Here is a 63469-nt window from a genome sequence, read left to right as displayed (position 1 = left end):
GGCCCGTCGAGTAGTGGGGCAATTTTTGGGAAATTTTCGGGCGGGGAATTTTTGGGGGATTTTAGGGGTTTTTTGGAAGATTTTTGGGTGATTTTTGGGGGATTTTTGGGAGATTTTTGGGAGATTTTTGGGGGATTTTTTGAGGAAATTTGGGGGATTTTTTGGGGGAATTTTGAGAAGATTTTAAAGGATTTTTGGGGCAATTTTGGGGGAATTTTGGGGGATTTTGGGGGAATTTTGGGGAATTTTTGGGGGATTTTTTGGGGGAATTTTGAGGAGATTTTAAAGGATTTTTGGGGCAATTCTGGGGGAATTTTTTTGGGAATTTTTGGGGAATTTTGGGGAATTTTGGGAGAATTTTTGGGAGAATTTTGGGAGGATTTTGGGGGGATTTTTAGGGGAATTTTTGAGGTATTTTTGGGAATTTTTTTGGGGAATTTTGGGGAAATATTGGGAGATTTTAGAGGATTTTTGGGCAATTCTGGGGGAATTTTTGGGGAATTCTCAGTGAATTTTGGGGGAATTTTGGGGGGATTTTTGGGGAATTTTGAGGAGATTTTAAAGGATTTTAGGGCAATTCTGGGGGAATTTTTGGGGAATTTTGGGGGGAATTTTGAGGAGATTTTAAAGGATTTTTTTGGGCAATTCTGGGGGAATTTTGGGAGATTTTTGGGGGAGTTTTTGAGGAAATTTTGGGGGATTTTGGGGGAATTTTGAGAAGATTTTAAAGGATTTTTGGGGCAATTCTGGGGGATTTTTGGGTGAATTTAGGGGATTTTTTGGGGATTTTTGGGGTTTTTTGGGGGGATTTTTAAGGGAATTTTGAGGAGATTTTTAAAGGATTTTTGAGGCAATTCTGGGGGAATTTTTGGGGAATTTTTGGGGGATTTTTTGGGAGAATTTTTGGGGAATTTTTTGGGACATTTTGGGGATTTTTGGGGGATTTTTGGGGATTTTGGGGATTTTTGAGAAGATTTTAAAGGATTTTTGGGGCAATTCTGGGGGAATTTGTGGGGAATTTTGGGGGATTTTTGGGGGATTTTTGGGAGATTTTTCAGGAATTTTGGGAGATTTTGGGGGGATTTTGGGGCAATTTTTGGGAAATTTTCGGGGGGAATTTTGGGGGATTTTAGGGTTTTTTTGGAAGATTTTTGGGTGATTTTTGGGGGATTTTTGGGAGATTTTTGGGAGATTTTTGGGGGATTTTTGAGGAAATTTTGGGGGATTTTTGGGGAATTTTGAGAAGATTTTAAAGGATTTTGGGGCAATTTTGGGGGAATTTTGGGGGATTTTGGGGGAAATTTTGGGGAATTTTTGGGGGATTTTTTGGGGAATTTTGAGAAGATTTTAAAGGATTTTTAGGGCAATTCTGGGGGAATTTTTGGGGAATTTTGGGGGAATTTTGGGGGGATTTTGGGGGAAATTTGGGGGAATTTTGAGGAGATTTTAAAGGATTTTTAGGGCAATTCTGGGGGAATTTTTTGGGTGATTTTGGGGGAATTTTGGGGGATTTTTGCGTGATTTTTTGGCCATTTTTAGGGTGATTTTGGACCATTTTTTGGGATTTTTTTGTGCCATTTTTTGGGTGATTTTTGGGGCCATTTTTTGGGATTTCGGGGCCATTTTAGGAGGCATTTTTTGGTATTTTTGGAGCCATTTTTGGGGCCATTTTTTGGGTAATTTTGAGGCCATTTTTGTGCCATTTTTGGGTGATTTTGGGGCCAATTTTTGGGGATTTTTTGGGGCCATTTTTGGGGCCATTTTTTCGGTGATTTTGGGGCATTTTTGGGTAATTTTGGGGCCATTTTTTGGTTGATTTTGGGGCCATTTTGGGGCCCGGTTTTGGGATTTTTTTGTGCCATTTTTTGGGTGATTTTGGGACCATTTTTGGGTAATTTTTGGGCCATTTTTGGGCTATTTCTGGGTGATTTTTTAGGACCATTTTTGGCATTTTGGGTCCCCTTTTTGGGGCCATTTTTTGGGATTTTGGAGCCAATTTTGGGCCCTTTTTTGGGTGATTTTTGGAGCCATTTTTGGCCAATTTTGGGTCCATTTTAGGGACCATTTTTTGGAATTTCAGAACCAATTTTTGGGCCATTTTTGGGACCATTTTTTGGCACCTTTTTGGGGTCATTTCGGGGCCATTTTTTGGGATTTTAAATCCGTTTTTTGGGCCATTTTTGGGTGATTTCGGAACCAATTTCGGGGCTTTTTTGGGTGATTTTTGGGGCCAATTTTTTGGTGATTTTGGGGCCCATTTTTGGGTATTTTTGGAGCCATTTTTAGGCCATTTTTGGACCATTTTTAGGTGAGTTTGGAACATTTTTTGGGATTTTGACCCTTTTTGGGGCCATTTTTGGGTGATTTTGGGGCCAGTTTTGGGGATTTTTGGGGCCATTTTTGGGGCCATTTTGGGATTTTTTATGTCATTTTTTGGGTGATTTTGGGGCCACTTTTAGGACATTTTGGGGGCCGTTTTTTGGGATTTTTTGGGGCCATTTTTTGAGGCATTTTTTGGTATTTTTGGAGCCATTTTAGGGCCATTTTTAGGATTTTTGGAGCCATTTTTAGGCCATTTTTTGGGTGATTTTGGGGCCATTTTTTGGGTGATTTTGGGGCCATTTTGTGCCATTTCTGGGTGATTTTTAGGACCATTTTTTGGGATTTTGGGTCCCTTTTTGGGGCCATTTTTTGGGATTTCGGAGCCAACTTTGGGCCCTTTTTTGGGTGATTTTGGAGCCATTTTTGGCCAATTTTGAGTCCATTTTAGGGACCATTTTCGGAATTTCAGAACCAATTTTTGGGAGATTTTTGGGGGAATTTTGAGGGAGATTTTAAAGGATTTTTGGGGCAATTCTGGGGGATTTTTTTGGGGAATTTTTGGGGGATTTTGGGGACTTTTAGGGGAATTTTGAGAAGATTTTTAAATTATTTTTGGGGCAATTCTGGGGGAATTTTTTGGGGAATTTTTGGGGAATTTTGGGGGAAATTTTGAGGAGATTTTAAAGGATTTTTGGGGCAATTCTGGGGGAATTCTTGGGGAATTTTCACTGAATTTTGGGGATTTTTGAGGAATTTTGAGGGAATTTTGGGGGAATTTTTGGGGATTTTTAGGGGAATTTTCAGTGAATTTTGGGGGATTTTTGAGGAATTTTGAGGGAATTTTTTGGGGAATTTTCAGTGAATTTTGGGGGAATTTTGGGGGATTTTTGGGGGATTTTTAGGGGAATTTTGGGGGATTTTTGGGGATTTTTAGGGAATTTTGAGAAGATTTTAAAGGATTTTAGGGGCAATTCTGGGGGAATTTTTGGGGAATTTTTTGGGAATTTTGGGGAATTTGGGGGGATTTTTAGGGGAATTTTGGGGAATTTTGGGGGAACTTTGGGGGAAATTTGGGGAATTTTTTGGGACATTTTAGGTGATTTTTGGGGGAATTTTTGGGGGATTTTTGGGGGAATTTTGAGAAGATTTTAGAGGATTTTTGGGGAAATTCTGGGGGAATTTTGGGGGGATTTTTGGAGAATTTTGGGGGATTTTGGGGGGACTTTTAGGAGAATTTTGAGGAGATTTTTAAATGATTTTTGGGGCAATTTTTGGGGAATTTTAGGAGAATTTTCAGTGAATTTTGGGGGAATTTTAGGGGAATTTTAGGGGAATTTTTTGGGGAATTTTTGGGGAATTTTTGGGGAATTTTGGGGAATTTTTAGGGGAATTTTGAGGAGATTTTAGAGGATTTTGGGGGGGATTTTGGGGGAATTTTTTGGATTTTCAGTGAATTTTGGGGGAATTTTTGCGTGATTTTTGGCCATTTTTTGGTGAGTTTGGAACCATTTTTTGGGTAATTTTGGGGCCATTTTTGAGTGATTTTGGGACCATTTTTGGGTAATTTTTGGGCCATTTTTGGGCCGTTTCTGGGTAATTTTTAGGACCATTTTTGGGGATTTTGGGTCCCTTTTTGGGGCCATTTTTTGGGATTTTGGAGCCAATTTTGGGCCCTTTTTTGGGTGATTTTGGAGCCATTTTTGGCCAATTTTGGCTCCATTTTTAGGACCATTTTTTGGAATTTCAGAACCAATTTTTGGGTGATTTTTGGGCCCGTTTTTGGCACCTTTTTGGGGTCATTTCGGGGCCATTTTTTGGGATTTTAAAACCGTTTTTTGGGCATTTTTGGGGGGATTTTGGAACCAATTCGGGGCTTTTTGGGGTGATTTTGGGGCCAATTTTTTGGGTGATTTTGGGGCCATTTTTGGGTATTTTTGGGGCCATTTTTGAGGGCCATTTTTGGACCATTTTTAGGGGATTTGGAACCATTTTTTGGGATTTTTGACGCCTTTTTTGGGACAGTTTTTGGGATTTTGGGGCCATTTTTGGGGCCGGTTTTGGGATTTTTGGGGCCATTTTTGGTGCCATTTTTGGGTGATTTTGGGGCCAATTTTTGGGATTTTTGGGGCCATTTTTTGGTTGATTTTGGGGCCATTTTTGTGCCATTTTTGGGTGATTTTTAGGACCATTTTTTGGGATTTTGGGTCCCTTTTTGGGGCCATTTTTTGGGATCTTGGAGCCAATTTTGGGCCCTTTTTTGGGTGATTTTGGAGCCATTTTTGGACAATTTTGGGTCCATTTTAGGGACCATATTTTGGAATTTCAGAACCAATTTTGGGCCATTTTTGGGATCATTTTTTGGCACTTTTTTGGGGTCATTTCGGGGCCATTTTTGGGATTTTAAATCCATTTTTTGGGCCATTTTTTGGGTGATTTCGGAACCAATTTCGGGGCTTTTTTGGGGCGATTTTGGGGCCATTTTTGGGTGATTTTGGGGCCATTTTTGGGTAATTTTGGGACCATTTTTTGGGTATTTTGGGGCCATTTTTAGGGGATTTTTGGACCATTTTTAGGGGAGTTTGGAACCATTTTTTGGGATTTTTGACGCCTTTTTTGGGGCCATTTTTGGGTGATTTTGGGGCCAATTTTTGGGTGATTTTGCGGCCATTTTTGGGTATTTTTTGGAGCCATTTTTAGGGCCATTTTTGGACCATTTTTAGGTGAGTTTGGAACCATTTTTTGGGATTTTTGATGCCTTTTTTGGGGGCCATTTTTGGGTGATTTTTGGGGCCATTTTTCGGGATTTTTGGGGCCATTTTTGGGACCATTTTTGGGATTTTTTGTGCCATTTTTTGGGTGATTTTGGGGTCATTTTTAGGGATATTTTGGGGCCATTTTTAGAGATTTTGGGACCAATTTTGGGGTGATTTTGGGGCCATTTTTGGGGGCCATTTTTAGGAATTTTGGAGCCATTTTTTGGGTGATTTTGGGGCTGTTTTTGGGGCCATTTTTAGGACATTTTGTGGCCATTTTGGGGGATTTTGGGACCATTTTTAGACCATTTTTTGGAATTTCAGAACCAATTTTTTAGGCCATTTTTGGGTGATTTTTGGGACCAATTTTTTTGAATTTTGGGGCCATTTTTGGGGCCATTTTTAGGAATTTTGGAGCCATTTTTTGGGTAATTTTGGGTCGGTTTTTGGGGGCCATTTTTGGACCATTTTTGGGTGATTTTTGGGTGATTTTGGAGCCGTTTTTGGGGCCATTTTTAGGAATTTTTGGGGCCATTTTTTGGGTGATTTTGGGACCATTTTTGGGCCATTTCTGGGTGATTTTTAGGACCATTTTTGGGATTTTGGAGCCATTTTTGGGGCCATTTTTTGGGATTTTGGGGCCATTTTTGGGACCATTTTTTGGGTGATTTTGGGGCCATTTTTGGACCATTTTTGGGTACTTTTGGAGCCATTTTTGGACCATTTTTAGGGCGATTTTGGGGCCATTTTTTGGGATTTTGGAACCAACTTTGGGACCATTTTTTGGGTGATTTTGGGGTGGTTTTTGGGGCCATTTTTGGGGCCATTTTTAGGAATTTTGGAGCCATTTTTTGGGTGATTTTTGGGTGATTTTGGAGCCGTTCTTGGGGCCATTTTTAGGAATTTTGGGGCCATTTTTTGGGTGATTTTGGGTCCATTTTTGGGGTCCCCCCTCCCTCCCCCCCCCCAGACTCACCTGTGGGTGCAGCGGCGGGTGGGGCTGAGGGTGGGGGAGGGGCGGGGCGCCCCGGGGCCGCCCCCCCCCCCCGGCCGCAGGGGCTGCTGGGAAGGGGGAGCCTCATGCTGGGGGGGGGGCGCCCGGACGGCCCAGCCTCGCCTCAGCCGCGGCACCTGCACAGGTAAAAACACACCTGAGACACCTGAGATACCACCTGAGATACACCTGAGACACCTGAGACACACCTGAGACACCTGAGATACACCTGAGACACACCTGAGATACACCTGAGACACACCTGAGACACCTGAGACACACCTGAGATACACCTGAGATACACCTGAGACACACCTGAGACACACCTGAGACACACCTGAGACACACCTGAGACACCTGAGACACACCTGAGACACCTGAGATACACCTGAGACACACCTGAGACACACCTGAGACACCTGAGATACACCTGAGATACACCTGAGACACCTGAGATACACCTGAGATACACCTGAGACACCTGAGACACCTGAGACACCTGAGACACACCTGAGATACACCTGAGACACCTGAGATACACCTGAGATACACCTGAGAACCAGAGACACACCTGAGATACACCTGAGACACCTGAGATACACCTGAGATACACCTGAGACACCTGAGATACACCTGAGATACACCTGAGACACCTGAGACACACCTGAGATACACCTGAGACACCTGAGACACACCTGAGACACCTGAGACACCTGAGACACCTGAGATACACCTGAGATACACCTGAGACACCTGAGACACACCTGAGACACCTGAGACACCTGAGACACCTGAGGACACCTGAGACACCTGAGATACACCTGAGATACACCTGAGACACCTGAGATACACCTGAGACACCTGAGACACCTGAGATACACCTGAGATACACCTGAGACACCTGAGATACACCTGAGACACCTGAGATACACCTGAGATACACCTGAGACACCTGAGATACACCTGAGATACACCTGAGATACACCTGAGACACCTGAGATACACCTGAGACACACCTGAGACACCTGAGACACCTGAGATACACCTGAGACACACCTGAGATACACCTGAGATACACCTGAGACACACCTGAGACACCTGAGACACACCTGAGATACACCTGAGATACACCTGAGACACACCTGAGACACACCTGAGATACACCTGAGACACACCTGAGATACACCTGAGATACACCTGAGACACACCTGAGATACACCTGAGATACACCTGAGACACCTGAGATACCTGAGATACACCTGAGACACCTGAGATACACCTGAGACACACCTGAGACACACCTGAGACACCTGAGATACACCTGAGACACCTGAGACACCTGAGACACACCTGAGACACCTGAGACACCTGAGATACACCTGAGACACCTGAGATACACCTGAGATACACCTGAGACACCTGAGATACACCTGAGACACACCTGAGATACACCTGAGATACACCTGAGATACACCTGAGACACCTGAGATACACCTGAGATACACCTGAGATACACCTGAGACACCTGAGACACCTGAGACACACCTGAGATACACCTGAGACACCTGAGATACACCTGAGATACACCTGAGACACCTGAGACACACCTGAGATACACCTGAGATACACCTGAGATACACCTGAGACACCTGAGATACACCTGAGACACCTGAGACACCTGAGACACACCTGAGATACACCTGAGATACACCTGAGATACACCTGAGACACCTGAGATACACCTGAGACACACCTGAGATACACCTGAGACACACCTGAGACACACCTGAGACACACCTGAGACACCTGAGACACCTGAGACACACCTGAGACACCTGAGATACACCTGAGACACCTGAGACACACCTGAGACACCTGAGACACCTGAGATACACCTGAGACACCTGAGATACACCTGAGACACCTGAGACACACCTGAGATACCTGAGACACCTGAGATACACCTGAGATACACCTGAGACACACCTGAGACACACCTGAGACACACCTGAGATACACCTGAGATACACCTGAGACACCTGAGATACACCTGAGACACCTGAGACACACCTGAGACACACCTGAGACACACCTGAGATACACCTGAGACACCTGAGATACACCTGAGACACCTGAGATACACCTGAGACACACCTGAGACACCTGAGATACACCTGAGACACCTGAGATACACCTGAGACACACCTGAGACACACCTGAGATACACCTGAGACACCTGAGATACACCTGAGCTACCTGGGATACACCTGAGACACACCTGAGATACACCTGAGATACACCTGAGACACACCTGAGACACACCTGAGACACACCTGAGATACACCTGAGACACCTGAGACACACCTGAGACACCTGAGATACACCTGAGACACCTGAGACACACCTGAGACACCTGAGACACTTGAGATACACCTGAGACACACCTGAGATACACCTGAGACAGGTGAGACACACCTGAGATACACCTGAGACACCTGAGATACACCTGAGACACCTGAGATACACCTGAGATACACCTGAGACACACCTGAGACACCTGAGATACACCTGAGATACACCTGAGACACCTGAGATACACCTGAGACACCTGAGATACACCTGAGATACACCTGAGACACCTGAGATACACCTGAGATACACCTGAGATACACCTGAGACACCTGAGATACACCTGAGACACCTGAGACACACCTGAGATACACCTGAGATACACCTGAGACACACCTGAGACACACCTGAGACACCTGAGACACCTGAGATACACCTGAGACACCTGAGACACACCTGAGACACCTGAGATACACCTGAGACACCTGAGACACCTGAGACACCTGAGACACCTGAGATACACCTGAGCTACCTGGGATACACCTGAGACACCTGAGATACACCTGAGACACCTGAGATACACCTGAGACACACCTGAGATACACCTGAGACACACCTGAGACACCTGAGATACACCTGAGACACCTGAGATACACCTGAGACACCTGAGATACACCTGAGACACACCTGAGACACACCTGAGATACACCTGAGACACCTGAGATACACCTGAGACACCTGAGACACCTGAGACACCTGGGAGACACCTGAGATACACCTGAGACACCTGAGATACACCTGAGACACACCTGAGACACACCTGAGATACACCTGAGACACCTGAGATACACCTGAGACACCTGAGACACACCTGAGACACCTGAGATACACCTGAGATACACCTGAGACACACCTGAGACACACCTGAGATACACCTGAGACACACCTGAGACACACCTGAGATACACCTGAGACACACCTGAGACACACCTGAGACACACCTGAGATACACCTGAGATACACCTGAGACACCTGAGATACACCTGAGACACCTGAGATACACCTGAGACACACCTGAGACACCTGAGACACACCTGAGATACACCTGAGACACCTGAGACACCTGAGATACACCTGAGATACACCTGAGATACACCTGAGACACCTGAGATACACCTGAGATACACCTGAGACACCTGAGATACACCTGAGATACACCTGAGACACCTGAGATACACCTGAGACACACCTGAGACACCTGAGATACACCTGAGACAGGTGAGACACACCTGAGATACACCTGAGACACCTGAGACACACCTGAGACACCTGAGACACCTGAGATACACCTGAGACAGGTGAGACACACCTGAGATACACCTGAGACACCTGAGATACACCTGAGATACACCTGAGATACACCTGAGATACACCTGAGACACACCTGAGACACCTGAGATACACCTGAGATACACCTGAGACACCTGAGATACACCTGAGACAGGTGAGACACACCTGAGATACACCTGAGACACCTGAGATACACCTGAGATACACCTGAGACACACCTGAGACACCTGAGATACACCTGAGATACACCTGAGATACACCTGAGACACCTGAGACACCTGAGATACACCTGAGATACACCTGAGACAGCTGAGATACACCTGAGCTACCTGGGATACACCTGAGACACACCTGAGATACACCTGAGATACACCTGAGACACCTGAGACACACCTGAGACACCTGAGACACACCTGAGATACACCTGAGACACCTGAGACACACCTGAGATACACCTGAGACACCTGAGATACACCTGAGACACCTGAGACACACCTGAGACACACCTGAGACACCTGAGATACACCTGAGACACACCTGAGATACACCTGAGACACACCTGAGATACACCTGAACCTCCCTGAGCTCACCTGGGACATACCTGGGACAGGTGAGACACACCTGAACCTCCCTAACTTCACCTGAGACACCCAAGACACACCTGGGACACACCTGAGCCCTCCTGACCTCACCTGAGCCCCCTCAGCCTCACCTGAGACACCTGGAACACACCTGAGACACCTGGGACACACCTGAGACACCTGGGACACACCTGAGCCCCCCCAGCCTCACCTGAGACACACCTGGGACACACCTGAGCCTCCCCAGCCTCACCTGCACAGGTATCGCCACACCTGAGGCAGTGAGACTCACCTGGGCCACGCCCACCTCACCTGGGCCACGCCCACCTCACCTGGGCCACGCCCACCTGAACATCTGGCTCTCACCTGAGCCCCTCCTTTACCTGCCCCACCCTCACCTGAGCCACACCCACCTCACCTGGGCCACACCCACCTCACCTGGGCCACGCCCACCTCACCTGGGCCACGCCCACCTCACCTGGGCCACACCCACCTCACCTGGGCCACGCCCACCTCACCTGTCCAATCTCACCTGTCCTTTACCTGCCCCAGCCTCTCCTGGGCCACACCCACCTCACCTGTCCAATCTCACCTGTCCTTTACCTGCCCCACCCTCACCTGAGCCACACCCACCTCACCTGTCCTTTACCTGTCTGGGCTCACCTGTCTGAGCTCACCTGTCTTTTCTCACCGGTCCCACCTTCACCTGTCCTTCACCTGTCCGTGCTCACCTGTGTGTTCTTACCTGTCCTGTCCCGCCTCACCTGTCCCTGTTCGCTCACCTGTCTCTCACCTGTGTGTGCCATCCTCACCTGTCCTTGTCCTACCCTCACCTGTGTGTGCTCACCTGTCCCACCCTCACCTGTCTGTCCTCCCCCCTCACCTGTTCCACCTCACCTGTGCCCCACCCTCACCTGCCCCTGTTCCCCTCTCACCTGTCCATTACCTGTGTGTGCTCACCTGTCCCCCTCCCACCTGCCCCACTCTCACCTGTCCTTTACCTGCCTCACCCTCACCTGTCCCTGTCCCTCCCTCACCTGTCCTCCTCTCACCTGTCCTTTACCTGTCCCACCCTCACCTGTCCTTTACCTGTCCTACCCTCACCTGTCCCCTTTCACCTGTCCCTCCCTCACCTGTGTATCCTCCCCCCTCACCTGTCCCCTCACCTGTGTGCGCGGGGCCCTCCTCCTCCTCCTCACACTCCACTTCCACGGTGCCGGTGAGGCCGGGGGGGCGTCCTGGGGGGACAGGTGAGACACACCTGAGCACACCTGGGACAGGTAACACACCTGGGACAGCTGAGACACACCTGGGGACACACCTGAGGGGTTCAAACACACCTGGGGACACACCTGGGACACACCTGGGGGTTCAAACACACCTGGGGACACACCTGGGGGGTTCAAACACACCTGGGGGAAGGGGACAGGTGAGGGAGGGAGGGACACACACCTGGGGGGGCTCCTGGACACACCTGAGAGCACCTGGAGGCACCTGAGAGCACCTGGGGGGAGAGAACAGGTGAGTCAGGGCTGGGAACACACCTGGGGACACACCTGGGACACACCTGGGACACACCTGGATCAGACAGGAACCCCCAGACCACAAAGTGACCCCAAAACCTGAAATGACCCCAAAACTCAGTGACCCCCAAAGCCTAAAGTGACCCCAAAACCCCAAAATCAGCCAAAAAACCCCAGTGACCCCAAAATCCAAATCGACCCCAAAGTGACCCCAAAGTGACCCCAAAGTGACCCCAAAATCCACAAAGTGACCCCAAAACATGAAAACCCTGAAATGACCCAAAAACTCACAGTGACCCCAAATCTCACAGTGACCCCAAAAGACCAAACCTGGACCCCCAAACTGACCCCTGGCCCCTCACTGGGACCCCCAAACTGACCCCAAACCCCTCATGGGGGTCTCAGGGCCCTGACCCCATAACAGAGACCCCAAAACCCCTCACTGGGACCCCAAACTGACCCCAAACCCTTCATGGGGACCCCAAACCTGACCCCAAACCCCTCACTGGGACCCCCAAACCTCTCATGGGGGTCTCAGGCTCCCTATAGGGACCCCCAAACCCCTCATGGGGGTCTCAGGGCACTGACCCCAAATCAGAGACCCCCAAACATCACACTGGGACCCCCAAAGTGACCCCAAACCCCATAATGGGGGTCCCCAAACCCCTCACACTAAATTGGGACCCCCAAACCCCTCACTGGGACCCCAAACTGACCCTAAACCCCATAATGGGGGTCCCCAAACCCCTCACACTAAATTGGGACCCCCAAACCCCTCAGTGGGACCCCAAAACTGACCCCAAACCCCTCATGGGGACCCCCAAACCCCTCACCCCAAATTGGGACCCCCAAACCCCTCAGTGGGACCCCCAAACCGACCCCAAACCCCTCATGGGGACCCCCAAATCCCTCACACCAAATTGGGACCCCCAAACCCCACAGTGGGACCCCAAAACTGACCCCAAACCCCATAATGGGGGTCCCCAAACCCCTCACACCAAATTCAGACCCCCAAACCCTTCACTGGGACCCCCAAACTGACCCCAAACCCCTCATGGGGACCCCCAAACCCCTCACCCCAAATTGGGACCCCCAATCCCTCACTGGGACCCCAAAATTGACCCCAAACCCCTCATGGGGACCCCCAAACCCCTCATGGGGGTTTCAGCCCCCTGACCCCATAACAGAGACCCCCAAACCTCACACAGTGACCCCCAAACTGACCCCAAATCCCACACTGGGATCCCCAAACTCCTCATGGGGGTCTCAGGCTCCCTGCACGGACCCCCAAACCCCTCACTGGGACCCCCAAAGTGACCCCAAACCCCATAATGGGGGTCCCCAAACCCCTCACACCAAATTGAGACCCCCAAACCCCTCACTGGGACCCCAAAACTGACCCCAAACCCCTCACGGGGGTCTCAGGGCCCTGACCCCATAACAGAGACCCCAAACCCCGTAACAGAGACCCCCCAAACCCCTCACTGGGACCCCCCAAACTCCTCATGGGGGTCTCAGGCTCCCTATAGGGACCCCCAAACCCTTCACTGGGACCCCCAAAGTGACCCCAAACCCCATAACGGGGACCCCCAAACCCCCCACATCAAATTGGGACCCCCAAACCCCTCACTGGGACCCCAAAGTGACCCCAAACCCCTCATGGGGGTGCCAGACCTCATAACAGAGACCCCCAAACCCCTCATGGGGTCTCAGGCTCCCTGTAGGGACCCCCAAACCCCAAACTGGGACCCCCAAACTGACCCCAAACCCCATAACGGGGACCCCCAAACCCCTCACACCAAATTGGGACCCCCAAACCCCTCACTGGGACCCCAAAGTGACCCCAAACCCCTCATGGGGGTGCCAGACCTCATAACAGAGACCCCCAAACCCCTCATGGGGTCCCAGACCCCACAGTGAGACCCCCAAACTCACCCCTGGCCCCACACTGGGACCCCCAAACTGACCCCAAACCCCTCACAGGGGTCTCATCCCCCTGACTCCATAACAGAGACCCCCCCCAAACCTCACACAGGGACCCCCAAACTGACCCCAAACCCCACATGGGGACCCCCAAACCCTTCACAGCCCCTCACCCCAAATCAGAGACCCCAAACCCCAAATCAGAGACCCCAAACCCCAAGTCAGAGACCTCAAACCCCAAATCAGAGACCCCAAACCCCAAATCAGAGACCCCAAACCCCAAGTCAGAGACCTCAAACCCCAAATCAGAGACCCCAAACCCCAAATCAGAGACCCCAAACCCCAAGTCAGAGACCTCAAACCCCAAATCAGAGACCCCAAACCCCAAGTCAGAGACCCCAAACCCCAAATCAGAGACCCCAAACCCCAAATCAGAGACCCCAAATCCCAAATCAGGGATCCCAAACCCCAAATGAGGGACCCCCAAACCCTTCACAGCCCCTCACCCCAAATCAGAGACCCCAAACCCCAAATCAGAGACCCCAAACCCCAAATGAGGGACCCCAAACCCCAAATCAGAGACCCCAAACCCCAAATGAGGGACCCTAAACCCCAAATCAGAGACCCCAAACCCCAAATCAGAGACCCCAAACCCCAAATCAGGGACCCCCAAACCCCTCACAGCCCCTCACCCCAAATCAGAGACCCCAAATCGAGGACGCCAAACCCCCCTGAAACCCCTCGGACCCCCAAAAACCCATCACAGGAACCCCCTAAACCCCTCACAGGGACCCCCAAACCCCCCTCAAAACCCCCCAAAAACCCCTCACAGCCCCCTCAGAGCCCCCCAAAAACCCCTCAGACCCCCCAAACCCCTCACAAACCCCCCAAACCCCTCACAGCCCCCTCAGACCCCCGAAAAACCCCTCACAGCCCCCTCAGAACCCCCAAACTCCTCACAAACCCCCCACAAACCCCCCAAACCCCTCACAGCCCCCTCAGACCCCCTAAAACCCCCTCAGACCCCCCAAAACCCCCTCAGAGCCCCCCAAAAACCCCTCACAGCGCCCCCAAATCCTCCTCAAACACCCCCAAACCCCTCAAATCTCCCCACACCCCTCAGAGCCCCCTCAGACCCCCCAAAAACCCCTCAGAGCCCCCTCAGATCCCCCACAAACCCCTCAGAGCCCCCTCAGACCCCCCAAAATACCCTCAAACCCTCTCAAACCCCACGAAACCCCTCACAGCCCCCTCAAGCCCCTCAGAGCCCCCCTCAGAGCCCCCAAAAAACCCTCAAACCCCACGAAACCGCTCACAAACCCCTCAAACCCCTCACAGCCCCCTCAGAGCCCCCCAAATACCCCTCACAGCCCCCTCAGAGCCCCCAAACCCCTCACAAACCCCCCAAACCCCTCACAGCCCCCTCAGATCCCCCACAAAACCCCTCAGACCCCCCAAAAACCCCTCAGACCCCCCAAAGAGCCCCCTCAGACCCCCCAAAAAACCCCCCAAACCCCCCACAGGGACCCCCCCAAACCCTTCAGACCCCCCAAATCCCTCAGAGCCCCCTCAGACCCCCCAAAATACCCTCAAACCCTCTCAAACCCCACGAAACCCCTCACAGCCCCCTCAAACCCCTCACAGCCCCCGCAGACCCCCCAAAAAACCCTCACAGCCCCCTCAGACCCCCCAAAAAACCCCTCAGAGCCCCCTCAAACCCTCTCACCCCCGTTACCGATGGCTCCGGGCCGGTCCCGGCGCCTCACGGGGGGAAGGGGGAGCCGGGGGATGGGGAGGAGGAGGAGGAGGTGGCGGAAGGACGGGAATGGAGGGGGAAGGAAAAGGGGGGAAAATCCGGGGAGGCGCCTCCGCTCCCGCTCCGCCTCCAACGCCAAATGGCGGCGGGGTTCCCCTTAATTTTCTCAATCCTTAAGACCCCCCCCTCTGTTTTTACACCCCAAAAAACGCCCCCTGAGCCCTCCTTTCCCCCCCCCCGGGCCGAGTTTCCCCTCAGGGCTCACGGGAAATGGAGTCCGGGCGGGCCTGAGGGGGAGACACCGGCAAAATGGCGGCGGCGGCGGCGGCGGCGGCGCGGAAACGAGATCTCGCGAGAGCGACAAGGTTACCCAATGAGGGATCTCGCGAGATCTCGGTGAGGGCCACGCCTCCTTTCTCTCTTCCCGCCTTCGCTGCCCTCAGCTCCTCCCGCCTTTCCCGCCCCCCCGAGATATCGCGAGATCTCGGAGCGTTTCAATGGGAGATCTCGCGAGACCTTCGCTGCCCTCAGCTCCTCCCGCCTTTCCCGCCCCCCTGAGAAATCGCGAGATCTCGGAGCGTTTCAATGGAAAACATCGCGAGATTTAAAAACCACCCCCACCCCCCCCATTTTTCGGCCCCCTTCTTCCCGCCCTCCCGCCTCAACAAATGTCGCGAGATCTCCCATTGAACAGCGTTGCGTTGTCGCGAGATCTCGCTCAGCCCGCCTCCTTCACGCCAAGTCTCGCGAGAGACTCCCGCTTTTCAATGGGCGCTCTCGCGAGACCTCGGGCCCACCCCCTGCCCTCCCCCACGGTACTCCCTCCCGCCACAGGCGAACTCTCGCGAGATTGTAAGGCTTCCCTAAGGGCGCTATCGCGATATTTTAACCCCTCTCTCACTGATCTTCCCGCTGCGCCACGTCTCGCGAGATTACACCCTTTTTCTACGGGCTCTCTCGCGAGATTTCAACGCCGCCACACACTGAGGCTTTTCCCTCCTTCCCGCAAGTCTCCCGAGATCAGTGTTCTTTTGAATGGGAGTTCTCGCGAGATTCCCCCCCCTTTTACCTCCAGCTACCTCTTCCCGCCCTCCTTCGGATCCAAATCTCGCGAGACTACACCGCTTATCAATGGGAGTTCTCGTGAGATCTTATCCCCCAGGTATGAGAGCCCGGCCCCGCCCATTTTAGGGCGTGGCTAAATCAAAAGAGGCGTGGCCAAACTATAACGCAATTTGCCTGTCTCCACTTCCGGTCCGCGCCGGCACTTCCTGCGTGGAGGCCGCCATCTTGTCCCGTGGGCGCCGCCATCTTGGCTTTGCCGCAGAGGATGATGGGATTCACCCCCCTGCCCATCCCAAAAATTTCCCAAAAATTCCTCAAAAACTTTTTGGGATTTTTGACCTTTTTTTTATCCAAACGGAGCCAAAACGGAGCATAGAGAAGAAAAAAAAAAAAAAAAAAAAACCACAAAAAAAATTTTCCCCGTTTTCGCCCCAAAATGCGCGCGGGGGGAGGAGGGGAGGGGGGAGGGACCCACCGGGGACAGGGGAGGGTCCCCAAAGGTCACCTGGGGGTCACCCCAAAGGTCACGGGGGGGGGGGTGGTCCCCAGGTGAGCTCAGGTGTTCCCAGGTGTGTCCCGGGTATCCCCAGGTGTGTCCCAGGTGTGTCCCCAGGGTGACCTGGATGTCCCCAGGTGTGTCTTTAAGAGGCCTCAGGTGTTTCTGGGCGTGTCCCAGGTACCCCCAGGTGTGCCCAGGTACCCCCAGGTGTGTCCCAGGTGTATCTGAGGTACCCCCAGGTGTCCCCAGGTACTCCCGGGTCTATCTCAGGTAACCCCAAGAGTCCCCAGGTGTCCCCGAGTTGTGCCCAGGTACCCCAAGGTCTATCCCAGGTGTGCCACAGGAATCCCCAGGTGTCCCCAGGTGTCTCCCAGGCACCCTTAGGCACCCCCAGGTGTGTCCCAGGTGTCCCCAGGTGTATCTGAGGTACCCCCAGGTGCCTCTAGGAGTCCCCAGGTGTGTCCCAGGTGTATCTGAGGTACCCTGAGATGTCCCCAGGTCTATCCCAGGTGTGTCCCCAGGTGTGTCCCAGGGTTTCCCCAGGTGCCCCCAGGTGTCTCCTAGGTGTGTCCCCAGGTATATCTGAGGTACACTCAGGTGTGCCCAGGTACCCCCAGGTACCCCCAGGTAACCCCAGGAACCCCCAGGTATGTCCCAGGTCTCCCCGGGTTTCCCCAGGTGTCCTCAGGCACCCCCAGGTGTGTCCCAGGTATCCCCAGGTGTGTCCCCAAGTCTCCCTGGGTGTCTCCAGGCACCCCCAGGTGTCCTCAGGTGTGACCCCAGGTGTATCTGAGGCACCCCCAGGTGTCCCAGGTGTGTCCCCAGGAGTCCCCAGGTGCATCTGAGGCACCCCCGGGTGTCCCCAGGTGTGTCCCCAGGTACGCCCCAGGTGGCCCCAGGTGTCCCCAGGTGTATCTGAGGTACCACCAGGTGTCCCCGGGTGTGTCCCAGGTGTGTCCCAGGTGTGTCCCCAGGTAAGTCCCAGGTGTGTCCCAGGTGTCCCCAGGCACCCCCAGGTGTGTCCCAGGTGTCCCAGGTGTGTCCCAGGTGTGTCCCCAGGTAAGTCCCAGGTGTGTCCCAGGCGTCCCCAAGTGTCCCCAGTTACCCCCAGGTACCCCCTGGTGTCCCCAGGTACTCTTGGGTCTATCCCAGGTACCCCCAGGTCTATCCCAGGTGTGTCCCCAGGTGTGTCCCAGGTGTCCCCAGGTGTCCCCAGGTGTGTCCAAGGTATCCTCAGGTGTGTCCCAGGTATCCCTGGCTGTCCCCAGGCACCCCCAGGTGTCCCCAGGTGTCCCCAGGTGTCCCCAGGTGTGTCCCCAGGTGTGTCCCCAGGTGTCCCCAGGTGTGTCCCAGGCACCCCCAGGTGTCCCCAGGCACCCCCAGGTGTGTCCCCAGGTGTCCCCAGGTGTGTCCCAGGCACCCCCAGGTGTCCCCAGGCACCCCCAGGTGTGTCCCAGGTGTCCCCAGGTGTCCCCAGGTGTGTCCCAGGTGTGTCCCCAGGTGTCCCCAGGTGTGTCCCAGGTGTGTCACAGGAAATAATCGGCCACGGGTTTCTTGGCCGGGATCCCGCGCGTTTCCTGCGGCGCCGCCTCGAAGATGATGAACTCCTTCTGCAGGTGCTCGTCCAGCTCCAAGATGGCCGCCACGTTCCCGCACCTGCCGGCCAGGTACAGCTCATTTGCATATCATTTGCATCTCATTTGCATCTAATTAAACCCGTTTAATTGGGTTTTAATAGTGTTTTTTACCTGTCCAGCTCACCTGGAGACCCCAAACTCACCTGGAGACCCCAAAACTGAGTCAATCCTACCTGGCTGTCAAATTTGTGCTACATCTCTAATTTGCATCTCATTTGCATCTCATTTGCATATAATTAAACCCTTTTAATTGAGTTTTAATAATGTTTTTACCTGCCCAACTCACCTGGAGACCCCAAACTCACCTGGAGACCCCAAAACCGACCCAGACCCACCTGAGTGTCCCAACTCCACCCCCTCAGAACCTCACCCCTCATTTGCATCTCATTTGCATCTCATTTGCATCTCATTAAGTGATTTTGGTGTTGTTTTATCCCCTCACCTGTCCCCCATTAGTTCCCATACAGGTGTGCCCAAACCTCACCTGTGCCCCATTAACTCCCTATAGAAACACGGCCTAATTACCGCTTAATTACCATCTCATTTGCATAATTTTTATGCTAATTAGGCACCAGTCTCACCCTCCCAGCCCCGTCCTGGTCCCCCTCACCTGTCCCCCATTAGTTCCCATACAGGTGAGACCAAACCACACCTGTGCCCCATTAACTCCCTATAGAAACACCACCTAATTACCACTTAATTACCATCTCATTTGCATAATTCTTATGATAATTAGGCGCCAATTCCACCCTCCCAGCCCCATCCTGATCCCCTCACCTGTCCCCCATTAGTTCCCATACAGGTGTGACCAAACCACACCTGTGCCCCATTAAGTCCCTATAGAAACACCGCCTAATTACCGCTTAATTACCATCTCATTTGCATAAATTTAATGATAATTAGGCACCACTCCCACCCTCCCAGCCCCATCCTGATCCCCCTCACCTGTGCCCCATTAATTCCCATACAGGTGTGCCCAAACCACACCTGTGCCCCATTAAGTCCCTATAGAAACAGCGCCTAATTACTGCTTAATTACCATCTCATTTGCATAAATTTAATGCTAATTAGGCTCCAGTCCCACCCTCCCAGCCCCATCCTGACCCCCCATTACTCCCCATACAGGTGCGACCACACCTGCCTCCCTTATAACCAAACCCAGTATAACTGCCAATTAATTACTAATTAATGACCGCTTAATTAACAGCTAATTAGCATCTCATTAGCATACCGGTAGCAGTAATTAGGGGCCGACCAGACGGTGAGCACGGTCTCCCCAAAGTGCCACTTGTAGCCCTCCATGACCAGCTGGTGGGCGCGGCAGATCATCGACACCTCGTTGGCCGCGTTGAACTGGGCGACGACGTCGGAGCCGAACAGGTAACCCGCCCCTCGGGGGGACACGCCCCACCCGGTGGTGTCTGACAGGTGAGATATGGACAGGTGAGATATGGACAGGTGAGACAGGTGAGAACAGGTAACCCGCCCCTCGGGGGGACACGCCCCACCCCGTGGTGTCTGACAGGTGAGATATGGACAGGTGAGATTGGACAGGTGAGAACAGGTAACCCGCCCCTCGGGGGGACACGCCCCACCCCGTGGTGTCTGACAGGTGAGACATGGACACGTAAGAACAGGTAAGAAAGGTAAGACAGGTGAGATACAGGTGAGGAACAAATGAGGGACAGGTGAGATAAGCGAGAGGTGAGACAGGTGAGATAGAGGTGAGAGAGACAGGTGAGACAGGTAAGACACAGGTGAGACAGGTGAGACAGGTGAGATGACACAGACAGGTGAGACAGGTGAGATGACACAGTGAGATATGGACAGGTGAGACAGGTGAGAACAGGTAACCCGCCCCTCGGGGGGACACGCCCCACCCGGTGGTGTCTGACAGGTGAGACAGGTGAGACAGGTGAGAACAGGTAACCCGCCCCTCGGGGGGACACGCCCCACCCGGTGGTGTCTGACAGGTGAGACATGGACAGGTGAGACATGGACAGGTGAGATTGGACAGGTGAGAACAGGTGAGGTTCAGGATTCAGGTGATTTTTGGGGTAATTTTGTTGATTTTTAGGACAAAATTTTTGGAATTTTGGTGTCAAATTTTGGGGATTTTTGGGATTTTTTTGGGGTTTTTTTCTACCTGGGCGTGTCCCACCCTCACCTGTCCCTCACCTGTCCCTCACCTGTCCCCAGGTGACCAAAGTGAGGAATTCAGGTGGATTTTAAGTGAATTTTTTGCGATTTTGACCCAATTTTTTGGAATTTTGGTGTAAAATTTTGGGGATTTTTGGGATTTTTTGGGGGGTTTTTTGTACCTGGGCGTGTCCCACCCTCACCTGTCCCTCACCTGTCCCTCACCTGTCCCTCACCTGTCCCCAGGTGACCAAAGTGAGGAATTCAGGTGGATTTTAAGTGAATTTTTTGCGATTTTGACCCAATTTTTTGGAATTTTGGTGTAAAATTTTGGGGATTTTTGGGATTTTTTGGGGGGTTTTTTGTACCTGGGCGTGTCCCACCCTCACCTGTGTCTCACCTGTGTCTCACCTGTTCCCCAAAACCCCAAAATTGAGAATCCAGGGAGGTTTTGAGTGAATTCAGGTGGATTTTGAGTGAATTTTTAGCGATTTTGACCCAATTTTTTGGAATTTTGGTGTAAAATTTCGGGGATTTTTGGGATTTTTTTGGGGTTTTTTGTACCTGGGCGTGTCCCACCCTCACCTGTCCCCACACCTGTCCCTCACCTTCGGGGTCAGACCAGAGCAGGTCGCACATGGGGCCGTCGTGGGGCACCTCCTGCTTGCGGTCGATGGTTCGGATCTGATCCAGGGTCTGGATGGACGGGGAGAGACCTCCGTGGACACAGAAAATCTGGGGACAGAAATGGGGACATTTGGGGACATTTGGGGACATTTGGGGACATTGGGGACATTGGGGACACTCAGGGGGATTGGGGACATTGAGGGGGTTTGGGGACATCGGGGACATTGGGGACATTGTGGGGACATTGGGGACATTTGGAGGATTGGGGACATTGGGGACATTGTGGGGACATTGTGGGGACATTGTGGGGACATTGGGGACATTGGGGACATTTGGGGACATTGGGGACATTGGGGACATTGGGGACATTGGGGACATTTGGGACATTGGGGACATTGGGGACATTTGGGGACATTGTGGGTGATTTAGGGGGCATTGGGGACATTTGGGGACATTTGGGGACATTGGGGACATTGGGGACATTTGGGGACATTTGGGGACATTTGGGGACATTGGGGACATTTGGAGGATTGGGGACATTGGGGACATTGGGGACATTGGGGACATTGGGGACAATTGGGGACATTGGGGACGTTGGGGACATTGGGGACACTCAGGGGGATTGGGGACATTGGGGACACTCAGGGGGATTTGGGGACCCTGAAGACACTCGGGACATTTGGGGACATTGGGGACATTTGGGGACATTTGAGACATTTGGGACATTCAGGGGGATTTGGGGACAATTGGGGACATTTGGGGACATTTGGGGACATTCAGGGGGATTGGGGACATCGAGGACATTGAGGGAGATTTGGGGACATTTGGGACATTGTAGGGATTTGGGGATATTTGAGTGATTTGGGGACATTTGGAGGATTGGGGACATTGGGGACATATGGGGACACTCAGGGAGATTTGGGGACATTTGGGGACATTGGGGACATTTGGGCATTGGGGACAATGAGGGGGATTTGGGTCATTGGGGACATTAGGGACACTCAGGGACATTGGGGACATTGGGGGACATTTGGAGGTATTGGTGTCCCACCTCCCTCTACCTGCCCCAGGTGTGTCCCCAGGTGTGTCCCCAGGTGTGTCCCAGGTGTCCCCAGGTGTCCCCAGGTGTGTCCCCAGGTGTGTCCCAGGTGTGTCCCCAGGTGTGTCCCAGGTGTCCCCAGGTGTCCCCAGGTGTCCCAGGTGTGTCCCCAGGTGTGTCCCAGGTGTGTCCCAGGTGTGTCCCCAGGTGTCCCCAGGTGTCCCCAGGTGTGTCCCAGGTGTGTCCCCAGGTGTGTCCCCAGGTGTGTCCCAGGTGTGTCCCCAGGTGTCCCCAGGTGTGTCCCAGGTGTGTCCCCAGGTGTGTCCCAGGTGTCCCCAGGTGTGTCCCCAGGTGTGTCCCAGGTGTCCCCAGGTGTCCCCAGGTGTGTCCCAGGTGTGTCCCAGGTGTGTCCCCAGGTGTGTCCCAGGTGTGTCCCCAGGTGTGTCCCCAGGTGTCCCCAGGTGTCCCAGGTGTGTCCCAGGTGTGTCCCCAGGTGTCCCCAGGTGTGTCCCCAGGTGTGTCCCAGGTGTGTCCCCAGGTGTGTCCCCAGGTGTGTCCCAGGTGTCCCCAGGTGTGTCCCCAGCCCCCCCAGGTGTCCCAGGTGTCCCAGGTGTCCCCAGGTGTCCCCAGGTGTGTCCCCAGCCCCCCAGGTGTCCCAGGTGTCCCCAGGTGTCCCCAGGTGAGCTCACCTTGCCGTCGATGATGGCGGACAGGCTCAGGTAGTCGAAGATCTCGGTGCAGTAGCGCCACACGGTGACCGAGCCGTACTTGCGCAGGCACTCGTCGTAAAAGCCGTACACCTGAGTGATCTGCCGGGACTCGTGGTTCCCCCTGATCAGCGTGATCCTGTCCGGGTACCTCACCTGGGCACAGGTAACACACCTGAGTCAGGTATGACACACCTGGGACAGGTATGACACACCTGTGTGCCCATAGAAACACCTATAGTGACACCTGTGTCACACCTGAGTGATCTGCCGGGACTCGTGGTTCCCCCTGATCAGCGTGATCCTGTCCGGGTACCTCACCTGGGCACAGGTAACACACCTGAGTCAGGTATGACACACCTGTGTGCCCATAGACACACCTGGGTCACACTTGGGACAGGTATAACACACCTGGGCACAGGTAACCCCCATAGACACACCTGGGTCACACCTGGGACAGGTATAACACACCTGGGCACAGGTAACACACCTGAGTCGGGTATGACACACCTGGGACAGGTATGACACACCTGTGTGCCCATAGACACACCTGGGTCACACCTGAGCACAGGTAACCCCCATAGACACACCTGGGTCACACCTGGGACAGCTATAACACACCTGAGCACAGGTAACACACCTGAGTCAGGTATGACACGCCTGAGCACAGGTAACACACCTGAGTCAGGTATGACACACCTGGGACAGGTATGACACACCTGTGTGCCCATAGACACACCTGTGTCACACCTGGGGACACACCTGTGTCACACCTGGGGACACACCTGGGACACACCTGAGCTCACCGGTCCCCAGGTAGATTTTGGGGCCATTTTACTGAATTTTGGTGGAAAATTTTGGGGATTTTTGGGATTTTTTCGGGATTTTTTTCTACCTGGGCGTGTCCCACCCTCACCTGTGTCTCACCTGTGTCTCACCTGTGTCTCACCTGTCCCTCACCTGTGTCTCACCTGTGTCTCACCTGTGTCTCACCTGTCCCTCACCTGTGTCTCACCTGTGTCTCACCTGTGTCTCACCTGTCCCTCACCTGTGTCTCACCTGTCCCTCACCTGTCCCTCACCTGTGTCTCACCTGTGTCTCACCTGTGTCTCACCTGTCCCTCACCTGTGTCTCACCTGTGTCTCACCTGTCCCTCACCTGTGTCTCACCTGTGTCTCACCTGTGTCTCACCTGTCCCAGGTAACTGAACTGGAAAATTTTGGATGAATTTTGGGACCATTTTATTCAATTTTGGTGTAAAATTTTGGTGATTTTTGGGATTTTTTTCGGAATTTTTTTCCTCCAAACTTTACCTGTGTCTCACCTGTGTCTCACCTGTCCCCAGGTACTGCCTTACCCCATTCAGGGCTCATCTGGGGACACACCTGGGGACACCTGGGACACACCTGGGACACACCTGGGGACACCTGGGACACACCTGGGACACACCTGGGACACACCTGGGCACACCTGAACTCACCTTTAGGGCCAGGAGCAGCAGGAAGGTCTCGACGCTGTAAAAGCCGCGATCGACAAAGTCGCCCATGAACAGGTAATTGGTCTCCGGGACGTCCCCGCCCACCTGGAGAGGTGAGACATGGACAGGTGAGACATGGACAGGTGAGATTGGACAGGTGAGATTGGACAGGTGAGATTGGACAGGTGAGATATGGACAGGTGAGATTGGACAGGTGAGGTATGGACAGGTGAGATTGGACAGGTGAGATATGGACAGGTGAGACATGGACAGGTGAGACATGGACAGGTGAGACATGGACAGGTGAGATTGGACAGGTGAGATTGGACAGGTGAGACATGGACAGGTGAGATTGGACAGGTGAGATACAGGTGAGATACAGGTAAGATACAGGTGAGAACAGGTAAAGGCTCCAGTCACTGACCCTGAACAGCTCCTTGAGGTCGTAGAACTGCCCGTGGATGTCCCCGCACACCTGGGGACAAGATAACCCAAAATTAACCCAAAATTAAGCCAAAATTAATCCAAAATTAACCCAAAATTATCCCCAAAATTATCCCCAAAATTGTCCCAAAATTAACCTCAAATTAACCCAAAATTGTCCCAAAATGATCCCAAAATTAAACCGAAATTAACCCAAAATTATCCCAAAATTATCCCACAAAAAAATCCCCAAAAAATCCCCAGAAATTCCACAAAAAATCCCCAAAAAATCCCCAAAAATTCCACAAAAAATCCCCAAAAATTCTCAAAAAAAAATTCCCCAAAAAATCCCCAAAAATTCCCCAAAAATTCCCCAAAAATTCTCAAAAAAATCCCCAAAAATTCCCCAAAAATCCCCCAAAATTCCCCAAAAAATCCCCAAAAATTCCACAAAAAATCCTCAAAAATTCCCCAAAAAATCCACAAAAATTCCACAAAAATTTCCCCAAAAATCCCACAAAAATTCCACAAAAATCCCTAAAAAATTCCCCAAAAAAATCCCCAAATTTTCCCCAAAAATTCCCCAAAAAATCCCCAAAAATTCCACAAAAAAATCCCGAAAAATTCCCCAAAAATTCTCAAAAAAAATCCCCAAAAATTCCACAAAAATTCCACAAAAAATCCCCAAAAAATCCCAAAAAAATCCCCAAAAATTCCACAAAAAATCCCCAAAAATTCCCCAAAAAATCCCCAAAAAATCCCCAAAACTCCCAAAAAATTCCCAAAATTTTCCCAAAAAATTCCCAAAATTCCCAAAAATTCCCCCAAAACTCCCAAAAATTCCCCAAAAATTCCCAAAATCCCAAATTTTTTTCCCAAAAATCCTCACGGTGACGGGGGAGTCGACCCTCTGCACGTTGCTCTCCTCCACCAAGATCTCCCTGCAATTAATAATTAATAATTAATAATTAATAATTAATAATTAATAATTAGCACTAATTAATTAATTAATCCTGAGTCATTAATAGCTGGGAATTAACCCACCAATTAACCCCAAATTAATTAAACCAAATTAATTAACCACAATAAACACCAATTAAACTCAATTAGCCCAAATTAACGCAAATTCATTAATCCCAATTAGCCCAAATTAACTCAAATTAATTAACCCTAATTAACCCCAACTAAGTCCTCAATTAACCACAAGTCATTAAACCAAATTAACCCAAAATTGATCCCCAATTAACCCCAATTAATGAACCCAAATTAATTAACCCCAATTAAGCCCAATTCATTAACCCAAATAATCCAAATTCATTAAGGCCAATTAACCCAAATTAATCCCAATTAACCCCAATAAACCCTCATTCATTAACCCAAATTAACCCAAATTAACACCAACTCATTAACCCCAATTAACCCCAATTCATTAATCCCAATTAACCTCAATTAACCCCAATTAACCCCAATTAATTAATCCAAATTATCCCAAATTAACCCCCAATTAACTCAAAATAATTGACCCCAATTAACCCCAATTAACCCCAATTAATTAATCCAAATTATCCCAAATTAACCCCCAATTATCCCCAAATCATTAACCCCAATTAATAACCCAATTAACCCCAATTCATTAACACCAATTAACCTCAATTGCTTAATTTGCAATAATAGGCAATAACTGGTGTTAATTAGGCCTAATTAGCTTTAATTAGCCTCATTAATTAGCCTAAACAAGCAATAATTAGCACTTATCACCATCAATTAACATTAATTAGCATTAAAGAGCATTAATTGCCATTAATCAGCATTAATAGGTGTTAATAAATAGCATTAATAGTGTTAATAATTGTCATTAATTGGGGGTCCATCAATAGCAAGAATAATTAGCATTAATTGGTATTATCAGGGTAATTAGCTTTAGTAATTATGGCTAATTGGAGATATTAATTAGATTAATTACTGTTAATCAGCATTAATTACCATCATTAATCAGGTTAATTATCATAATTGATGAGGATAATTAGTGTTATTACCATTATTAATTATGTTTATTAGCATTCCTTACCAGGCCTTGATGGGTCCCATTAACAACCAGCATTAATTGCTGTTATTAATTAGGTCAATCAGTGTTAATTACCACTATTAATGACGCCAATTCGCACTAATTAATTAGCATTAATTAGAGTTAATTACCGGGCCTTGACCTCGCTCCCCTTAATTAATCCCCATTAACCCTCACCATTAATTCCCACTATTAATTAGGGCTAATCCCCGCTATTAATGACATCTATTAGCACTAATAACTGCTATTAATTAATTATTAATTATTAATTATTAATTATTAATTATTAATTATTAATTATTAATTACCGGGCCTTGGCGCAGAGGGCCTTGACCTCGCTCTCCTTAATTAATCCCCATTAACCATCACCATTAATTCCCATCATTAATCACCATTATTAATGACATCTATTAGCACTAATAACCGCTATTGATTAATTATTAATTATTAATTACCGGGCTTTGGCGCAGAGGGCCTTGACCTCGCTCTCTTTGATTAATCCCCATTGACCATCACCATTAATTACCACTATTAATTAGGGCTAATCATCACTATTAATGACATCTATTAGCACTAATAACTCTTATTAATTACTAATAACTATCATTAATTACTGGGCCTTGACCTCGCTCACCTTGATGAGCCCCCATTAACCATCATCATTAATTACTATTATTAATCACATTAATTAGGGCTAATCCCCGCTATTAATGGCATCTATTAGCACTAGTAACTGTTATTAATTATTAATTAATTATTAATTATTAATTATTAATTACCAGGCCTTGGCACAGAGGGCCTTGACCTCGCTCTCCTTGATGAGCCCCATTAACCCTCACCATTAATTAGGGCTAATCCCCTCTATTAATGACATCTATTAGCACTAATAACCCTTATTAATTACTAATAATTATTAATTACCGGGCTTTGGCGCAGAGGGCCTTGACCTCGCTCGCCTTGATGAGCCCCATTAACCCTCACCATTAATTAGGGCTAATCCCCTCTATTAATGACATCTATTAGCACTAATAACCCTTATTAATTACTAATAATTATTAATTACCGGGCTTTGGCACAGAGGGCCTTGACCTCGCTCTCCTTGATGAGCTCGCAGCGCCGGAGCTGCTCAATCTGCCGGTCCAGGTCACTCAGCTCCCCCATGGCCGCCTTAATTAACACCTAATTAATTAATTAGAACCATCATTAATTAATTAATATTTTCTCGGAAGGGTTTGGGGGCTAATTAATGAGGTTTGGGGTAATTAATGGGGAATTAAGGGGGGTTAAGAGGAGGGGAAAGGGTTAAAAGGATCATGGGGGGGTTAATTAAGTGTTAATTGATTAATTAATTAATTGGGGGGTCGAAAAAATCCACCCAGGAAGCCCAAAATTCACCAAAAAAATCCCCAAAAAATTCCCAAAAAAATTCACAAAAAATTCACAAAAATCCCCAAAAAATTCCCAAAAAATTCACCAAAATCCCAAAAAATTCACCAAAATCCCAAAAAAAAAAATTCCAAAAAAATCCCCCTCAAAAATCCCAAAAAATCCACCCAAAATCCCCCCCAAAAAATCCCCAAAATTCTCCAAAATTCCAAAAAAAATCCCCCCAAAATTCTCCAAAACTCCAAAAAAATTCCCAAAAAATTCCCCAAAAAAATCCCAAAAAATCCACCCAAAATCCCCCCCCAAAAAATTCCCAAAAATTCCAAAAAAATCCCCAAAAAATTCCCCAAAATTCTCCAAAATTCCAAAAAAAATCCCCCCAAAATTCTCCAAAATTTAAAATAATCCCCAAGAAATCCCCCCAAAATTCACAAAAAAAATCCCCCAAAAATTCCCCAAAATTCCCCAAAATCCCAAAAAAATTTTCCCTGAAATCCCAAAAAAAAATCCCAAAAAAATCCACCCAAAATTCACCAAAGTAAATTTTAAAAAAATCCCAAAAAATCCACCCAGGAACCCCAAAATTCCCCCCAAAAAATCCCAAAAAATTCACCAAAATTCCCAAAAAAATTCCTAAAAAATCCCCAAAAAATTCCCAAAAAATCCCCCCCAAAAATTCCCAAAAAATCCCACAAAAATCCCCCCAAAAAATCCCCAAAATTCAAAAAAAATTCCAAAAAAAATCCCCAAAATTAAAAAAAATCCCCCCAAAATTCTCCAAATTTTAAAATAATCCCCAAAAAATCCCCCCAAAATTCACAAAAATCCAAAAAAAATCCCCAAAATTCCCCAAAATCCCCAAAAAATTCCCCAAAAAATCCACCCAAAATTCACCAAAATAAAATAAAATAAAAAAAAATCCGAAAAAATCCACCCAGGGATCCCAAAATCCTCCAAAATAATAATAAAAAAACCTCAAAAATCCCCCAAAATCCAAAAAAATTCACCAAAATTCCCCAAAAAATTCCTAAAAAATCCCCAAAAAATTCCCAAAAAATCCCCCAAAAAATTCCCAAAAAATCCCCCCAAAAATTCCCAGAATTCCAAAGAAAATCCCAAAAAAATTCCCCAAAATCCCCCCCAAAAAAAAATCCCAAAAAAATCCCCCCAAAATCCCAAAATTTCCCCCAAAATCCCCAAAAAATCCACCCAGGAATCCCAAAATTCCCCAAAATCCCAAAAAAAATCCCCCAAAATTCTCCAAAATTTAAAATAAACCCAAAAAATCCCCCCAGGACCCCAAAATCCACCCAGGGACCCCAAAATCCCCAAAAATCCAAAATAAATCCCAAAAAATCCAAAATAAATCCCAAAAATCCACTCAGGGACCCCAAAATCCCCAAAAATTCCCCCCAAAATCCACCCAAATCCCCCCAAATTATCCCAAAATTGCCCCAAATCCCCCCAAAATGCCCCAAAATTGCCCCAAATCTCCTCAAAATTTACCCAAAATTTACCCAAATCCCTCAAAATTCCTCAAAATTCCCCCCAAAATGCCCCAAAAAGGCCTCAAATTGTCCCAAAATGCCCCAAATTTCCCCCAAATCTCTTTAAAAATGCCCCAAATTCCCTCAAAATGCCCCAAATTGCCCCAAAATGTCCAAAATTCCCTCAAAAATTCCCCCAAATCTCAAAAATTCCCTTAAATCTCCTCAAAAATGCCCCAAATCTCCTCAAAATTCCCCCAAAATTCCCCCAAAATGCCCCAAATTTCCCACAAATCTCCTCAAAATGCCCCAAATTCCCTCAAAATTCCCCCAAATCTCCCAAAATTCCCCCAAATTCCTTAAAAATTGCCCCCAAATCTCCCCAAAAATGCCTCAAATCCCCCAAATTTTCCCTCAAATCTCTTCAAAAATCCCCCAAATTGCCCCAAAATTCCCCAAATCCCTCAAAATTCCCACAAAATTCCACCAAATCCCCCAAAATTCCCACAAATTCACCCAAATCCCCCAAAATGCCCCAAATTTCCTCAAAAAATGCCCCAAATTCCCCCAAATCCCCTCAAAATTCCCCCAAAATTCCCCCAAATCTCTCAAAATTCCCCCCAAAATGCCCCAAAATTCCCAAAATTCACCCAAATTTCCCCCAAATCCCTTTGAAAATGCCTCAAAATGTCCCAAATCTCCTCAAAAATGCCCCAAATGCCCCAAAATTCCCCCAAATTCTTTAAAAATTCACCCAAAATTCACCCAAATCCCCCTCAAATGCCCCAAATTCCCTTCAAATTTTCCCCCAAATTCACTCAAAATTCCCTCAAATCGCCTCAAAATTCACCCAAAATTCCCCCCAAAATGTCCCAAAACCCTCAAAATTCCACCAAAATCACCCAAATCCCCCCAAAATGCCCCAAAGCGCCCCAAATTTCTCTCCAATCTCCTCAAAATTCCCTCAAAATGCCCAAAATCCCCCAAAAATTCACCCAAATCTCCTCCAAAAGCCCCAAATCCCCTGAAAATTCCTCCAAAATTCCCACAAAAATTCCAAAAATCCTCCAAAATTCCCACAAACCCCTGAAAATTCCCCCAAATTCCTTAAAAATTCCCCCCAAAATGCCCCAAATCCCTTCAAAAAACGCCTCAAAATGTCCCAAATCCCCTCAAAATTCACCCAAAATTCCACTAAATCCCCCAAAATTCCCTCAAATAAACCCCAAATCCCCCCAAATTTTCCCAAATCCCTCAAAATTCCCCCTAAAATGCCCCAAAAATGCCCCAAATCCCCCCAAATTCACCAAAACGCCCAAATTTCCCTCAAATCTCCCCAAATTTCCCTCAAATTTCCCTCAAAATTCCCTCAAATCTCTTCAAAATTGTCCCAAAAATCGCCTGAAAACGGCCCCAAACCCACCCGGGCCCCCCTTAAACCCCCTCAGACCCCCGGGAACCCCCAAAACCCCCCCAAACCTCCCGAAATCTCCCGATTTGTCCTGAAAAGTCCCAAAATGTCCCAAAATCGTCCCAAAATTGTCCCAAAAAGTCCCAAATTCGCCCCAAAAATTCGGCGCCCGAACCCACCGCCGGTCCCGCTTGCGTCACTTCCGGCCACGCCCACACCCGGAAGTGAAGGGAGAAACCGGAAGTGAAGGAGGGGAGTTAAAATGGCGGCGGAAAAAAAAGGGCGCGAAAAAAGTTCCCAAAATGGCGGGCGGGGAAAAAGGGCGGGAAATAAGTCACGGAATTAAAGGTAATTTAAATGAAATAATGAAATTTGTGAGGGAAAAGGGAATTGAAATTTAAATGTTGAGGGGAAAGGGACCTAAAAGGGCTTGAAATTGTGGGGTTTGTGGAGAAAGGGACCCAAAATTGCCCAAATCCTGAAATTTGAGTTAAAAAGGACCCAAAATCCTGAAATTTGTGGGAAAAGGGACCCAAAATCCCAAAATTTGATTGAAAAAGGGACCCAAAATTAACTAAAATCTCAAAACTTATGGGAAAAAGGGACCCAAAATTGCCTAAAATTCTGAAATTAGTAAGAAAAGGGACCCAAAATGACTCAAAATGTCAAAATTTGAGATAAAAGGGACACAAAATGACCCGAAATCCCAAAATTTGAGGGAAAAGGAGCCAAAATTTCCCCAAATCCTGAACTTTGAGGGAAAAGGGACCCAAAATTATCCAAAATCTCAAAATTTGAGATAAAAGGGACCCAAAACTACCCAAAATGTCAAAATTAGGAGGAAAAAGGAGCCAAAATTGCCCCAAATTCCGAAATTTGTGGGGAAAGGGACCCAAAATTGCCAAAATTTGAGATAAAAGGGACCCAAAATCCAAAAATTGAGGGAAAAGGGACCCAAAAATATCTAAAAATGTCAAAATTTGAGATAAAAGGGACATAAAATGACCCAAAATCCCAAAATTTGTGAGAAAAAGGGACCCAAAATCCCAAAATTTGAGATAAAAAGGACCCAAAATCCTGAAATTTGTGGGAAAAGGGACCCAAAATTAACTAAATTTTCTCAAAATTTGTAGGAAAAGGGACCCAAAATCCAAAAATTAAGGGAAAAGGGACCCAAAATGACCCAAAATCCCAAAATTTGATTGAAAAAAGGACCCAAAATTGCCCAAAATCTCGAATTTTGAGATAAAAGGGACCCAATACCCAAAAATTTGAGATAAAAAGGACCCAAAATTACCCCAAAATCTGAAATTTGGAGAGAAAAGGAGCCAAACTTTCCCCAAATCCTGAAATTTGTAAGAAAAGGGACCCAAAATTACCCAAAATCCCAAAATTTGATTAAAAAAAGAACCAAAATTGCCCAAAAATCTCAAAATTTGTGGTGAAAAGGGACCCCAAAACCCCATTGGGGACACCCTCATTTGCATCTCATTTGCATAAACACCCTTAATATGCCCCCCAAACGCCTCCAGAGACTCTCCCACACCCCTCATTTGCATCTCATTTGCATAAACACCCCCCACATAGCCCAGGACCCATTCAGAGACCATCTAGACCCACCTCATTTGCATCTCATTTGCATAAGAACCCTCTAATTTGTTCCCTCTCATTAAAAGACCCCCAGAGACCCTCCCTGTGGCCCTCATTAGCATCTCATTTGCATAAGAAGCTCTTTAGAGCACCTGAACCTGTCAAAACGCACTCGGGGAGTGTCCCATGCCCCTAATTTGCATCTCATTTGCATAAATCCACCTTAATTTCCCCCATAAATGCCCCCCAAATGCTTCTGGAGACTCTCATTAGCATCTCATTTGCATAAACACACCCCCACATAGCCCAGGACCCTTTCAGAGACCGCCTAGACCCACCTCATTTGCATCTCATTTGCATAAACACCTCTTAATAGCCCTCAAACACCCCAAGACCCATCAAGTTACCACTTTATGTCTCTCATTTGCATCTCATTTGCATAAACACCCTTAATATGCCCCCAAAACGCCTCCAGAGACTCTCCCGCACCTCTCATTTGCATCTCATTTGCATAAACACACCCCCACATTGCCCAGGACCCTTTCAGAGCCCGTCTAGACCCACCTCATTTGCATCTCATTTGCATAAACACACCCCCACATTGCCCAGGACCCTTTCAGAGCCCGTTTAGACCCACCTCATTTGCATCTCATTTGCATAAGAACACCCTAATTTGTTCTCTTTCATTAAAACACCCCCCAGAGACCCTCCCTGTGGCCCTCATTTGCATCTCATTTGCATAAGAAGAGCTTTAGAGCACTCAGTGAGTGTACCACGCCCGTAATTTGCATCTCATTTGCATAAATTCACCCTAATTTCCCCCATAAATGCCCCGAAATGTTTCTGGAGACTCTCATTAGCATCTCATTTGCATAAACACCCCCCCCATAGCCCAGGACCCTTCCAGAGCCCGTCTAGACCCACCTCATTTGCATCTCATTTGCATAAACACCCTTAATATGCCCCCAAAACGCCTCCAGAGACTTTCCCACACCCCTCATTTGCATCTCATTTGCATAAACACACCCCACATAGCCCAGGACCCATTCAGAGACCGTCTAGACCCACCTCATTTGCATCTCATTTGCATAAGAACATCCTAATTTGTTCCCTTTCATTAAAAGACCCCCCCAGAGACCCTCCCTGTGGCCCTCATTTGCATCTCATTTGCATAAGAAGAGCTTTAGAGCACTCAGTGAGTGTCCCACGCCCCTAATTTGCATCTCATTTGCATAAATCCACCCTAATTTCCCCCATAAATGCCCCGAAATGTTTCTGGAGACTCTCATTAGCATCTCATTTGCATAAACACACCCCCCACAGCCCAGGACCCTTTCAGAGCCCGTCTAGACCCACCTCATTTGCATCTCATTTGCATAAACACACCCCACATAGACCAGGACCCTTTCAGAGCCCGTCCAAACCCACCTCATTTGCATCTCATTTGCATAAGAACCCCCTAATTCGTTCCCTTTCATTAAAAGACCCCCAGAGACCCTCCCTGTGGCCCTCATTTGCATCTCATTTGCATAAGAAGAGCTTTAGAGCACTCAGTGAGTGTCCCACGCCCCTAATTTGCATCTCATTTGCATAAATCCACCCTAATTTCCCCCATAAATGCCCCGAAATGTTTCTGGAGACTCTCATTAGCATCTCATTTGCATAAACACACACCCCCATAGCCCAGGACCCTTTCAGAGCCTGTCTAGACCCTAATTTGCATCTCATTTGCATAAACACACCCCCCATAGCCCAGGACCCTTTCAGAGCCTGTCTAGACCCACCTCATTTGCATCTCATTTGCATAAACACACCCCCAATAGCCCAGGACCCTTTCAGAGCCCGTCTAGACCCACCTCATTTGCATCTCATTTGCATAAACACCTCTTAATAGCCCTCAAACACCCCAAGACCCATCAAATGACCACTTTATGTCCCTCATTTGCATCTCATTTGCATAAACACACCCCCCATAGCCCAGGACCCTTTCAGAGCCCGTCTAGACCCACCTCATTTGCATCTCATTTGCATAAACACCCTTAATATGCCCCCCAAACGCCTCCAGAGACTCTCCCGCACCTCTCATTTGCATCTCATTTGCATAAACACACCCCCATAGCCCAGGACCCTTTCAGAGACCGCCTAGACCCACCTCATTTGCATCTCATTTGCATAAACACACCCCCATAGCCCAGGACCCTTTCAGAGACCGCCTAGACCCACCTCATTTGCATCTCATTTGCATAAACACACCCCCACAAAGCCCAGGACCCTTTCAGAGACCATCTAGACCCACCTCATTTGCATCTCATTTGAATAAACACCCTTAATATGCCCCCAAAACGCCTCCAGGGACTCTCCCACACCCCTCATTTGCATCTCATTTGCATAAACACACCCCCAATAGCCCAGGACCCTTTCAGAGACAGTCTAGACACACCTCATTTGCATCTCATTTGCATAAGAACATCCTAATTTGTTCCCTTTCATTAAAAGACCCCCCCCAGAGACCCTCCCTGTGGCCCCTCATTAGCATCTCATTTGCATAAAAACGCTTTAATTATGAACAAACTATCCCTAAACTGCCTTAGGGAACCTCCCAGTCCTCTTAATTTGCATCTCATTTGCATAAAAGCGCTTTAATTATTCCTACAGTCCCCCTAACAGCCCCAGACAACCTCCCTGTACCCCTAATTTGCATCGAATTTGCATAAAAGCGCTTTAATTATTCCTACAGTCCCCCTAACAGCCCCAGGCAACCTTCCTGTACCCCTAATTTGCATCTAATTTGCATAAACGCGTCTTAATGGCCCCCAAACCCAATCACGGCCTGTCACAAAACCATTCGTTGACCCTCATTAACATCTCATTTGCATAAATCCCCCCTCCAAATCCAAATCGACCAATCAGGACACAGCACTGTGCGATCCACCAATCGCCCTTGGATGGCGGCCATCTTGGGGGCGTGGCCTTTATTGCATCAGCTGCTTTGTGGGCGTGGCCTTTGAGCGGGGGCCATATTGGGGGCGTGGCTTCATCATTATTTGTGGGCGTGGTCAGCTCATTGTCAGCCATATTTGTGGGCGTGGCTTCATCATTATTTGTGGGCGCGGTCAGCTCATTGTCAGCCATATTGGTGGGCGAGGTCAGCACGTTGTCAGCCATATTGGTGGGCGTGGTCAACAATCATTGTCAGCCATATTGGTGGGCGTGGTCAGCTCATTGTCAGCCATATTGTTGGGCGTGTTCAACAATCATTGTCAGCCATATTGGTGGGCGTGGTCAGATAATTGTCGGCCATATTGGTGGGCGTGGTCACAGCAGTGTCAGTCATATGGGTGGGCGTGGTCAGAGCATTGTCAGCCATATTGGTGGGCGTGGTCATCTCATTGTCAGCCATATTGGTGGGCGCGGTCAGCACGTTGTCAGCCATATTGGTGGGCGTGGTCACAGCATTGTCAGTCATATTGGTGGGCGTGGTCAGAGCATTGTCAGCCATATTGGTGGGCGTGGTCAGCTCATTGTGGCCATATTGGTGGGCATGGTCAGCAATCATTGTCAGCCATATTGGTGGGCGTGGTCTCAGCATTGTCAGCCATATTGGTGGGCGTGGTCACAGCATTGTCAGCCATATTGGTGGGCGTGGTCAGCTCATTGTCGGCCATATTGGTGGGCGTGGTCTCAGCAATCATTGTCAGCCATATTGGTGGGCATGGTCTCAGCAATCATTGTCAGCCATATTGGTGGGCGTGGTCAGCTCATTGTGGCCATATTGGTGGGCGTGGTCTCAGCAATCATTGTCAGCCATATTGGTGGGCGTGGTCAGCTCATTGTGGCCATATTGGTGGGCATGGTCAGCAATCATTGTCAGCCATATTGGTGGGCGTGGTCTCAGCATTGTCAGCCATATTGGTGGGCGTGGTCACAGCATTGTCAGCCATATTGGTGGGCATGGTCTCAGCAATCATTGTCAGCCATATTGGTGGGCGTGGTCAGAGCATTGTCAGCCATATTGGTGGGCGTGGTCACAGCATTGTCAGCCATATTGGTGGGCGTGGTCAGCTCATTGTCAGCCATATTGGTGGGCGTGGTCTCAGCAATCATTGTCAGCCATATTGTGGGCGTGGTCTCAGCATTGTCAGTCATATTGGTGGGCATGGTCATAGCATTGTCAGCCATATTGGTGGGCGTGGTCTCAGCATTGTCAGCCATATTGGTGGGCGTGGTCAGCAATCATTGTCAGCCATATTGGTGGGCGTGGTCTCAGCATTGTCAGCCATATTGGTGGGCGTGGTCACAGCATTGTCAGCCATATTGGTGGGCGTGGTCTCAGCAATCATTGTCAGCCATATTGGTGGGCGTGGCCTGTTCATTGTCATCCATATTGGTGGGCGTGGTCAGCTCATTGTCAGCCATATTGGTGGGCGTGGTCAGCTCATTGTCAGCCATATTGGTGGGCGTGGTCAGAGCATTGTCAGCCATATTGGTGGGTGTGGCCTGTTCATTGTCAGCCATATTGGTGGGCGTGGTCACAGCATTGTCAGCCATATTGGTGGGCGTGGTCAGAGCATTGTCAGCCATATTGGTGGGCGTGGTCACAGCATTGTCAGCCATATTGGTGGGCGCGGTCACAGCATTGTCAGCCATATTGGTGGGCGTGGTCAGGGATCTGGGTGGGCGTGGTCAGGGATCCGGGTGGGCGTGGTCAGGGATCCGGGTGGGCGTGGCCCGGGTGGGCGTGGCCGGCTCACGAGGCCACCTCCAGGTCTCCCATGCGGAGGGTTCCGGTGTCGTCCCCGGGGCGCAGCCCCCGCCAGCGGGAACCCCCTGGATTGGGCCGAAAAAACAACATTTTGGGCAAAAAAATTATAAATTTCGGACCAAAAAAATCATAAATTATGAACAAAATTATCAATTTGGGGGAAAAAAATGAAGATTTGGAGAGAATTGAGGGGTTTTTAGGGTGAAAAATGGAGATTTTTTTTTTGGAGAAAAATCGGGAATTTTGGGGGTAAAATCAGAGATTTTTGGGGGGAAAATTGGGGAATTTGGGAGGAAATTTTTGGGGGAAAATCAGAGGTTTTTTAGGGGTAAAATGAGAAATTTTAAGGGAAAATTCACATTTTGGGGGGGAAATTGGAGAATTTTGGGGGAAAATTTGGGGGTTGAGGGGAAAAAGGTGAATTTGAGTGAAAAAATGGGAAATTTTGGGAGAGAAATTGGAAATTTTGGGCAAATTTTGGGAGAATTTTGGGGCCAATTTGGGGAGAATTTGGGCCAATTTGGGGAGAATTTGGGACAATTTTGGGGACAATTTGAGGAGATTTTGGGGCCAATTTGGGGAGAATTTGGGGCCAATTTGGGTCAATTTTTGGTCAATTTTGGGGCCAATTTGGGGAGAATTTTGGGCCAATTTTGCGTCAATTTGGGGCCAAATTGGGGAGAATTTTGGGGCCAATTTGGGGCCAATTTTGGGACAATTTGGGGAGAATTTTGGGAACAATTTGGAGCCAATTTTGGGACAATTTGGGGCCAATTTGGGGAGAATTTTGGGTCAATTTTGGGTCAATTTGGGGACAATTTTAGGGACAATTTGAGGCAATTTGGGGACAATTTGGGAAGAATTTTGGGGCAATTTGGGGCCAATTTGAGGAGAATTTTGGGGACAATTTGGGGCCAATTTGGGGCAAATTTGGGAAGAATTTTGGGGCAATTTTGGGTCAATTTGGGGCCAATTTGGTGAGAATTTGGGGCCAATTTGGTGAGAATTTGGGGCCAATTTGGGGGGAATTTGGGGCCAATTTGGGGATAATTTTGGGGCCAATTTGGGGCCAATTTGGGGAGAATTTTGAACCAATTTTGGGTCAATTTGAGGCCAATTTTAGGAGAATTTTGGGAGAATTTGGGGCCAATTTGGGGAGAATTTTTGGGCCAACATGGGGAGAATTTGGGGCCAATTTGGGGAGATTTTGGGAGAATTTTGGGGCAAATTTAGGGCAAATTTGGGCCAAATTTGGGGAGAATTTTGGGCCAATTTGGGAAGAATTTTGGGTCAATTTTGGGCCAATTTGGGAGAATTTTGGGTCAATTTTTGGGCCAATTTTGGGTCAATTTGGGGAAATTTTGGGGCCAAATTGGGGAGAATTTGGGAGAATTTGGGCCCAATTCGGGAGAATTTTGGGACCAATTTGGGAAGAATTTTTGGTCAATTTTGGGTCAATTTGGGGAGAATTTTGGGAGAATTTTGGGGTCAATTTGGGGTCAATCCCCTCCCCTCCCCCCCCGCACTGACCCCTCCTCCTCCGGCACATCCAGGCAGCCAATAGGAGCCCGAGGAGCAGCGAGGCCACGCCCACAGAGACGCCGACGGCCAATGGGAGGAGCTGGAACTCGGCCGGGGGCGGGAAATCCCCTCCGGAAAAAAATAAATGTCAGAAAATTATCAAAAAATCCAAAAATCTCCACAAAAACCAACCCCAGGGTCAGAAACACGCCGAAAAAAAATTTTGGGGAGAAAATTGGGAAATTTTTGGGTGAAAATTTGGGAATTTTGTGGGGAAAATGGGAGATTTTGGGGGAAATTGGGAAATTTTGGGAAAATGGGAAGTTTTGGGGAAAAATTGAGAAATTTTGGGGAAAAATTGGGAAATTTTAGGGAAAAACTGGGAAATTTGGGTGTGGTCATTGAAGTGGGTGTGGTCACTGGGGTGGGTGTGGTCAGGGGGGGTGGTCAGTGGGTGTGGTCACTCAGGTGGGTGTGGTCAGGGGGTGTGGTCAGTGGGTGTGGTCACTCAGGTGGGTGTGGTCAGCGGGTGTGGTCACTGGGGTGGGTGTGGTCACTGGGTGGGTGTGGTCACTGGGGTGGGTGGGGTCACTGGGGTGGGTGTGGTCAGCAGGTGTGGTCACTGGGGTGGGTGGGGTCACTGGGGTGGGTGTGGTCACTGGGTGGGTGTGGTCACTGGGGTGGGTGTGGTCAGTGGGTGGGTGTGGTCAGTGGGGTGGGTGTGGTCACTGGGGTGGGTGTGGTCAGCGGGTGTGGTCACTGGGGTGGGTGTGGTCAGTGGGTGGGTGTGGTCACTGGGGTGGGTGTGGTCACTGGGGTGGGTGTGGTCACAGGGGTGGGTGTGGTCAGTGGGTGGGTGTGGTCACTGGGGTGGGTGGGGTCACTGGGGTGGGTGTGGTCAGTGGGTGTGGTCACTCAGGTGGGTGTGGTCAGTGGGTGTGGTCAGTGGGTGTGGTCACTCAGGTGGGTGTGGTCAGTGGGTGTGGTGAGTGGGTGTGGTCACTCACCTGTCACCATCATGGCCACGCCCCGACTGGGCGGCGCCTCCAGCCAAGCCCCGCCCACCTCCTCCTCCAATCGGCAGCTGAAATTCCCCCCGGATTGGCGGGAAACCCTCGGCAGCTCCAGCTCCGCCCCCTCCTCCTCCCCCGTGACGTCACCGATGACGTCATCGATGACGTCACGCAGCGCGGCGCCGTCGCGGAAGAAGCGGAAACGGCGGCGGAAGCGGCGCCGGGGGGCGGAGCAGGTGAGGAGGAGGCGGTGACCGGCCGGGACCACGCCCGAGGGCGGCTCCACCGACAGCACCGGGGCCGGGCACCGGCCTGGGATTGGGGAAACTCAACGGAACCCAAAACACCCAACCAAACTCAACCAAACCCAACCAAACCCAACCAAACCCAACCAAACTCAACCAAACTCAACCAAACCCAACCAAACCCAACCAAACCCAACCAAACTCAACCAAACCCAACCAAACCCAACCAAACCCAACCAAACCCAATAAAACTCAACCAAACTCAACCAAACCCAACCAAACTCAACCAAACCCAACCAAACCCAACCAAACCCAACCAAACTCAACCAAACTCAACCAAACCCAACCAAACCCAACCAAACCCAACCAAACTCAACCAAACTCAACCAAACCCAACCAAACTCAACCAAACCCAACCAAACTCAAGCAAACTCAACCAAACTCAATGAAACTCAACCAAACTCAACCAAACTCAACCAAACCTAACCAAACCCAAACCAAACTCAACCAAACCCAACCAAACTCAACCAAACCCAAACCAAACTCAACCAAACCCAAACCAAACTCAACCAAACCCAACCAAACCCAACCAAACTCAACCAAACTCAACCAAACTAAACCAAACCCAACCAAACTCAACCAAACCCAACCAAACCCAACTAAACTCAACCAAACCCAACCAAACCCAACCAAACCCAACCAAACTCAACCAAACCCAACCAAACTCAACCAAACTCAACCAAACTCAACCAAACCCAACCAAACTGAACCAAACTCAACCAAACTCAACCAAACCCAACCAAACCCAACCAAACCCAACCAAACTGAACCAAACTCAACCAAACCCAACCAAACCCAACCAAACCCAACCAAACTCAACCAAACCCAACCAAACTCAACCAAACTCAACCAAACTCAACCAAACCCAACCAAACTGAACCAAACCCAACCAAACCCAATAAAACTCAACCAAACTCAACCAAACCCAACCAAACTCAACCAAACTCAACCAAACCCAACCAAACCCAACCAAACTCAACCAAACCCAACCAAACTCAACCAAACTCAACCAAACCCAACCAAACCCAACCAAACTCAACCAAACCCAACCAAACTCAACCAAACTCAACCAAACTCAACCAAACCCAACCAAACTCAACCAAACTCAACCAAACTCAACCAAACTCAACCAAACCCAACCAAACTCAACCAAACCCAACCAAACCCAACCAAACCCAATAAAACTCAACCAAACTCAACCAAACCCAACCAAACTCAACCAAACTCAACCAAACCCAACCAAACCCAACCAAACTCAACCAAACCCAACCAAACTCAACCAAACTCAACCAAACCCAACCAAACCCAACCAAACTCAACCAAACCCAACCAAACTCAACCAAACTCAACCAAACTCAACCAAACCCAACCAAACTCAACCAAACTCAACCAAACTCAACCAAACTCAAACCAAACTCGACCAAACTCAACCAAACCCAATAAAACTCAACCAAACCCAACCAAACCCAACCAAACCCAATAAAACTCAACCAAACTCAATCAAACTCAACCAAACTCAAACCAAACCCAACCAAACCCAACCAAACCCAACCAAACCCAACCAAACTCAACCAAACCCAACCAAACCCAACCAAACCCAACCAAACCCCACCTTTGACCTCCACCGGGACGGCGTCGCTGGCGTACGACGCGATCCACCGACCCTCCGTCATCTCCTCGTATCGGCAGCTGAAATTCCCCGTCCGGTTCCGGTCGCTTTTCTCCACTTTCAGCCGGGCCTCGGCGCCGCCGGAACCTTCCAGGAGCCCCTCGGTGATTTCAAGGCCGTCGTGGAAAAAGCCGAATCTCCTCTCGGCGGCGGCGCCGGGAGGGGCCGAGCAGCGGAAGAGCAAAGGTTGACCTTCCACCGTCAGCGGCGACGGCGTCACCGTCAGGTTGGGCGGGGCCGGGCGGTCTGGGGGGGGAGGAAAAGACACAAAATTAATGTTGAAATTAATTTTTTGGGTTTAAAAATGGGGAAAAAACCTCAAAATTTTGGTCGACGGGGACGAATTTTGGAATGAAAAATTTGGAATGAAAAATTTGGAATATAAAATTTGGAATTAAAAAATAAAAATCCAAAATTTTGTTTAATTTGGGACGAATTTTGGGCTAAAAATGACATTTTTTGGGTGGAAAAGTCAATGTTGGGTCTCAATAGGGATGAATTTTGGGATTAAAAATTCCCAATTTGGACCAAAATCCAAAATTTTGGTCAAAAGGGATAAAATTTGGAATAAAAAATTCCCAATTTTGGACCAAAATCCAAAATTTTGGTCGATGGGGACGAATTTTGGGATAAAAAAAATTCGGAATATAAAATTTGGAATAAAATTTGGAATAAAAAATTCCCCATTGGGACGAAAAATCCAAAATTTTGTTTAATTTGGGACGAATTTTGGGATAAAAATTCCCAATTTGGGATAAAAATCCAAAAATTTTGGTCGATGGGGACGAATTTTGGGCTAAAAAAATTCGGAATATAAAATTTGGAATAAAATTTGGGATTAAAAATTCCCCATTTGGGACGAAAAATCCAAAATTTTGTTTAATTTGGGACGAATTTTGGGATAAAAATTCCCAATTTGAACCAAAATCCAAAATTTTGGTCAAAAGGGATAAAATTTGGAATAAAAAATTCCCCATTTGGGACGAAAATCCAAAAATTTTGGTCAATGGGGACGAATTTTGGGATAAAAAAATTCGGAATATAAAATTTGGAATAAAATTTGGAATAAAAAATTCCCCAATTTGGACTAAAATCCAAAATTTTGTTTAATTTGGGACAAATTTTGGGGATAAAAATTCCCAATTTGAACCAAAATCCAAAATTTTGGTCGATGGGGATGAATTTTGGGATAAAAAAATTCGGAATAAAAAATTTGGAATAAAATTTGGGATTAAAAATTCCCCATTTGGACCAAAATCCAAAATTTTGTTTCATTGGGACGAATTTTGGGGTAAATTTGCAAAAAATTAAAAAATTTTGGGGATAATTTTGTGAAAAAATTTGACAAAAATTTAGGAAAAAAATATTGAAAAATAATTTTTTTTAATTATAAAATTTGTGAAAAAATTTAGCAAAAAATATTGAAAAAATATTTTTTTTATTATAAAATTTGTGGAAAAAAACCAAAATTTCTTTTTTTTAAATTATAAAATTTGTGAAAAAAACCCAACAAAATTTTAAAAAAAATTACAAAAAAGTTTTTAAAAATACAAAAAAAATTTGGAAAATTTTAAAGAATTTACAGAGAAAAATTTACAAAATTAAAAAAAAAAATTACAAAAAAAAATTTACAAAAAAAATTCCAGAAAATTTTAAAAAATTTACAGAGAAAAATTTAAAAAAAATTACAAAAAGAATTTACAAAAATTTATTAAAAATAATTTAGGAAATTTAGAAAAAAAGAATTCACATTTCTTTTTTTTTAAATTCCAAAATAAATTTACAAAATCGACAAAAATTTATAAAAAAAAGTTACAAAATTTACAAAATTTTACCAAAAAAAGACCCTCAAAAAAACCCCAAAATACCCCAAAAAGATCCCAAAAAACACCCCAAAAAATCAAAAAAAAATCCCAAAAATCAGCAAAAAATTCCAAAAAAATCCCCCCAAAAAATCTGAAAAAATCCCAAAAAAATCCCCCAAAAATCTGAAAAAATTCCAAAAAATCCCCCAAAATTACCAAAAAATTCCCAAAAAAATCCCAAAAAAATTCTGTAAAAAATCTCAAAAAAATCCCAAAAAATCCCCAAAAAATTCGAAAAAAATCCCCCAAAAAATCCCAAAAAATTCCTAAAAAAATCCCAAAAAATTCCCAATAAATTCAAAAAAAAAGCTCAATAAATTCCAAAAAATCCACAAAAAAATCCCAAAAAAATCGGAAAAAAATCTGAAAAAAATCCTTAAAAAATTCCTAAAAAAATCCCAAAAAAATCTCAAAAAAATCCCAAAAAATACCCAAAAGCCCCAAAAAAATCCCAAAAACTCTGAAAAAATTCCCTAAAAAAATCCCAAAAAAACACCCAAAAATTCCTAAAAAATTCCTAAAAAAATTCTAAAAAATCTGAAAAAAAATCCCCAAAAAATCTGAAAAAAATCCCAAAAAAATCCCAAGAAATTGCAAAAAATCTCAAAAAAATCCCTAAAAAATCTCCAAAAAATCCTAAAAAAATCCCAAAAAAATCCCGAAAAATACCCAAAAAATACCCAAAAAATGTAGAAAAATATCCAAAAAAATCTGAAAAGAATCTGAAAAAAATACCTAAAAAAGTCCTAAAAAAATCTCAAAAAATTGCAAAAAAATCCAAAAAATATCCCAAAAAATTCCTAAAAAAATCCCCAAAAAATCCGAAAAAAATACCAAAAAAAACCCAAAACAATCCCAAAAAATCTGAAAAAAATCCCAAAAAATCAGCAAAAATTCCCCAAAAATATCCGAAAAAAATCCCCTAAAAATCCCAATAAATTCCCCAAAAAATCCCAAAAAAATCCCCAAAAAATTCTGTAAAAAATCCCAAAAAATCTGAAAAAAATTCGAAAAAAATACTCAAAAATTGCCAAAATATTCGAAAAAAATTCCAAAAAAATCTGAAAAAAAAATCAAAAAAATCTGAAAAAAATCTGAAAAAAATTCCAAAAAAATCCCCAAAAAAATAAAAAAAAATTCGAAAAAAATTCCAAAAAAATCTCAAAAAAATCCCCAAAAAATCCCAAAAAATACAAGAAAAATCCGCCAAAAAAATCCCAAAAAATACTCAAAAAATACCCGAAAATACAAAAAAAAAATCCCCAAAAAATTCCTTAAAAAATCCCTAAAAAAAAATCTGAAAAAAATCCCAAAAAATCCCAAAAAAATTGCAAAAAAATCCCAAAAAAAAAAAAAAAAATCCCAAAAAAATCCCAAAAAAATCCCCAAAAAATCCCAAAAAATACCAAAAAACCCCCAAAAAATTCTTAAAAAATCCTAAAAAAATCCAAAAAATCCTAAAAAAATCCCCAAAAAATTCTCCAAAAAGTCCCCCAAAAATCTGAAAAAAATTCCCAACAAAATCCCAGAAATTTCTGAAAAAATCCTAAAAAAAAATCTCAAAAAAATCCCAATAAATCCCAAAAAAATCCCCAAAAATTTTGAAAAAAATTCCAAAAAAATCTGAAAAAAAAAATCTGAAAAAAATCCCCCAAAAATACCAAAAAAATCCCCAAAAAATCCTCAAAAAATTGCAAAAAAATCCCAAAAAAATCCCCAAAAATATCCAAAAAAATCCTAAAAAATTCTTAAAAAAATCTCTAAAAAATCTGAAAAAACCTTAAAAAATTCTCCAAAAAATCCCAAAAAATAGCCAAAAAATCTGAAAAAAATCCAAAAAAAATCCCCAAAAAATACCAATAAATTCCCAAAAAATTCCTAAAAAAATCCCAAAAAATTCCCCAAAAAACCTCCAAAAATTCGAAAAAAATTCCTAAAAAAATCCTAAAAAATTCCTAAAAAATACCCAAAAAATCCCCAAAAAATCCCAAAAAATTGCAAAAAAATCCCCAAAAAAATCCCCAAAAAAATCCCAAAAATTCCCAAAAAAATCCCAAAAAAATCTGAAAAAATCCCTAAAAAATACCCAAAAAAATCCCAAAAAAATCCCAAAAAATTGAAAAAAAATCCCCAAAAAATCTGAAAAAAATGCCAAAAAATCTCTAAAAAATCTGAAAAAAATCCCAAAAAATCCCCCAAAAAATCCCCAAAAAATGCCAAAAAAATCCAAAAAAATCCTAAAAAATTTCAAAAAAATCTGAAAAAAATCCCAAAAAAATCCTCAAAAAATACCCAAAAAATTTCGAAAAAAATCCCAAAATATACCCAGAAAAATCCCAAAAAAACCGCCAAAAAACCGCCAAAAAATCTCAAAAAAATCTGAAAAAAATCCAAAAAAAATCTGGAAAAAAATCTGAAAAAAATCTGAAAAAACTCTAAAAAAAAATCTGAAAAAAATCCCCAAAAAATCCGAAAAAAATACCAAAAAAATACCAAAACAATCCCAAAAAATCTGAAAAAAATCCCAAAAACTCAGCAAAAAATTCCCCAAAAATATCCGAAAAAAATCCCCTAAAAATCCCAATAAATTCCCCAAAAAAATCCCTAAAAAATCCCAAAAAAATCCCAATAAATTCCCCAAAAATACCCCAAAAAGATCCCAAAAAAACCCCCAAAAAATCAAAAAAAAAATCCCAAAAATCAGCAAAAAATTCCGCAAAAATATCCGAAAAAAATCCCCAAAAAATCCCAAAAAAATCTGAAAAAAATCCCCAAAAATCCCAAAAAATCCCAATAAATTCCCAATAAATTCCCCTAAAAATCCAAAAAAAATCCCAAAAAATTCCGAAAAAAATTCCAAAAAATACCAAAAAAAAAATCCCCAAAAAATCCCAAAAAATCCCAATAAATTCCCCAAAAAATCCCAAAAAAATCCCAAAAAAATCCCAAAAAAATCTGAAAAAAATCCCCAAAAAATCTGAATAAATCCCCGGACTCACCTTGCACCTGGATGAGCACGGGCTGACTGTTCTCTGACCTCACCTCCCTGTTTTCCATCCTCACCAGGTACGAGCAGGTGTGGAACCCGCCCTGGGCCGGCTCAGTCACGGCCCAGGTGAGACTGAAATTCCCGCGCGATGTTCTGACGTCACTGACCCAGCCCGAGGTGGCGGCGAATCGGAAGCCGCGGAGAGCGGAGCGCGCGCCGGGAACGGAGCACGTCAGAGACACCGAGTCACCAATGAGGAAACGGGGCTTGTGAGGGGACACCCAGAGCCGGGGGGCGGGAGGAGGAGCTGAGGGGAGAAATAAAAATGGCGGACATGAGGGAACGGGGCTTGTGAGGGGACACCCAGAGCCGGGGGCGGGAGGGGGAACTGAGGGGAGAAATAAAAATGGCGGACATGAGGGAACGGGCCCTCAGGGGGGACACCCAGAGCCGGGGGCGGGAGGAGGAGCTGAGGGGAGAAATAAAAATGGCGGAATTAAATGGACCAATGGGGGAATAGTGGGGAGTTTTATGGGGAATTTATTGGGATTTTTTAGGGATTTTTTTGGGATTTTTTTCAGATTTTTTGGGAATTTTTAAAGGAATTTTTAAGGTATTTTTTGGGATTTTTTTAGGGATTTTTTCTGAGATTTTTTGGGATTTTTTGGGGATTTTTTGGGGATTTTTAGGGATTTTTTAGAGATTTTTAAAGTAATTTTTAGGAGATATTTTGATATTTTTTAGGGATTTTTTGGGGATTTTTTGGGGATTTTTAAAGGAATTTTTAGGGATTTTTTTGGGATTTTTTAGGGGATTTTTTGGGGATTTTTTGGGGATTTTTTTAGATTTTTTGGGGATTTTTTGGGGATTTTTTTGGAATTTTTGGGGGATTTTTTTAGGGATTTTTTGGGGATTTTTTTGGATTTTTTTCAGAATTTTTGGGGATTTTTTAGGGATTTTAAAAGTAATTTTTAGGAGATATTTTGATATTTTTTAGGGATTTTTTGGGGATTTTTTGGGGATTTTTTTGGGATTTTTTGGGATTTTTTTAGGGATTTTTGGGGGGATTTTTTGGGGATTTTTTTAGGGGATTTTTTCCAGATTTTTGGGGGATTTTTTAGAGATTTTTTGGGATTTTTTTGGGGATTTTTTGGGGATTTTTTTTAGATTTTTTTTCAGATTTTTTTGGGATTTTTTGGGGATTTTTTTGGGGATTTTTTAGGGATTTTTAAGAATTTTTTCAGATTTTTTTAGAGATTTTTTGGGGATGTTTTAAAGGATTTTTTTGGGATTTTTTGGGGATTGTTTTTGGGGATTTTTTTTTATTTTTTAAGCAATTTTTGGGATTTTTAAGGGGAATTTTTGAGGAATTTTTTGGGGTTTTTTTTCGGATTTTTAGAGATTTTTTGGGGATTTTTTTTGGGATTTTTTTGAGATTTTTTGTGGATTTTTTGTGGATTTTTTGGTGGATTTTTTAAAGAAGTTTTAGGGATTTTTTGGGGATTTTTTTAGGGATTTTTTGGGGAATTTTTGAGGAATTTTTTTTGGATTTTTTATGGGATATTTTGGGTATTTTTGCAGATTTTTGAGGTATTTTTTTAGGGATTTTTTAGAGATTTTTGGGGGGATTTTTGGGGCATTTTTTTGGGATTTTTGGGGGATTTTGGGGGATTTTTAGGGATTTTTTTGGGATTTTTTAGGGATTTTTAGGAATTTTTTCAGATTTTTTAGGGATTTTTTTGGGATTTTTTAGAGATTTTTTAGGGATTTTTTAGGGACTTTTTCGCAATTTTTTGGGGATTTTTAGGGACTTTTTTGGGGTTTTTTAGGGATTTTTTTAGGGATTTTTTAGGGATTTTGGGGGGGGGATTTTTTTGGGGATTTTTTTCGGAATTTATTGAGAATTTTTGGGATTTTTAGGGGATTTTTTAGGGGATTTTTTGGGGATTTTTTTTGAGGATTTTTTGGGATTTTTTTGCCGACTTTTTCACATTTTTTTGGTATTTTTTTGGGATTTTTTCTGAGATTTTTTAGGGGATTTTTTGGGGATTTTTTTGGGATTTTTTAGAGATTTTTTAGGGATTTTTTGGGGATTTTTAAGGGATTTTTTGGGATTTTTTTTAGGGATTTTTTGGGATTTTTTCTGAGATTTTTTGGGATTTTTTGGGGGATTTTTTTAGGGATTATTTTGGGATTTTGTGGGGAATTTTGGGGATTTTTTTTGAGAATTTTTTGGGGATTTTTAGGGATTTTTTAGAGATTTTTAAAGTAATTTTTAGGAGATATTTTGATATTTTTTAGGGATTTTTGGGGGATTTTTTGGGGAATTTTTGGGGATTTTTAAGGGATTTTTGGGGAGATTTTTTGGGGATTTTTTTAGGGGATTTTTTCCAGATTTTTGGGGGATTTTTTAGAGATTTTTTTGGGATTTTTTTTCAGATTTTTGGGGGATTTTTTTGGATTTTTTTTCAGATTTTTTTGGGATTTTTTTCAGATTTTTTTGGGATTTTTAAAGGAATTTTTAGGGATTTTTTTGGGATTTTTTCTGAGATTTTTTGGGGATTTTTTAGGGATTTTTAGGGATTTTTTAGGGATTTTTAAAGTAATTTTTAGGAGATATTTTGATATTTTTTAGGGATTTTTTGGGGACTTTTTTGGGGATTTTTTTCAGATTTTTTTAGAGTTTTTTTGGGGATTTTTTGCAGATTTTTTAGGGATTTTTTGAGGAATTTTTGGGGGATTTTTAGGGATTTTTTTGGGGTTTTTTCAGATTTTTTTGGGATTTTTTTCAGATCTTTTGGGGATTTTTAAAGGAATTTTTAGGGATTTTTTTTGGGATTTTTTAGGGGATTTTTTGGGGATTTTTTGGGGATTTTTTTAGATTTTTTGGGGATTTTTTGGGGATTTTTTTAGGGATTTTTTTGGGATTTTGTGGGGAATTTTGGGGATTTTTTTTGAGAATTTTTTTGGGATTTTTTGAGGATTTTTTTGGGGGATTTTTGGGAATTTTTTTGGGATTTTTTGGGGATTTTTTTAGATTTTTTTCAGATTTTTTTGGGACTTTTTGGGCATTTTTTGGAGATTTTTTTTTGGGTATTTTTGCAGGTTTTATGGGGTATTTTTTTAGGGATTTTTTTTGGGATTTTTTTGGGATTTTTTTAGGGATTTTTTTACGATTTTTTTCAGATTTTTGGGGGATTTTTTTGGATTTTTTTCAGATTTTTTTGGGATTTTTTTGGGATTTTTAAAGGAATTTTTAGGGATTTTTTTGGATTTTTAAAGTAATTTTTAGGAGATATTTTGATACTTTTAAGGGATTTTTTGGGGATTTTTTGGAATTTTTGGGGATTTTTTGAGGATTTTTTTGGGGATTTTTGTGATTTTTTGGGGATTTTTTAGGGGATTTTTTTGGGGATTTTTTTGGGATTTTTTTAGGAATTTTTGGGGATTTTTTAGGGATTTTTTTGGGATTTTTTTGAGATTTTTTAGGGATTTTTTTCAGATTTTTTTCAGATTTTTTTTGGGATTTTTTAGGGATTTTTTAGGGACTTTTTCGCAATTTTTTTGGGATTTTTTAGGGACTTTTTTGGGTTTTTTTAGGGATTTTTTTAGGGATTTTTTGCAGATTTTTAAAGGGATTTTTGGGGATTTTTTTGGGATTTTTTTCAGATTTTTTTAGAGATTTTTTGGGGATTTTTTGCAGATTTTTTAGGGATTTTTTGAGGAATTTTTGGGGGGACTTTTAGGGATTTTTTGGGATTTTTTTCCCAGATTTTTTTGGGATTTTTTGGGGATTTTTTGGGGATTTTGTGGGGAATTTTAGGAGATATTTTGATATTTCTTAGGGATTTTTGGGGGATTTTTTTGAGAATTTTTGAGGAATTTGTTGGGATTTTTTTTAGATTTTTTCACATTTTTTTGATATTTTTTTCAAATTTTTTTGAGATTATTTTGGAATTTTTTTCGAATTTTTGGGGGTTTTTTTGGGAATTTTTTTTATTTTTTGGGGATTTTTTTGGGATTTTTTTGAGATTTTTTTTTTAAATTTTTTTGGGATTTTTTAGGGATTTTTTTCGGATTTTTACAGATTTTTTTCGGATTTTTTGAAGGATTTTTGGGCAATTTTTGGGGGATTTTTAGGGGATTTTTTTGGGGGGGATTTTTTTGGATTTTTTAGGTATTTTTTTGAGATTTTTTAGGGATTTTTAAATCAATTTTTTTTGGATTTTTTTTGGATTTTTTTACGGATTTTTTAGGGATTTTTTAGGGATTTTTTTGGGATTTTTTGGGGATTTTTTGGGGAAATTTTTTTGGGATTTTTGGGGATTTTTTAAGGATTTTTTGGGAAATTTTTCAGATTTTTTGGGATTTTTTAGGGATTTTTCTCAGATTTTTTTCAGATTTTTTTGGGATTTTTTTCAGATTTTTTTTGGGATTTTTTTAGGGATTTTTTTGGATATTTTGGGGATTTTTTAGGAATTTTTTTTGGATTTTTTGGGAATTTTTGGGGATTTTTTGAGGAATTTTTAAAGGATTTTCAGAGATTTTTTTAGGGATTTTTTAGGGATTTTTTGGGGATTTTTTTGGGATTTTTAAGGGATTTTTTTTGAGGATTTTTTAAGGAATTTTTAGGAAATTTTTGGGGAATTTTTTAGGGATTTTTTTCAGATTTTTTTGGGGGTTTTTTGGGATTTTTTGGGGGTTTTTTAGGGGATTTTTTTAGGGATTTTTTGTGGGATTTTTTTGGGATTTTTTGGGCATTTTTTGGAGATTTTTTGGGGTTTTTTGGGGGTTTTTGGGGATTTTTCGTTACCTGAAGGCGCCGCCAAAGGGAAAAGGAGCTGGAGAGAAACTGGAAATAAAAATGGGGAAAAAAATGAGAAATTTGGTTAAAAAATGGGAAAAAATGGGGGGAAAATGGGGGAAAAATGGGGAAAAAATGGGGAAAAAAATCAGAAATAAAACAGAAAAAAATCAGAGAAAAATCAGGAAAAAATCAGAAAAAAACCCAGAAAAAATCAGAAAAAAAAACTGAAAAAAAATGGGAAAAAAATCAGAAAAAAAATCAGAAAAAAAAACAGAAAAAATCGGAAAAAAAATCGGAAAAAAAATCAGAAAAAAATCAGAAAAAAATCGGAAAAAAATGAGAAAAAAATCAGAAAAAAATCAGAAATAAATCAGAAAAAAATCAGAAAAAAATTAGAAAAAATCAGAGAAAAATCAGAAAAAAATCAGAAAAAAATCAGAAAAAATCAGAAAAAAATCAGAAAAAAATCAGAAAAAAATCAGAAAAAAATTAGAAAAAAAAACAGAAAAAAAAATCAGAAATAAATCGGAAATAAACCCGGAAAAAATCAGAAAAAAAATTTAAAAAAATTAGAGAAAAATCGGAAAAAAATCCGAAAAAAATCTGAAAAAATCGGAAAAAATTCGGAAAAAAATCAGAAAAAATCAAAAAAAACCCAGAAAAAAAACAGAAAAAAAAATCAGAAAAAAATCAGAAAAAAAATCAGAAAAAAATCGGAAAAAAATCGGAAAAAAATGAGAAAAAAATCATAAAAAAACCCGGAAAAAAATCAGAAAAAAATCAGAAAAAAAACCCAGAAAAAAATCAGAAAAAAATCGGAAAAAAATCAGAAAAAAATCGGAAGAAAAAAAGAGAAAAAAATCCAAAAAAAAATCGGAAAAAAATCGGAAAAAAATCGGAAAAAACCAGAAAAAAAACCAGAAAAAAAACCAGAAAAAAAAATCAGAAATAAAACAGAAAAAAATCAGAAATAAATTAGAAATAAATAAAAAAAATAGAAAAAAATCAGAAAAAAAATCAGAAAAAAATCGGAAGAAAAAAAGAGAAAAAAATCCGAAAAAAAATCCGAAAAAAATCGGAAAAAATTCGGAAAAAGCCAGAAAAAAAACCAGAAAAAAATCAGAAAAAAATCAGAAATAAAATAGAAAAAAATCAGAAAAAAAGTCCGAAAAAAATGGGAAAAAAATCAGAAAAAAAATCAGAGAAAAATAAAAAAAAATCCGAAAAAAAATCCGAAAAAAAATCGGAAAAAAATCAGAAAAAAATGAGAAAAAAATCAGAAATAAAACAGAAAAAAAAAAAATCGGAAATAAATCCGAAAAAAATCAGAAAAAAATCAGAAAAAAATCAGAAAAAAATCAGAAAAAAATCGGGAAAAATCGGAAAAAAAATCAGAGAAAAATCAGAAAAAAATCGGAAAAAAATCCGAAAAAAATCTGAAAAAATCGGAAAAAATTCGGAAAAAAATTAGAAAAAATAAAAAAAAACCCAGAAAAAAATCAGAAAAAAATCGGAAAAAAATCGGAAAAAAATGAGAAAAAAATCAGAAAAAAAACCCGGAAAAAAATCAGAAAAAAAACTCGGAAGAAAAAAAGCGAAAAAAATCCGAAAAAAAATCCGAAAAAAATCGGAAAAAAATCAGAAAAAAATGAGAAAAAAATCAGAAATAAAACAGAAAAAAAATCGGAAATAAATCCGAAAAAAATCCGAAAAAAATCAGAAAAAACCCAGAAAAAAATCCGAAAAAAATCGGAATAAAATCAGAAAAAAATCAGAAAAAAATCAGAAAAAAAAAACAGAAAAAAAATCAGAAAAAAACCAGAAAAAAAATCAGAAAAAAATCAGAAAAAAATCAGAAAAAAATCAGAAAAAAACCAGAAAAAAAATCAGAAAAAAGTCAGAAAAAAATCAGAAAAAATCCGAAAAAAATCAGAAAAAAATTCGAAAAAATCAGAAAAAAATCAGAAAAAAAATCAGAAAAAAACCAGAAAAAAATCAGAAAAAAAATCGGAAAAAAATCAGAAATAAATCAGAAAAAAAAACCCAGAAAAAAATCAGAAAAAAATCGGAAAAAAAAATCAGAAAAAAATCAGAAAAAAATCAGAAAAAAATCGGAAAAAAATGAGAAAAAAAATCAGAAAAAAAACCGGAAAAAAATCAGAAAAAAAAAAAAAAACGGAAAAAAATCAGAAAAAAAAATCAGAAAAAAAATCAGAAAAAAATCGGAAAAAAATCGGAAAAAAATGAGAAAAAAATGAGAAAAAAATCATAAAAAAACCCGGAAAAAAATCAGAAATAAATCAGAAAAAAAACCAGAAAAAAATCAGAAAAAAATCAGAAATAAATTAGAAATAAATTTAAAAAAAACAGAAAAAAATCAGAAAAAAATCCGAAAAAAATGGAAAAAAAATCAGAAAAAAAATCAGAGAAAAATAAAAAAAAAATCCGAAAAAAAATCCGAAAAAAAATCGGAAAAAAATCAGAAAAAAATGAGAAAAAAATCAGAAATAAAACAGAAAAAAAAAATCGGAAATAAATCCGAAAAAATTCCGAAAAAAATCAGAAAAAAATCGGAAAAAAATCCGAAAAAAATCCGAAAAAAGTCGGAATAAAATCAGAATAAAATCAGAAAAAAATCAGAAAAAATCCGAAAAAAAATCCGAAAAAAATCGGAAAAAAATCGGAAAAAAATCGGAAAAAACCAGAAAAAAATCAGAAAAAAAATCAGAAAAAAATCAGAAAAAATCAGAAATAAATCAGAAAAAAAAAAAAAAAAAAAAAAAAGGAAAAAAAAAATCAGAAAAAAATCAGAAAAAAACCAGAAAAAAATCCGAAAAAAATCGGGAAAAATCGGAAAAAAAATCAGAGAAAAATCAGAGAAAAATCAGAAAAAAAAATCAGAAAAAAATCGGAAAAAAATGAGAAAAAATCAGAGAAAAATCCCCAAAAAATCACAAATAAATTTTAAAAAAATCGGAAAAAAATGGGAAAAAAATCCGAAATAAATCAAAAAATTAAAAAAAGAAGAAGAAGAAGAGGAAGAGAAAGAAAAAAACAAACCCAAATTTAAAAAAAAAAAATTGGGGAAAAAATAAAAAAAAAAAAAAGAAAAAGAGACAAAAAAACACCAAAAAAAGGAAAAATTTGAGTAAAAAATTGAATAAAAATTTGATTTTTTGACTCACCCAGAACAGGAACGAGACCCGGGAACTCCATGGCCCAAAATGACCAAAAAAAAAGGAGAAACGGCCCCAAAAAACCCCAAAAAACCCAAAAATTGGGAAATTTCCGGCCCAGGAAACGTCACTGAACCCGAGGAGCGTCTTGCGAAATTTATTTGGGGTTTTGGTTTTGATTTTAATTTGGGTGGGGTTGGGTTTGTGGGTTAAAAACCTCAAAATCCCCAAAAAAATCCCACAAAAATCCCCCAAAAAATCCCTAAAAAATCTCTAAAAAATCCCCAAAATTGTCATTAAAAAACCCCCAAAAAAACCCTAAAAAAATCCCCAAAAAATCTCAAAAAATTCCCCAAAAAATCTGAAAAAATTGCCCAAAAATATCCCAAAAAATTCCCAAAAAATCACCAAAAAATCCGCAAAAAAAATCAAAAAATCCCCAAAAATTCCCAAAAAATCCCAAAAAAATTACCCAAAAATCCGAAAAAATTCAAAAAAAAATTCCAAAAAAATCCCCAAAAAATCCCCAAAAAATCCCCCAAAAAATCCGAAAAAAATCAGAAAAAAAATCCCCCAAAAAATCCCTAAAAAAATCTCAAAAAAATCCCCCAAAAAATCCCTAAAAAAATCCCTCAAAAAAATCCCTCAAAAATTGCCCAAAAAATCCCCAAAAAATCTCAAAAAATCACCTAAAAATCCCTAAAAAAATCCCAAAGAAATCTCAAAAAAGTCCCTAAAATAATCCCAAAAAATCCCCCAAAAATCCCCAAAAAATTGCCCAAAATCCCTAAAAAATCCCAAGAAATCCCCAAAAATCCCCCCAAAAATCCCCAAAAAATCTCAAAAAAAATTCCCCAAAAAATCCCCCCAAAAATCCCCAAAAAATCTTAAAAAAAAATTCCTCAAAAAAATCCCTAAAAAATCCCAGAAAATCTCAAAAAAATCCCTAAAAAATCCCAAAAAAATCCCAAAAAACCCCCCCAAAATTGTCATTAAAAAAACCCCAAAAAAAACCCTAAAAAAATCCCCAAAAATCCCAAAAAATTCCCCAAAAAATCCCCCAAAAAATCTCAAAAAATATCAAAAAAAATCCCCAAAAAATCCCCTAAAAATCTCAAAAAAAAAAAATCCCCAAAAATCGCAAAAAAATCCCCAAAAATCCGAAAAAAATCCCCAAAAAATCCCCAAAAAATCTGAAAAAAAATGCCCAAAAAAATCCCAAAAAAATTCCCAAAAAATCCCAAAAAAATTACCCAAAAATCCGAAAAAATTCCAAAAAATTCCCAAAAAAATCCCAAAAAATCCCTAAAAATTGTCCAAAATTCCCCTAAAAATTCCTTTAAAAATCCCTAAAAAATCTCAAAAAATACCAAAAAATTCCCCAAAAAATCCCCCAAAAAATCCCCAAAAAATCCCCCAAAAAATCTGAAAAAAATATCAAAAAAATTCCCAAAAGATCCCGAAAAAAATCCCCAAAAATTGCCTAAAAATCCCAAAAAATCCCAAAAAAATTACCCAAAAATCCGAAAAAATTCCAAAAAAGTCCCTAAAAAATCCCCAAAAAATCCTCCCCAAAAAAAATCCCCAAAAAAATCCCAAAAAATCCATAAAAAATCCCCCCAAAAAATCCCCAAAAAATCCCTAAAAAAATCCCTTAAAAAATCTCAAAAAAATCCCTCAAAAATTGCCCAAAAAATCCCCCAAAAAATCCCAAAAAATTCCTCAAAAAATCCCTAAAAAATCCCAGAAAAATCTCAAAAAAATCCCTAAAAAATCCCCAAAAAAATCCCCAAAAATCCCCAAAAAATCCCAAAAAAAATCCCAAAAAAAATCTCAAAAAATCACCTAAAAATCCCTAAAAAAATCCCAAAGAAATCTCAAAAAAATCCCTAAAATAATCCCAAAAAATCCCCCAAAAATCCCCAAAAAATTGCCCAAAATCCCTAAAAAATGCCAAGAAATCCCCAAAAATCCCCCCAAAAATCCCCAAAAAATCAAAAAAAAATTCCCCAAAAAATCCCCAAAAAAATCCCAAAAAATTCCTCAAAAAATCCCTAAAAAATCCCAGAAAAATCCCAAAAAATCCCCAAAAAATTGCCCAAAATCCCTAAAAAATCCCAAGAAATCCCCAAAAATCCCCAAAAAAATCCCCAAAAAATCTCAAAAAAATTCCCCAAAAAATCCCCCAAAAAAATCCCAAAAAAATCCCCCAAAAAATCCCCAAAAAAATCCCCCCAAAAATCCCCCAAAAAACCACCCGAAATCCCTGAGAAAAATTTGTAATTTTTTTGAGATTTTTTTGGGTTTTTTAGGGATTTTTTTAGGGATTTTTTCGGATATTTTTGGGGATTTTTTGGGGATTTTTTTGGGATTTTTGGGGGGATTTTTTGGAGATTTTTTTTGGATTTTTTAAAGGATTTTTTGGGATTTTTAAGGGATTTTTTAGGGATTTTTTAGGGATTTTTGGGGATTTTTTGGGTTTTTTTGGGGTCTCCTGGTGGGGTTTGGGATTTTGGGATTTTTCTCAGGGATTTTTGGGGTTTTTTGGGGGTTTTTTTGGGTTTTGGGTTTTTTGCGGGTTTTTTTTTAGGGTTTTTTTAGGGTTTTTTGGGGTCTCCTTGTAGGATTTGGGGTTTTTTGGGGGATTTTGGGGTCTCCTGGTGGGATTTGGGATCCCTTTGGGGGTTTTGGGGTTCCTTGTAGGGTTGGGGTTTTTTGGGAATTTTTGGGGAATTTTTTTGGGATTTTTTGGGGGATTTTTTTTTATTATTTTTTGGGGAATTTTTGGGGGAATTTTTTGGGATTTTTGGGGATTTTTTGGGGGATTTTTGGGGGGATTTTTTGGGGGTTTTTTGGGCTCTCCCGGAGCCTCTTTTGGGGTTTTTTGGGGGATTTTTGGGCTCTCCTGGTGGGTTTGGGGTTTTTTGGGGTCTCCAGGAGGGGTTTGGGGTCTCCTTGTTGGTTTTGGGGTTTTTTTGGGGGATTTTTTTGGGGTTTGAGGTTTTTAAACGACAAATTTTGGGGTTTTTGGGGTTTGAGATTTTTGGGTTTTGGGGTTTTTGGGTTTTGGGGTTTTGGGTTTTGGGGTTTTTTGGGGGTTTTGAGGTTTTTAAATGACAATTTTGGGGGTTTTTTTGGGGGGGTTTTTGTTCTGAGGTTTTTCAAGTTATTCTTTTGGGGTTTTTGGGGTTGAGGTTTTGGGGTTTGGATTTTTTGGGGTTTTTTTTAATGACAATTTTGGGGTTTTTTGGGGGTTTTTTTTGGGTTTTGGGGGTTTTGGGGGAGTTTTGGGGTTTTTTGGGATCTCCTTGTGGTGTTTGGGTTTTTGGGGTTTTTCTCAGGGATTTTTGGGGGGTTTTGGGGTTTCCTTGTGGGTTTTGGGGTATTTTCTTGGGGTTTTTGGGAGTTTTTTTGGGGTTTTTTTGGGGTTTTTGGGGTCGTCCTGGAAGTTTTGGGGTTTTCTCTGGGGGTTTTGGGGTCTCCTGGTGGGATTTGGGATCCCTTTGGGGGTTTTTGGGGTTTCCTTGTGGAGTTTGGGATTTTTTTAGGGATTTTTTGGGGATTTTTTGGGGGATTTTTTGGGGGATTTTTAAAGGAATTTTTAGGGGATTTTTAGACATTTTTGGGGGATTTTTTGGGGATTTTTTGGGAATTTTTCAAGGAATTTTTAGGGGATTTTTAGAGATTTTTGGGGGATTTTTTTGGGATTTTTTGGGGATTTTTGGGGAGGTTTTTTTTTGATTTTTTGGGGATTTTTTGGGGGATTTTTTGGGATTTTTTGAGATTTTTTAGGGATTTTTAAAGGAATTTTTAGGGGAATTTTAGGCAATTTTTAAGGGATTTTTTAGGGATTTTTTGAAGGATTTTTTGAAGGATTTTTTTTGAAGGATTTTTGGGCAATTTTTTGGGATTTTTTGGGGGGTTTTTGGGGTTCCTTGTAGGGTTGGGGTTTTTTGGGAATTTTTGGGGGATTTTTTGGGGATTTTTTGGGATTTTTTTTTTGGATTTTTTGGGGAATTTTTTCGGATTTTTTGGGGGGATTTTTGGGGGGATTTTTTGGGGTTTTTTGGGCTCTCCCGGTGCCACTTTTGGGGTTTTTTGGGGGATTTTTGGGCTCTCCTGGTGGGTTTGGGGGTTTTTGGGGTCTCCAGGAGAGGTTTGGGGTCTCCTTGTTGGTTTTGGGGTTTTTTGGGGGGTTTTTTGGGGATTTTTAAAGGAATTTTTAGGGGATTTTTTTCGGATTTTTGGGGATTTTTTTGATTTTTGGGGAATTTTTTGGGATTTTTTTTTGATTTTTTAGGGATTTTTTGGGGGATTTATTGGGATTTTTTGAAGGATTTTTGGGCAATTTTTGGGGGATTTTTTTCGGATTTTTTGGGGATTTTTTGGGGATTTTTGGGGATTTTTTTGAGGTTTTTTTTGGGAATTTTGGGGTTTTTGGGGTCTCCTGGTGGGGTTTGGGGTTTTTTGGGGTTTTCTCAGGGATTTTTGGGGGGTTTGGGGTTTTTAGGGAAATTTGGGGATTTTTTGGGGGAATTTTTGGGGATTTTTTTAGGGATTTTTTGGGGATTTTTAGGGATTTTTTTTCGGGCTTTTTTGGGATTTTTTTGCAGATTTTTTGGGCCATTTTTTGGGATTTTTTTTTCGGATTTTTTTTAGGGATTTTTTAGAGATTTTTGGGGGATTTTTTTTGGGATTTTTTTGGGATTTTTTTCGGATTTTTTGAAATTTTTTAGGGATTTTTTTGGGATTTTTTGGGGGATTTTTTTGAGGATTTTTTTGAGGATTTTTGGGCAATTTTTTGGAGATTTTTTTTCGGATTTTTTTGGGATTTTTTTGAGATTTTTTTGGGATTTTTTAGGGATTTTTGGGGATTTTTTTTTGATTTTTTCGGATTTTTTGGTGATTTTTTTGGGATTTTTTGGGGGATTTTTGGGGATTTTTTGGGATTTTTGGGGATTTTTTTTGGATTTTTTGGGATTTTTGGGGATTTTTTTGGAATTTTTTGGGGATTTTTTTGGAATTTTTTGGGGATTTTTTGGGGTTTTTTGGGGAATTTTTTGGGGACTTTTCCGGATTTTTTTGGGATTTTTGGGATATTTTAGGGATTTTTTAGAGATTTTTTGGGGATTTTTTGAAGGATTTTTGGGCAATTTTTTGGGGATTTCTTGGGGTTTTTTGGGATTTTTGGGGGATTTTTTGGGGATTTTTTTGGGATTTTTTGGGGGATTTTTTTTTTTTCATTTTTTGGGGATTTTTTTAGGGACTTTTTGGGGGACTTTTTGGGGAATTTTTAGAGATTTTTTTGGGGAATTTTTTGGATTTTTTTGGATTTTTTTTTGAGTTTTGGGGAAAATTTTGGGGATTTTTTGGGATTTTTGAGGACTTTTTTGGGGATTTTTTGAGGGTTTTTTTAGGATTTTTTGGGATTTTTTTGGGGATTTTTTTGGGATTTTTTTACGGATTTTTTGAGGATTTTTTAGGGATTTATGGGGAATTTTTTTGGGATTTTTTGGGGATTTTTACCGATTTTTTAGGGATTTTTTTAGGGATTTTGGGGGATTTTTGGGGGGATTTTTTGGGGGATTTTTTGGGGTTTTTTGGGGTCTCCAGGAGGGTTTGGGGTCTCCTTGTTGGTTTTGGGGTTTTTTGGGGGTTTTTTTGGGGATTTTTAAAGGAATTTTTAGGGGATTTTTAGAGATTTTTTGGGGAATTTTAGGGGATTTTTTTAGGGGATTTTTTTCGGATTTTTGGGGATTTTTTTTTTATTTTTTGGGGAATTTTTTGGGATTTTTTTTTTTGATTTTTTAGGGATTTTTTGGGGGATTTTTTGGGATTTTTTGAAGGATTTTTGGGGGATTTTTTGGGGATTTTTTTAGGGATTTTTTAGGGATTTTTTTGAGATTTTTTAGGGATTTTTTTGAGGTTTTTTTTCGGATTTTTTGGGGTTTTTTGGGGTCTCCCGATGGTGTTTGGGATTTTGGGGTTTTTCTCAGGGATTTTTGGGGTTTTGGGGTTTCCTTGTGGATTTTGGGGGGTTTTTTGGGGGTTTTTTTGGGATTTTTTAGGGGATTTTTTAAAGGAATTTTTAGGGGATTTTTAGAGTTTTTTTGGGGGATTTTTTGGGGATTTTTGGGGGGATTTTTTTTGATTTTTGGGGATTTTTTGGGGGGTTTTTGGGGGGTTTTTGGGGGGTTTTTTGGGGTCTCCTGGTGGGTTTGGGGTTTTCTCGGGGTCTTTGGGTTTTCTCTTGGGGTTTTGGGATCTTTTTGGGTTTTTTTTTGGTGTCTCCTTGTGGGGTTGGGGTTTTTTTGGGGATTTTTGGGGGGTTTTTGCGGAATTTTAAAGGAATTTTTAAAGGAATTTTTAGAGATTTTTTAGGGATTTTTGGGGATTTTTTTGGATTTTTTGGGGTTTTTTTCGGAGATTTTTGGGGATTTTTTTTTGGGATTTTGGGGGGGGGTTTTTGATTTTTTGAGGAATTGTTGGGGATTTTTTTGGGGATTTTTAAAGGAATTTTTAGGGGATTTTTAGAGATTTTTTGGGGAATTTTTTAGGGATTTTTTTGGGATTTTTTGGGGAATTTTTTGGGATTTTTTTGGATTTTTTAGGGATTTTTTTGGGGGATTTATTGGGGATTTTTTTAGGGATTTTTTAGGGATTTTTTTTGAGGTTTTCTCAGGGATTTTTGGGGGGTTTGGGGTTTCTTCAGGTTTTGGGGGTTTTCTTGGGGTTTTTTTTGGTTTTTTGGGCTCGTCCTGGAAGTTTTGGGGTTTTCTCTGGGGGTTTTGGGGTCTCCTGGTGGGATTTGGGATCCCTTTGGGGGTTTTTTGGGGTTTTCTTGGGATTTTGGGGATTTTTTTGGGAATTTTTTGGGATTTTGGGGAAATTTGGGATTTTTTGGGGGAATTTTTGGGGATTTTTTTGGGGGAATTTTTGGGAATTTTTTTAGGGATTTTTAGGGGATTTTTTCGGGTTTTTTGGGATTTTTTTGAAGGATTTTTGGGCCATTTTTTGGAGATTTTTTTGGGATTTTTTTTAGGGATTTTTTAGAGATTTTTGGGGGATTATTTTTGGGATTTTTTTGGGATTTTTTGGGGGATTTTTATGAGGATTTTTTTGAAGGATTTTTGGGCAATTTTTTGGAGATTTTTTTCGGATTTTTTGGGGATTTTTTTTGAGATTTTTTGGGGATTTTTTTTGGGATTTTTTGGGGATTTTTTAGAGATTTTTTGGGGATTTTTTTGGGATTTTTTGGGGATTTTTTTGGGTTTTTTTTTTTGATTTTTTGGGGAATTTTTTTGAGATTTTTTGGGATTTTTTTGGGATTTTTCTCAGGGTTTTTTGGGGTCACTCAGGGTCACTCAGGGGTCACTCAGGGTCACTCAGGGGTCACTCAGGGGTCACTCAGGGGTCACTCAGGGTCACTCAGGGGTCACTCATTGGTCACTCAAGGGTCACTCTGGGGTCACTCAGGGGTCACTCAGGGGTCACTCAGGGGTCACTCAGGGGTCACTCATTGGTCACTCAGGGGTCACTCAGGGGTCACTCAGGGGTCACTCGGGGGTCACTCAGGGGTCACTCAGGGGTCACTCAGGGGTCACTCAGGGGTCACTCATTGGTCACTCATTGGTCACTCAGGGGTCACTCAGGGTCACTCAGGGTCACTCATTGGTCACTCATTGGTCACTCAGGGGTCACTCAGGGGTCACTCAGGGGTCACTCAGGGGTCACTCAGGGGTCACTCATTGGTCATTCAGGGGTCACTCATTGGTCACTCAGGGGTCACTCAGGGTCACTCGGGGTCACTCAGGGGTCACTCAGGGGTCACTCAGGGTCACTCAGGGGTCACTCAGGGGTCACTCAGGGGGTTCACTCAGGGGTCACTCGGGGGTCACTCAGGGGTCACTCAGGGGTCACTCTGCCCTCCCCCCATCGATCACTCTCAGCCGGAAGTGCCGGAAACGCTTTTAATGGGGGAGGGGCGGGGGGGGACAGAGCCCGGAGTGACCCCCAGGACACCCCAGGGCACCCCAGGGCGCCCCACAGATGACCCAGGCCGCCCGAGGCCACCCAGGACCCCCTCAGGGTGCCCCACAGACACCCCAGGGTGCCCCACAGATGACCCAGGCCGCCCCACAGATGACCCAGGACCCCTCAGGGTGCGACATAGAGACCCCAGGGTGCCCCACAGATGTCCCAAATCCACCCCAGGACACCCCCAGGACCCCTCAGGGCACCCCATAGTGACCCTGGGCC

General features: G+C 43.3%; 2 protein-coding genes and 1 long non-coding RNA gene across 5 annotated transcripts; all 3 read right to left on the bottom strand.

Moving 5' to 3' along the window:
* Positions 1–11493: 11493 nt before the first annotated feature.
* LOC310921957 lies at positions 11494–15965 on the bottom strand. The gene is made up of 3 exons (XR_014592248.1): positions 15817–15965; positions 11802–11853; positions 11494–11587 (listed from the first exon to the last, which is right to left on the bottom strand). It is a non-coding gene; the product is annotated as an uncharacterized lncRNA (long non-coding RNA).
* Positions 15966–18615: 2650 nt separating this feature from the next.
* Positions 18616–31729, bottom strand: PPP4C (protein phosphatase 4 catalytic subunit). 3 transcript variants are annotated; one of them, XM_083882232.1, is made up of 10 exons: positions 31693–31729; positions 28319–28408; positions 27538–27563; positions 26054–26105; positions 25166–25216; positions 24745–24846; positions 23247–23420; positions 21500–21626; positions 19984–20173; positions 18616–18771 (listed from the first exon to the last, which is right to left on the bottom strand). In XM_083882232.1, exons 2-10 carry the CDS (start codon positions 28388–28390, stop codon positions 18642–18644), a joined length of 924 nt encoding a protein of 307 aa, XP_083738358.1. In that variant the 5' UTR covers positions 28391–28408; positions 31693–31729; the 3' UTR covers positions 18616–18641. The 3 variants fall into 3 exon arrangements, with proteins under 3 accessions (XP_083738358.1, XP_083738359.1, XP_083738360.1); XM_083882233.1 differs by lacking the exon at positions 31693–31729 and adding an exon at positions 27233–27271 and having other exon boundaries at positions 28319–28395; XM_083882234.1 differs by lacking the exon at positions 27538–27563 and having other exon boundaries at positions 28293–28408.
* Positions 31730–37810: 6081 nt separating this feature from the next.
* LOC310921985 (uncharacterized protein) lies at positions 37811–43350 on the bottom strand (the record flags this gene model as incomplete). The annotated part of the gene is made up of 5 exons (XM_083882252.1): positions 37811–37930; positions 39396–39515; positions 40394–40711; positions 42317–42619; positions 43296–43350. 5 exons carry the CDS (start codon positions 43348–43350, stop codon positions 37851–37853), a joined length of 876 nt encoding a protein of 291 aa, XP_083738378.1. The 3' UTR covers positions 37811–37850.
* Between the last annotated feature and the right edge of the window lie 20119 nt (positions 43351–63469).

The sequence above is a fragment of the Zosterops lateralis genome (genome assembly GCF_965231275.1).
Source record: "Zosterops lateralis genome assembly, chromosome: 39".
Classification (NCBI taxonomy): Eukaryota; Metazoa; Chordata; class Aves; order Passeriformes; family Zosteropidae; genus Zosterops; species Zosterops lateralis.
Note: the sequence above shows the minus strand (reverse complement) of the source record. Positions and strands in the feature narration are given on the sequence as shown.

Coding starts and splice junctions, on each gene's coding strand:
- PPP4C (XM_083882234.1), bottom strand. CDS start 28,390: ATGGGGGAGCTGAGTGACCTGGACCGGCAGATTGAGCAGCTCCGGCGC. Junction 26,106..28,292: donor GCCCTCTGTGCCAAAGCCCG/GTAATTAATAAT, acceptor TATTAATTGCAG/GGAGATCTTGGTGGAGGAGA. Junction 24,847..25,165: donor ACCTCAAGGAGCTGTTCAGG/GTCAGTGACTGG, acceptor TCACCTCTCCAG/GTGGGCGGGGACGTCCCGGA.